Genomic DNA, 72,089 nt, shown 5'->3' with positions numbered 1-72,089 from the left:
AGGCCGCTCCGTGCACCATCACCGGCCTTGAGTTGGGCTGGTCAGATGGAGACGGTCGACCCGCTCTACGACGTGGACCTGGTGGACCCTCTCGTGGATGAGGCCTACGACAGGGCCTCCCTGCCCCCCCGTCCCCATGGAACTGGTATGTCACAACCCCCCCAATCCTCCCCCCTCTTGCGCCCCTGCTGCTACAACACACCATTTGCTCGAATATGGATTTTGTGGCATGAATTGTACTCTTACCGTTGAGCCCTAACTCTTGTGTTAAGCCCTAACCCTAGCGAATAAAAATGTAAATTGATATTTAAATCTAATGAAATCTAGAGATAATATCTGTAACAATATATGTCAATTATAGCGTATATCTATTAAACAAATGAAGCCAACAAGCTGATACTGGTTTAGTCACATTTGTGATCTTTATGAATATTATACTTATTTTTCCAACCAGGAAAGAACAGCGACTCGATAAAACTGAGAATTGTTCTGATCGGGGGAAGAAAAGGAGCACGCTGCAGAAAGAGTTCAGTAGGAAACATCATCCTGGGAAGAGATGTTTTTGACACATACACACAAACAAAAAAGAGTGTCATGAGACAAGCGGTAGTGTCTGGTAGACAGGTCACTGTGGTCAACACTCCAGGATGGAGATTTACATGTCCCCTAGATCTGACCCCAAAACTGACTCAGTTAGAAATCCAACAGAGTTTGAATCTGTGTCCCCATGTCTTTGTCCTAGTGATGAGATTAGACCGCCCCCCATTTGAAGGAACAGGGATGTCAGCAGAGGAGCATTTGAGATGTCTCCTCGGTGATCGAGTGTGGACACACACTATTATGGTGTTCACTGTAACGAATAACAATAAGTCACTTCTGCAGATGGCTGATGTCATTAGATCTGACCATCAATTAAGTTATCTTACCGATAAATGTGAAGGTCGCTTCCATGTTCTTAACATTGCTGACAGAGGAGATAGAAGTCAGGTCACACAGCTGCTAGAGAAGATAGAGCAGATGGTGACTAATAATGGTTGTCACTATGAGACAGAAAAACATGTCTCAGAGGAACTGAAGGAGATGGAGAGAACTATCAGAAGAAGAGCAGAACAAAGGAGGGCAGACGCTCAGAAACAAACAACTGGACGTCCAAAACATATGGGTATGTTTTGTTTTACTTTGTTAAAGTGACTCTTTGCTAATCTATTGCATTGTTCTGATGTGAGGAGATCATATTGGCATATTTTTTTAAATACACCAACGCTGGTGTCCCTAAAAAAAAGAAAAACCTTCCAGAAAATACCGACAATAACTGATTTAAGTGTTGCATGACGACGCGTTGTGAGCTTGTAGATATTTTTGCTATTTGTCATATGATGGAGTATATAGGGCTTAACCACATCCCTATCGTGGGGCAAACATTAGGCATAAATAGCTGATATCTAGTGCCGAGCGAAAAAAGGAGGAGGTCTATAATCCCCTAGGGGACTCCAGTCAACTAAGTATAGGGTTGAAGTGGTTAAGTGCAATATTTAAAACCAAAACTTTATCTTATAACAAACTGTGAAAATAGCAGATCTATAAGCTCACAACGTGTTGCCTGTAGATCGGCTTTTGGGGATTTTTTTTAAGAAACTAAAAATGTGGTTAAACAAAAAGGTGTCAAACTAAAAGTAAACCATTTTTTCCCTGACAGGACTGACTGACCTCAGGATTCTGTTGCTGGGAAGGGAGTGGTCTGGGAAGAGTTCAGCAGGAAACCTCATTCTGGGAGGAAGTGTTTTTAAAGTTAGTCAGGGAGGTCATAGGTCAGTGCAGTGTGAGGTAAGACATCGTGCAGTAGCAGGGAGACATCTGACAGTGGTGGAGTCACCAGGCTGGCTCTACAACAGTCCACTGCAGGACACCTCAGAGATGGACAAACTGGAGATCCAGAACAGTGTGTCACATTGTCTTCCTGGACCACATTCTGTTCTTCTGATGGTTTCTCTTGATAAAGCATTTACCAAAGCACAGAGAGTAGCGGTAGAGGAACACATGGAACTTTTGTCACAGAGCGTGTGGAGTCACACTACAGTACTGTTCACCAAGGGAGACAAACTTGGAGACACAAGCATTGAGCAGCACATTGAGGCCGAAGGGGAAGACCTCCGCTGGCTTGTTGACAAATGTGGGAACAGATATCACGTCTTCAACACTATGAAGAGAGATGACACTCAGGTCACAGAGCTGCTGGAGAAGATAGAGGAGATGGTGGCAGGAAACAGAGGTGGACACTATGAAGTTGATGGAGATCTTTCAGAGAAGGTGTCAGAGAGGAAGAGGATCGTAGAGGAACATGTCCAGACATTCATGACCAGGACCCACATACAAAGAACAGCTCTGAAAGCTCTGTTTGAAGGTAATGTTTATATATAAATCCCCTTATGAAACTGACTGGTAAATTATGAAACAAAAACTTCACGGGCGCTCGGGTGGAGCAGTGACAAAGTAGCTGGCATAATGACTATATTGGGGAGAAAAAGGATAACGTCACCCTTTTTCAACCTATCGTCATTGTTGTGAGAAGTACAGTACAAGCTCACAACACGTCGCTATGTAGTGCCATGTGAACTTGTAGATCAGATTATGTTCTCTATTTTCCTATATATAAGTCTGTCTGTGGTTATATTGAACCAATGAATAATATTACCAAGAGCCTATTACTAAATGATAACTACATTGGAGCCATTGGAACACAGGTTCTTTTTTCCATTTCCTGAAAAGTAACAGTTTTGGATATACAAGGTTTCTACCCGACAGTGACAATATGAAGGCTGCTGTAAAACTCAATCTCTGAATCCAGGTGCTAAATATTTAAATCGTGTTTAACTGAACTAATGTAGAGATTGTGTCTGTCAGGAAAACATCAGAGTCTACCAGATGTGAGGGTGTTGTTGGCTGGTGGAGAGGAGCTTCAGAGGAGCAGAGCTGGAAATTACATACTGCAGAAGACTGTGAAGACTGTGTTTCCCGAAACTCCATTCAAGGTGAGTATGAATGTGATGTTCTAATAAATGGCCTCAACGTAAACCATAAAGATATCAAATAGAAAAAATTCTGATGATAATGTGAAAGTATCTGCTGTCATTAATGTTGTTTTACCACGTTCATTCACCCTGGTGTCACAACATAACCCGTTTTGCAAATACCTGCATCTTTGATATACCCGGGCGCATTGTGAGCATGCGCAAAGCATTCTGGGTTATAAAAGGTCCTCCCCCACGTATACTTGCTTTGAGAGTCTCTGCACTAGTGCAATTCTCCGTGATGTCCAATTTGAAAAATCGTTTTGGATTATATAAGATGGGTGGAACAGATCGATGCGCTGTTTACAAGTGCAACAATGATCGGCGACATCAAGCCAAGTAAGTGTAAATATATATTTCTGTAGAATTCTTGCTATAGATGCTCTTATCTTTAGTTAAGTTTTACTGCCATCACTGCTCACTCTGAGTCTGAATGGATCAATACAGTATGTGTATGTCCCTTACTTTTTATTTTGATTCCGTTTGCATATATTATTGTTTTTATATGTATAAATATCACAGATTGATTATTGGACCAGTAAGGAAGCTTGTTGTGAAAAAAAAAAAGCAGCTGGTCTCCAAGTCTAAATTAACCACTTACTAAACCCTCAGTCAACTGCAGTGGTGTAAAGTAACTAAGTACATTTACTCAAGTATCGTACTTAAGTACAATTTGAGGTATTTTTTTCTTTACTGGAGTATTTCCAAATTTCACTACTTTCTACTCCATTACATGTCAAAGGCAAATATTGTGCTCTTTACTCCACTACAATTATTTGAAAACTTTAGTTACTAGTTACTTTGCAGATATAAATTAACATATTATAAATCAAAGATTAACCACTTTACCATTAACCACCTATTTTATACCTAGGCTATTTGAAAATAGCAGATCTACAAGAGAACATTTTAGTACTTATAACTTAAGTAAAATATCTGAGTACTTCTTCCACCACTGGTCAACTGGACCTGAGTTGTCTTTGCGCTGCTTTTTTCTGACAGTAATAGGCCTATATACTAAATTGAATTGTTTATTTAGAATAAGGCCATTTAAAAAATAATATAACAAATGAAAGCAAATAATTCAGAATAACAGTAAAATAAAATAAAAATGCATATTCAAAAAGGAGTGAGAAGCAGCATAACTTAATTGCTCCCATCCCTTCTCCATGGATAATAAATATCACAACAAGCTTCCTTGCTGGTCCATTTCTACCAATAATAAATACTTATCAATCTGTGATATTTTATTTATACATATAACAACAATAATATATGCAAACGGAATCAAAATAAAAACCCATCCAGACTCAGAGTGAGCAGTGATGGCAGTAAAACTTAACTAAAGATAAGAGCATCTATAGCAAGAATTCTACAGATATATATATATATATATATTTACACTTACTTGGCTTGATGTCGCCGATCATTGTTTCACTTGTAAACAGCGCATCGATCTGTCCTATCCATCTTTATAATCCAAAACGATTTTTCTAATTGGCCATCACGGAGAATTGCACTAGTGCAGAGACTCTCAAAGCAAAGATATGCAGGGGAGGACCTTTCATAAGCCAGAATGCTTTGCGCATACCCACAATGTAGTCGGGTACTTCAGAGATGGTGGTATCTGCGAAACGGGTTATTGTTCACAATTTTTCACAATCCCCCCTTTTTTTCTTGAAATAGCATATCTACAAGGTCACAAACTGTCACATAGTGACGTGTTGTGAGCTTGCCCTTCTATTCTTGAATAGCCAAAGTATTACATACTATATAAGTGTTTAAGAGATCATGTGACCATTTAACTGTCAATGATCAATACACACACAATGTTCCCTCTCAAATTAAAAAAGAGTCATAGAGCACCGAAGTCCTGACGTCACTGCCATTACAGGGCGCTTTCCGCAGGTTCATGGCTTTACTTTTTGTATTGATATCCTCATTGGGGAATCTTAGATCGCTTCATATAAGAACTGTGTTCCAAAAATAAACACACCACCCTGGCGTTTTTACTCATATGGATATGAAGCATCGACTGAAGGTGTAAATGTACACATTTACCCAAAGAGTAACACAATATAAACACTAGAAACGAGTCAAACAACCCAAAGACTACATTTCCCATGAACACGGCTGCTGTGGGGACAGTGATTTCAGACCCGGAAGTAGTAGTTCTTAAGACTTTTAAGGCAGAATTAATTCAATTTGAAAAAGGGTGGCATTTCTTCCTTGGCCTAGTGGGAATGTGTTTGTGAAATTTCACGGAAATCGCAAGCTGCGTTCATGATTTGAGGCATTTTGTTCAAAACGGACCAATCCTGCAAATTTTGGAAGCGAACCTTAGCCAATGAGGATGGAATATGGGAAATCGGACAGATCCGTGTTGATCACATGACTATAGAGATACTGTGTACCGATTTGCATGACGTTTGGATAAAATCTGTAGGAGTAATGTAAAAAAAAAAGTTTTGCACAAATCGGCCTCCAGGTGGCGCTATAACAGGCCCATGTGAAAAGAGGTTCTGAATTGGCATCCAGGGAGTGTGTGTGCACAGTTTCGCAGTGACCGGGCCAACGGTGCCGGAGATTAGCTGCTAACACACAGACAGGACGGACACACACACACACGGACGGACGGAGGGTAAAACATACTCTCTCGCCATGCCTTTCGGCCTGGCGGAGACAATGAATATCATAAACAATGCAGAGCCACCCCCCTGACAAAACGCCAGGGTGGTGTGTTTATGTTTGGAACACAGTTCTTATGACGTGATCTAAGATTCCCAAATGGGGATTTCAACACAAAAAATAAAGCCACGAACCCGTGGAACAGCGCCCTCTAGTGGCAGTGATGTCAGACTTCGGTGCTCTATTACAGTCATTTCAAAAGATAAGAATACTTTATTGTAGCTTCATTACATTTGCATGAAACAAACTTAGATTTGTCTATGCTGGTTGTGATTGTTAACTATCTTCAGATATATTTAGGTTATTCCATAATATTCCATTACTGTTGTATTACTTATTTGTTTATTTATTTATTGTGTAGTGTTCCTGTGACACTGTTAGACAAAGTCAAGGAGATAAAGTCAGTGAGTTAGGGCAGGTACACACTGTAGGACTTTTACAGTGGTCGGGGACGGGGAGTCATCTTAAGCATTTCACACTATGAGTCTCTGTCTTGAAATCGGCTGTCATATATCGTTGTGGTTTTCACACTATACGATTGCCGACAAGGGATCACGCACTGCGTTCACTAGGATGCTATCAAGAGCCGATACATACATTTGTTTTAATTCCATTTCATTTTAACCGACGTCTCACAAAAACGTGCAAGGCTCCCGTGATGTATGCACGAGACCGAGAAAGGACGCTATTGATTGACATTAAATAATTATCTATTTCTCTGTATGTCTCTCTCTCTCTCTCAATTAAAAAAACAAGTCAACCAGCTTAAAAGTGCGCAATGCAACTCAGAAACAGTGTTGCCATGTCCGCTTATTATAGGCGACTTTGAGTTGCTTGTAAAGATTGGTAGTTGCGGATTGTGTTTTTTTGGGGCTTATTTCTAAACTGTAGTTGCTTATTTGGCCTTGTTTCCTAATGTTGTTTAAACCAGTGGTTTAAACAACACATAATATGTATTTGTCCGCAGACCCCCCACCCCCCCTTCTGAAAATGTGTTGTGTGGATTTGTTGCCAAATATGTTGTGTGGATTTGAAAAATATTCCACAATTTCCAAGATTTTTCTTTGAAAATAGCTGCGATGCGTTGTGAGCTTGTAGATTGGCTATCAAATATCCAATGTATTTGTATATAGGTTTAAAGTGCTCATGTGGCATAGTCGCTTTTGTTGGGCTTGTTTTCATAGACCTGGTTGCTTATTTCTCTCACAAAATCTGGCAACACTGTTAAGAGACACACACGCACGTGCACACGCGCACACACTCTCTCTCTCTCTCTCTCTCTCTCTCTCTCTCTCTCTCTCTCTCTCTCTCTCTCTCTCTCTCTCTCTCTCTCTCTCTCACACACAGCCAAATATCAAACCTGCTAGATATCTAGAAACACTCGGGAAGGCATCGCCGAGCGCTATTATCGCGGGCAGATCCTCTCCCAGAGCCTTTCACACACACACAGAACAAAACCTTGGCGATCACAGCCCGATCTGCATCAGATCGGGAGTTTGGTCGGCGAGTGCCAAAAAAGGTCTCTGTCAGCATAATGGGAGCAAATATCCCACAGTGTGTACTAGCCCTTGATTCTGTCAAGGTTCAGAGGGAACTCTTCACAGCATAGAATGAAGGGTTTGATTACTATGACTGACATACAGTATAAACCTCATATTCCAGGAGTTTAAAACACAGACTAAACTGACAGAATGTGTCAGACAACAGAGACGAGTTGCTGAAAGAAATGTGAGTGTGGTGATCTGTCCAGACTGGTCGACTACACCTCCATCACAGAAGATGAAAGACGTCCTTCTACACGGTGTGACTCTGTGTTCTCCTGGACCCCACGCTGTCCTGTTGCCTGTTCCTGTCAGGTCCAGTTTCTCTGAAGATGACAGGAGATCAGTGGAGGAACACATGGAGCTGCTGGGGGACAGAGTCTGGAGACACGCTCTGGTTCTGTTCACATGGGGATACTGGCTGGGAGGGAAACATGTTGAGGAGTACATAGTGTCTGAAGGAGAACCTCTGATGTGGCTCCTGGAGAAATGTGGCTACAGATACCATGTTCTAGACTTCGAGTTGAACATTTCAGAGATAAAAGAGTTGATGGAGAAAATAGAAGACATGGTGACGAGGAACAGAGGACACTATGAACCTTTAGAGATGACACCGTTCAAAAGTCTGAAAGAAAAATTGACAGACGAAGAACGGAACAGCCTGGAAGAAGAAATGAAGCAGAGAGAGGAGGAGCTGATAGACAGGATGTTGAAGTTTGTGGTGAAGGAGCTAGAAGAACCAACCCTGCCAGCTGCCAGGAGGAGAAGGGACAGCCTACTACACCTTCCTCCAAGTAGTGAGTATCTTTATAATTGATCTGCAACAACAGTGGTTTGGAAGTCCCCAGGACTTTTTTTTGTTATCATTTCAGCCCACACAGTGTTTTACTGAGCTGTTTACATTCAACCAACTTGGAAATGTTTTTGGCCACAAACTACCATCTGACAATATTGTGTGCCAGGGACCCCCATATGAAAATATTAGTGTTAAAAATGTTACAATATACAATATTTTAAAACAAAATAGCAGATCTACAAGCTCACAAGCGCCCGTTGTGAGCTTGTAGATCAGCTATTTTGTCTTTTGTTTTGTTCTTTATTTACTCAGGGTAGCTGAGCACAAATGCTCATTTCCATCAACGCCCTGCACATACTGTAGACACACACACATTAAAACCTGGGAGCTGACCAGTAAAACAGTACAACTTATAATGTTGGTCACTGAGCAGCTCCACTGGAGCAGTATGGGGTTCAGTGCCTTGCTCAAGGGCACTTGAGCTAGTGGTGAGTGGTGGCCATTCACTTCCCCACCCAGATTTTTCCTGTCGGTCCGGGGAATCGAACGGGGAACCGAACCGGGAACCTTTCGGCGACAAGTGTGCTCCTCTAACTCTTAGGCCACCGCTGCCCCTAACGTTATTATGAGCATTAGTGAGGACCAATTTCATGAAGATAGGTTGAAAATGGGTGAAGTGGTCCTTTAAGATTCCTCTTTAGGCAATAGAGTATGTGAACTGAGAAAAAAAAAATATATATATAATCAGTTGCAGTTTTTTCTTCTTTCTTCTATTATTATCATTGTAAATGTCTTGTTCTCTGTTGTCTTCTGTTCCAGTGAGTGGTGGAACGCCATCTGAAACAGGAAGCAGTTCATACCACCGTTCACCTGCCAAGGTTTCTGAATGGCTGAAGGAACAGCGTGGATCAATACCGTCCTCTTCGGGATATGACACCATGAGTGAAGCTCCCAGTCTGGCAGGCTCTGATGTGAGAGATGAAGATGTTTCATAGATGAAACTTTAGTTTGACATCAATCGCACACCTTTACATTTTTATTTATTTCATTAAAGCTGTAACCTTTATTTTCTACCGTGGATTTGAACCCGGTTTCCTGTGCAAATGCTGACATTTTTACCATTGAGCTAATAGAGCTTTAATGCTTGCTCAGGGGATCCATTTAATCTTGACCATCAGGTCAAAATTTGTGTCAGATCCTGTGTCTAGGTGAGACATGACCTTTGACACAATCTAAATGTCTAGAATAGAAGAGCAGGGAGACAAAATACAACCCCCCCATTGTGTAAGTTATATTGTATTAACATATTCTACCATACAGATTGGACAAAGTTACATTTTATTCATAAAATAAATAAATTACATGCCACTTTGCCGCTTTAAGGGAAACAGTTGTAGTAATTATTTAAGTAGGTTGGAGCTTGAAATAACTGTCTCTTAGAAGCTGTCCATAGACAAAAGAAGAGAGGAGACACAATTAGAGAAAAATAAAATAAATAGAACATACAGCAAATAACTATCATTGCAACAAAATAATTTACCCAAAACAAAGACTACGAATCATGTCAGACAAATCACATCTGACATATGTCTCATAACATCACATTAACCACCATTGTAAAAACAGTAGGCCTAATATCTGTTCTCTTTTCCAGAAACAAGAGCTACCGATGGGACAGTGGAGGGGACAGCAGACCCGGACGGGCACCTGCTCTCGATGTGGACGACGGGGACATGTTGAACGTAACTGCCGAGCCTCAGTTCCCGCTGTCCCTCAGCACCAGGACAACTGGCGCGAACGTGCACAACCTCGGTTCCCCAATCATTAAACTACGTACAGAGTAGCGACACGGTGAGCCAACTGCCGCCAAGCCTTCCTAACCCTCCCACTGACCACCTACTGAAGTTGAAGAGCTATAGGCTACGTGAACTGTGACCTGAATGGCGTTCGGTGCCAAGCCCTCATTAACCTCATTCCCGGACTTTTCCGTCATATGACAAGGAGTAAAGCCTGGTAAAGAACTTCAGCTGAAATTGCCTATAGGGCGGGACTTCCGTTGTATGTATTCCCCCAGGAAGCTGTCTTTTTCGTCCAATCATGACACAGTGTTCATGCCCATGGAATGTAAACAGATCTGCACAGCCTCAAAGTACGTTTCTTGGACGGTATTTACTGCATTTCTGCTTAGACACTTTGAGTAGTAGTTCTTGTCCAACGTAAGCCCTCATCAACACGGGACACTCTATCACAGTTCCAACCCGGGACCCATGCCCCCAAATCACAAAGGCTTGGATATGTTGATCCACAGATCAAGCCAAGAGATGGCTGCAGCAGGCATGATTGAACCATGGTCATAAGGTAGTCTTCCATTGACTGCAACTCGCCAGCATAGAATAGAACCAGGTAGATGCCGGAGACCTCCGCCCCCCCCCCCTCCCCATCATAATGACCTTCACACTGGGACCCCCAAACCTCCGAGACCACCGGGGCCTCCAGGGCTGGATAAGCGAAGGAGACATGTGCCTCAGCACCTCCAGGACATTTTTAGGTGTGTGGGGTACTGGGGACAGTGAAACCCCTCAGGTGGGGGCCTTGTAGAGTCCCAGGGTGTGCCAATGTGATGAAGACAGACTTCCCAGCATGCTTCAGGGTATACACTACAGTTATTGTCTATTGCAAGACCCCCAGGCCTTTTTGAAGCAAAGATCTCCAGCTTGGGTCCACTACATGAACTAACGAAAAGGGCTCGACCAATGTAGCCTGGCGTAGACAGACTATATCACTGCGTGGATATGAGTCTGGTGCTTCTATGAGGAAGTTTTTTTTCCAAGGGGGCGGGATCAAAACAATGACTCTCAACGCAATTGGTTAGACCTACAAACCAACTACCAATTACAGTCTCCCATATTCGAATACTGGGCCCTGATTGGTTACCCACGTCTTCTGGAGCAGGAAATGGATTCTCTATGGAGCGGTGCCAGACCCAAATCCCAGAGTGCAATTTATTTTTGCACTCGCAGATTCGTCTGGTCCCAGGCTACGACCAATGGGCTCGACTCACGGGCTTGCACATGGAGGTAGTTTTTGACACGGACGCATAAAGCAGTGTTTCTCAACCTTTTCAGGCCGTGACCCCCCAAAATTATCAAATTTGAACTGGGGACCCCCCAACCCTGACAAGCACTTGGAATTGTAAGAGTTGAGGCATTACATTTAGTTTGACTCGGTTCCACAGATAAATATTGTGAAAATAGCCAATCTACAAGCTCTCAACTCGTTCTCAAAAGGCGTTGTGAGCTTGTAGATTGTCTATTTTCAAATTTTTTGCCTCTTTCTTATATTATTTGACAATTTGACCAGTTTTTATAGTGTAGTTTATTGATTACCTTTGATGCAGTATATGTATATAGTATATAGTCTTTTTTTTTTTGTATAGGTATAAAAAAGGTTAAAAGTCCTTAAATTGTCACTTCACTGTCATCTGGGGACCCCCCCAAAAATCGTGTGGGGACCCCCACAGGTTGAGAGCCACTGGCATAAAGCGGAGTTGAGACATTACATTTAGTTTGACTCGGTTCCACAGATAAATAGTGTGAAAATAGACGATCTACAAGCTCACAACGCCTCGCAAAGCGATTTTCAATTTCTTTTTTTGACATATCAACATATCAATGTTCGACCAGTTTTGATAGCGTAGTTTGATGATTAATAGAGGTATTAAAGAACAACTTTGGTTTTTTACAACCACGGTTTATGTTATGTAATTAAAGTACATAAAAGATGAGTGTTGACACTGTTTAAAAAGGTCTTAAAAGGCCTTAAATTGTCATATCACTTTAGAAATGTGAAGATACTTATACTGTATGTTGGTTTGTTTACTGTTGAGTGAGAAAACTATGTTGAACATTAAGCTAATCATCTGGGGACCCCCCAAAATAATTTGGGGACCCCCCTGGGGGTCCTGACACCCAGGTTGAGAACCACTGGCATAAAGGACAATACTGAGCATGCTGTTATGACCTCAGTGACTCAGCGAATACCCGGAAGTAGGGTGTCCCTATAGAGACGTATGCGCTGGGTGAGCAACTTTCATTGAAACGAGTGGGCGGGGATTTTCTGTCCTTTCCTCCAGATATTATATAGCTTTATGGTTTATTGTTGTGTTGTTGCATTGCTATTTGAGTTAGGCAATAATGTATGAGTTTATCGTTGTTTCATGTTCCATTTTGCCATTTATTTTGTACCATTTATGTGTAATATTGGTTACAAACCATGGATGTTAGGGGTGGTGACAGTACTGTAGGTATGCTCAGCCTTTCGGTTGGAAGAGACTCTTTTTGGAACCACTTTCATTTGAAAAGCCAGTCCTGTAATGAAGAGGTGTAGTATAGGACATTGGTTGGCATTAGCTTTTAATTAAGAAATGATATGTGCCGTTATTACAATAAAAACATGTTTTCAAATGAGAGAAGTTGCCAAGCCTTTTCAATGCCAGTCATTACAACATTATATATTAAAAGAGATTGAAAATTCTGGTTCCAGCCTATATGTTAAATGTCTAGTCCACCAGAAATGGTCAGTGAAATGTATTTCCGTGTCCTTCATAGCTACTGAAAACAGTTAATATGTGGTGCAAGGTCCTGTAGTACCTGTAGCTCTATATATTACTTATCACCTCACCTAAATTTGAGACCACTGACACTTTCCTAAACCAGCATGTTTATTCATGGGAACACTCCTAATTACTAAATTAGATATTTGGTTCTTGCTGGCAGTGGTGGAAAGTAACTAAGTACATTTACTTAAGTACAATTTTGAGGTATTTGTACTTTACTTGAGTATTTCCAATCTCCAATACTTTTACTTCTACTCCACTACATCTCAGAGGCAAATATTGTACTTTTACTCCCCAACAATTAATTGAAAACTTTAGTTACTTTTCAGATATAAACTATGATATTATAAAACATACATTAACCACTTTAACCCTATTTTATACCTAGGCTATTTGAACATAGCCGATCTACAAGCTCACAACGCGTCGCATCGCGGCGCGTTGTGAGCTTGTAGATCTGCTATTTTCAAATATTTAGTACTTTTACTTTTGGTACTTTAAGTACATTTTGATGCCAATACTTTTGTACTTTTACTCAAGTAAATTTAGCATTCCGGACTTTTACTTGTAACAGAGTATTTTTATATTGCAGTATTGGTACTTTTACTTAAGTAAAGAATTTGAGTACTTTTTCCACCACCGCATGCTGGTAGCCAAGATGTAAATACTGTATATCAGGGGTCTTCAACGTTTTTGAGGCAAAGAACCCCTAAGCTGAGAGAGAGATGACATACTGTACAACATATTGTATAAAATTGTGTTGCAGATTCAACTTTTGCATGGATTTCATTTCATTACACATAATTATCTTTTCTATTAATATGTTGGAGTTATGTGACATTTAACCACTTAACCGAACTTGTCTCTGTACTTTTCCCCCTCTACACAAAACCTCTTTGCTGAAAATAGCAGATCTACAAGTTTTAGATCTGCTATTTTTGGCAAATGTTCCCCTCAGATTATATATTCTCCGGAAGTGCATTATATGTCTATGAGAACCGGCAACTACTGGCGATAGCTGGGCGAAGAGGGATTTTATTTATCTTTTGGACGATGTCGTCCGAAGATCGTCCGGAGAGTCGCCCGCTGTTAAAACGTACTGTCAAGTGTTCTGCCAGCAACTGTGTGTTGGACATGAATTCATGTGTTCCTTCATGTGGCTAAATGAAGTTAATACTCACATTTACACAAATTTTCATAACACATCATATTTTCAGTCATCTTTCCCCCGTTCAAGATGACTGATACTTTACCTGATAACAGAGGGTTGCTGTGGTCAGTGAAGTCCACCCTGGTAGACCACCCTGATAACAGAGGGTTGCTGTGGTCAGTGAAGTCCACCCTGGTAGACCACCCTGATAACAGAGGGTTACTGTGATCAGTGAAGTCCACCCTGGTAGACCACCCTGATAACAGAGGGTAAAGGTCCTTGCACACTGGTGCGTCTTTTCGTTGCGTTTTTTTTACAACAATGAAAAAAATTGAAAAAACAATGAAAAAAAATAAAACGCAACGAAAAGACGCACCAGTGTGCAAGGACCTTTACTGTACATAGCATAATTGCCTAAGTCATCTTTTGGTTCTGATGACTGATATTGTCCTTTTAATGCGTGATCGGGCCATGTTTTTTCATTACTTTTTTTATACTTTAGCCTATTGGGGAAAATGTTTAATAAATAAATACAGAAAGCAATATTTATTCATCCAAAGACAGGCAGATATGTGTGTCACTCTCAGCTTTGAAAACATAATGTCAAAATGGAATTGAAAGTTAATCTACTTGAGAATCTGTTTGTCCACTATGACCTCTGTCTTTATGAACTATGACCTCTGTCTTTATGAACTATGACCTCTGTCTTTATGAACTGAGTTTATCTGCACTTATTCTTATTCAGCTTTACCTTCATGCCAAACAATGAATATATGTCATGGAATGCTGATTGGCATATTAATGCATTTTTCCTTTCTGTAGAACTAAGCGGATGGATGGATGGATGTTTTAATTACACACAGGCTCACGACATTGCTTTAGTTCCTCATTCGAAAAAAATGCACATTTGGATAAATCTATATCTATAAATCTATCATTATGGCTCTCATATGAAAACAATCAACACTGTAAATGAATTGTACTTCTCATTAGTGGTGATAATTCAAACATCATTGTTCACATTCATAGATTCAGTAACTAGGCAAATACAAAGTATTATAGAGATGATGGTTCTATTCATTTTAAAACTCATTTGGTGTCTCTAGGTTAAAAAAATATAATCAAGTTATACACAAAACCATAAACAAACCCAATACGCCCATATATAGGCAGGACCACGGCCACGTCACTCTGACTCAGACATAAAACCATAAACAAACTAAATACACCCCATATATATAGGCATGTCACTATGTCGCGAAGCGACGCGTTGTGTGTGCACACACACACACACACACACACACACACACACACACACACACACACACACACACACACACACACACACACACACACACACACACACACACACACACACACACACACACACACACACACACACACACACTATCTAGGATCTGTTTAAGGATCTGTTTAAGGAAATAGGTAGCTGATATAATGCACTTTTACCTTAGCGCTAGGTGTACTCTTGGTTGCTTGTTTTTGCAGAAAATGCACTTGACTTCTGGTGATTGACTGCACTTATTGTAAGTCGCTTTGGATAAAAGCGTCTGCTAAATGACTGTAATGAAATGTAATGTAAGGATACAGACCAAGTAGGGCTGTATCCTAGACGTTGCCAGGGGAGAACATGGCAAAAAAGTGAAGTTCCTAGCGAGAATTTCCAACTATATGTGAACAGAACTGCGTTGGAGATACTGTCGGGGGCCCTGGTTCAATGTCCTTTGACTATGCCTGTATGTCTTGGTACATAGGCATAACCAGGTCCCTCAAAAATAGACTCCAAAATAACACTGCACAAAATAAAAAAACCTGGAAAAAAAAACGCGTTCCACCGTTTTAACCCAGCAACAATAACGTAACTAATAATTGGGCCGCGACCCGGAAATGACCGTAATCATTTTTTTTTTTTTTAATTTTTGGGTGGCCCACCGGCCGAGCGGCCCACTGGCCCAGCGGCCCACCGGGCATATGCACGGTATGCCAAATGGCCAGTCCGCCCCTGACGTACCTGCTTACTAAAGTCCATTGGCTCATTATGTCACTTCTAAGTCCTCCTTCCCACTAGAAGCTGCTTCTAAATAGGGAACTAAGTTGTGGTGATGTGATAAAAGGTTTTTCTATACTATAATGTATATATTGTAGATGGTATATTGTGAATATGTGTCTGATGATTGCCCCCCCCCCCCCCAGTAAAAGTATTACTAGACTGTGGTTGTACTGGTCAGTTCCCAGTACAACAGTAGAAGACTGAGGTTGTACTGGTCTCTGTGTGTGCGCAGGGCGTTGCGGACCAGCATACCTACCTTGGGTAAATAAAGGTAAAAAATACTACTACTACTACAGGCACAGGCACACACACACGCGCACGCACGCACGCACGCACACACACACACACACACACACACACACACACACACACACACACACACACACACACACACACACACACACACACACACACACACACACACACACACACACACACACACACACACACACACACACACACACACCACAGATTTGTAGATAGTGATTAACATTAAAAAATCACACCCTGTGTGAAGTGGGCGGTGTCTTGCTAGCTAATCACAATACTGAATGGAGTCGATCAATCATGTACAAAGGATAAATACATTTATTGAAACACTCTTTATGATGGACAAAACCATAACTTGAAAAAAACCAAATCTTGGTTTTTTTCAAGTTATGGTTGCTTATATAGGGCTATGCACATGTGTCATGTGACACTGGCCAATCACAGTCCTGAATAGGCTGTGATTGGCCAATCACAGCGCAGGATAATTCTACTAATTTCCTGGGCCCAGATCACAGCGCAGGAAAATGTACATTTTTCCAAATCTCACTTATAGGGGCGGTTTCACCGCACAAAAATGGTAGGGGAGAAGCAAGTCATTGTAAGAAGGCTTACAATGACTTTCTTGGTGGAGAGGCTTGAGTGACTCTGTGACCCTGAGAGTGATGCTGGTGGAGGGTGTGTTCAACCATATACCAGATTGGTCTTACAGCAGGTGATTAATGATTACAGTTATATCTTCATTTACAGGAATCACTTCTCAGTTCAGTTCATGTTGACACTGGAGGAGCAAGCTGGACTGGCTTCTTCTACCACACACCTTGTAGGCAGGTGATAAGGAAGCACTCTGAATGAGAGAAATGGTATCTCATCTTTTTTGCCAGACCCAAGGGGTCGGCCTACATGAGGCTTTGTCGGTCGGTCGGTCGGTCGGTCGGTCTGTCCCTCTTTTCCTGTCCTGTCCCTCTTTTCCTCTGCACACACGTCATGTGAAGTCCGGCCATTCAGATTTCAACCACTAGGGGTCTGGCATTACCAGGTCTCCTGGTTCCCTTGTTATATCATAATTAGAAACATTTTAACCGGATGGACAGTCAGACAACAATGAAAACATAATGCCTTGACTTTTGATAGGGATAATCTTTTATAACACCAATATGAAATGTGTCTCCACCCACTCTGCTGAATACAGAATAGAACAGTGTAGAGGTGGACCTAGGCAAGGTAAGTGACAGCCTGGGGCCTCAACAGTCAGGGGCTCCATTACAGTTCCCCAAATTATTAGCTAGGGTTAGGGTTAGTATATAAAAAGGTTTCAATCCAATGTAGAGGAGCCTAAACCATTCATAAATCATTCATTTCTGTAATGACTAATCACTTGATTTAAACCCAATTTGGTAAAACACTGGTAGCATATTCACCATTATCTAGTTCAGGGGTCTGGCAACCTTTTTGACATGAAGTGCCATGTTTTAAATTTCTTGATAGTCAGTGTGCCATATTAACATTAATTATCACACCACGTCAAAATTAAATATTTCCAACAACAGTACATACACTGCATTCACATTGTAATGATCATTAGACTCAGTCAGACATCAGTCCAACTTCAGAGTTTGCAGACTGACTCTGCCTTGATCTTTGAAATACAAACAACATTTCGAGAAATAAATATAGGAAATGAAACCAGATTTGTCATTGCTTGAGGGCTGGAATGCCCGAACATCTACTTTTAGCTTACTTTGCATTTGTGCAATTGTTCTCTGAGCCACAACTGCTGCAGCAGTGTGATTGCACAATCATTGTGAGTTGGTGTGTGAGACGTAGGCCAGTGGTTCTCAATCTGTGGGTCAGGACCCCCAGGGGGGTCCCCACATGTTTTGTTTTTTTTTGGGGGGGGGGTCCCAGATGACAGTAAAGTGTCAATTTAAGTTATTTTAAGACCTTTTTAATACAAAAAAAAGAATGAAATGAAAATAGACCATTACATCAAAAGTAATCAACAAACTATTCTATAAAAACTGGTCAAACATTGTCAAATTGTCAAATATAAGAAAGAGGCAAACATTTTGAAAATAGCCAATCTACAAGCTTACAATGCCTCGCATTGTGAGGCGTTGTGAGCTTGTAAATCTGCTATTTTCACAATATTTATCTGTGGAACCGAGTCAAACTAAATGTAATGCCTCAACTCATACAATTCCAAGTGCTTGTCAGGGTGGGGGGTCCCCTGTTCAAATATGATTATTTTGGGGGGTCGCGGCCTGAAAAGGTTGAGAACCACTGCCCGACTGGACATAAAACGACATACGTAGGCTGCATAAAATAGGAGGAAGTATAACGTGAGTGGACTTAAAATGAATTTAACATATTTTTTTAAATAAAAATAAAAAATAAAAACCTGGCTCATCACATTGTGAGCTTGTAGATCTGCTATTTTCAAAGCGGTGATTTTGCTGCTATAGAGCACCGAAGTCCTGACGTCACTCGTTCATCCCCAGGTTTGCGGAAGTAATTTCTCTATGGAGAATAACATTGGGTCATCTTAGAATCGTCTCATATAAGAATTGTGGTCCAAAAATAAACACTGCGTGTCGGCGTTATTGTCAGGGAGGAGGTTCTGTATCGTTTATGATAGTCAGTCACTTATATTTGATACAGTCTGTTTCTGGCGAAAATGTAACTAATTCGGCGGAAGTAACATTAGCGTTTTCTCACCGTCAGTTGATGCTTCATATCCATAAGAGTCAACCCGCCGGGGTCATGTGTTTATTTTTGGAACACAGTTCTTATTTGACGCGATATTCAATACGTCTATGGGATTCAGAACGGGGGTGGAAAACTGCAAACCAGGTAGACAAACAAAGGATGTGTAAATGACGTCAGACTTCGGCGGTCTATATTAACACATTTAGCTGGGGACAGGCACCTGTTAGCCTGGCTCCACCCCCTGAATCCTTTGCTTCGCATTCAGGTCTGGTGACGCTGTCGAAGGCGGGTGTTTCTCGGTTGAAAATCTGTACGACGAATCGGGATCGGGATAATCCAGTATGAACCAATCGCGTTGGTTCCACTTTGGCCACGCCCCCATCTCAGAAATCGGCTGCATTGAGAGGGCTTTCAGACTGAATAATGGAGTGAAACGAAATGAAAATTCAGGCTGAGTGTCAGGCTAGGCACCTGTAGTAGAGAAGAGACAATTATGAGGTCAATTCTGTGGAGCGCTCTCATTTGGCTTGTTTTCATGTTCTCATGTCCTTTCTAATGCTGGTGTATCATGTCTCGACATGATTGGTTGTTCTGAATGTGCGTAGGCTAAGGATTTTGGCAACCTCTCTCTCTGTCTCTGCCCAGCTCAACTTTTTCCAGGAAATAGAAACCATTGTATTAATCAGCCAGGGATACCTTGTATCTGACACTGTGTGATACAGATCAACTACGAAGTCATCAATACATTCAAGGACCTTGGACAGACATCAGGATTAATGACAGGTGAGGAATCAAACACATGTTTGATAGTGTTACATTGTACGACTGTACATAATAACAGTATAAGAGTATGCTGATGAAATATTTTTAAATATCTTCATTAAATACAAATGTTGCTTTAATATTGGAAGCAGTTTGTGAAGACAATTAATATCAGTGTTTGTTTTGGTTCAGAACGGAACATTAGGGGATGCTACACATAGTAAACATGACCCGTAACCACAACAACAAAGATAAACAGTAAAGAACAAACTAGTTAAACAGGAAAAGGATACAAATATTAAACGGAACCAAACTACTAGGGCAGAAGTTGTTGGATTAGAAGGTGCAAACGGAGGAGAATTACAGGGAACAGTATGAGTTCCATGAGGTTAGATATTGTTACCTTATTTTGCTTGTATTTAATAGTCTGTATGCTGGAGGAACTTGAAACCCCAATGAACAAAACGGCTTAAAAATAATTATTACGGCATTGGAAGAGAAGAGGGGGCCCTATGCGTGTGCATTTGTTGTAAATCTTTGGCACAGCTTGGCAACTTTGACTACTGAGCTTGGCAACTTTGCCTACTTGCTTTTGTATTGTGTCGTTGAAACGCATGTTTGTTATGTGGGAGAGAGACAGAGCGAGTGAAGCAGCCATGGGGGTCCCCAAGGGAGGTTTCCTACTCCTATTATTATGGCATTGCAAAGGGGCGTTGCTGTCCTGTCACTGCATGTCTGCGAGTTTACGGAGACACATTGCTGTGTTTTTATGCCACCTTGTGGTTGTTTTGTGTTATTGTATTGAATTCCCTCATTTTTGCAGTGTGATGTGTCAGTCAATTTAGCTGTTTTTGTTACTTTTTAGAAGTGTTTGTTGGTCTACTCTACTCATGTACATGTGCCATGTGTTTGTGTGATTACATTATTGTGTTGTTGGAAATCATATCAATGTGTGCATGTTTTCAGTAGTCTTCAGCAAGAAGATTTCATATGTAGTGTGTGTGTGTGTGTGTGTGTGTGTGTGTGTGTGTGTGTGTGTGTGTGTGTGTGTGTGTGTGTGTGTGTGTGTGTGTGTGTGTGTGTGTGTGTGTGTGTGTGTGTGTGTGTGTGTGTGTGTGTGTGTGCATGCGGGGGTCTCAACTGTGTCATTCTCGCCTGAATAAAGGTTGCCTAACCTTTTATATCACTTTAAAACAGGGCAGATGCACCAACAGTGGAGGATTTGAGAGAGCCATGCAGAGCAACCGAAGGCTTCGCATGCATGCTGTCTGATTAGGTAAGCCCTTTGTAGATGGAATAATAGACCATCACCTGTTTCAATATTGTTCATATTTTTATGTCTGCAGTGTTTAGCAGATAAATGTATTAACACTTAAAGGCCAAATGTAACTTTTTTAAGCCTGTAGGAAATGAACATATAATTGTATTGTTTTGTCAAGTAGATCTGTGTTTTGTTCATGATTAAATGTCATGTGGAATTTTAAGTTTGCAAACTCTACTCTAACATATATACATAATAGCCATCCAGGCCGATCAGGACAGAGCTCGGGGTGGGATGCATTGCAGAGACACTCGGGCAGCAGGGTAGGGAAGACAGGAAGGAAAGTGGCAAGCAAGGGCTCTGGCACGGGTTATCATCAGGTTATGATTGATTGATTGAATACTTTATTAAACCATTAACTTAGACCTGAGGCCGATTCTACAAATGTCTTCTAAATCCTAACAGTTTTCTGAAAAACTTATGTTGGGTATCAGGGGTTCTCAAACTTTTTCATGTCAGGGAAAACCAAAATTATTTGCCCGCCGACCCCCCATCTAAAAATATTTAGTTCCAGGGACCCCCAGAAGCAAAGGTTTGAGTTAAAAATGTTCACTTAAAAGATATATACGTATTCAATTTTTTTCACAGATGCTTTCCCGGTTTTAATGGGTTAACAGTTTGCAAAAAGTACAGATGTACAGTTATGCAATAATGCTAAACGGATAACACAAAAAGGCTTGTTTCCAGTTACAAATGTTTGCTTTAAAAAATATATATATTCAAAGATTTGCACACATTTTCCCGATTTTTCTAAAATAGCAGATCTACAAGCTCATAGCGCGGCACTCGGTGCTGCACTATGAGCTTGTATATCTGCAATTTTTGAATAGCCAAAGAAATCTAAAATATTACACAGATTCTTTCTTGGTCTAAATGGGTTAATGCCATGTTAACTTGGGTTTTTTCCAGTAGGCTACAAAGCATTCCAAATGGAGGAAACGAAAGCAGAGATCGAGCGAGAGCTGATGGAGGCAGCAACGCAGAGCGACACTTTGCAGAGCGGGACTCAGACTACCAGCATGCCAGCAGGTGAAACATTATGATAGAAATATCAAGCACATGATTCATTTAATGTAATATAATATGTGTGTATATATATATATATATATATATATATATATATATATTTTTTTTTACTTTTTTTTAATCCAAATTTCATGCAAGTCAGTACACTGATTGACATCTAAAGTTTGCAGGAGTGGCCTGCTTTGAACAAAATGCCTCAAATCGTTTGTGGTGAAACTTAGCACGCGCATTCGCACTACATTGAGGAATACATTTCAAAACTTTTGATATTGCCCTATTATAGGGCAATATCAGGAGGCCGACTTTTGCAAAGAAATAATATATCACTCCTACAGATTTTGTCCAAACATCAGGCAAATCGGTACACACTGGCCCTCATTTATCAACGCGGTGCAGCCCAAATAATGGGCGTACGGCGAGATCACCGCACCTTTCGGCATTTATCAATATATCCTGACGTGGGCTTCATCCTACCGTAGGCTGAGATCTCACGTCTGGTCGAGACCAGTTGTTGACGTTGGCTGCACCCGTTTATTCCATTCTAGACCTGCGGAGCAGAATTGTCTGACTGTCTGACAGGCATCTGGACACATAATCCACTCCTAAATGTATATCTACACTAATAAATAATCCCTGTGAAAATATCACATTTTATAAACTAATTTAAACAAACTGCTTTAACAGTCATTCAGTTGCATTGGCTATTTTAAAATTGCAAGCTCAAAAACGGGTCGCATCGCAACGCGTTGTGAGCTTGTAGATCTGCTATTTTCAAAATATACAGCGCTTCTGCGAGCGCATTTTCGGGACTCCCGACGATCTTTTCATGGACAGTGAGGTGTACAAACTTACAGTAGCTTGTCCTATGTTATGGAGTTATGTCATAGAGAGTTTTGAAGACTACAACCTGGCTGGGTTAAGGATATAAACCCGACGCTCCAATCTCTTATTAACGTGGCGGGACAGAACACTGCCGCCCGTCCGAGTCTCACGGGGAATATCCTACATGACTGCTTGTGCACTGCTCGGTATGGGTTAAATAAATTAATATACAAACGTATTCCATTCATGGCTATGTGATTGGTATCATAATATGTCATTCATTTAGGCTACAAGCCTACGTGACAAAGATTGTACCGCTACGGATTACATGAAAGACACAGTTGGGCGTGTGTGTGTGTGTGTGTGTGAGTGAGAGAGAGAGAGAGATGCGTGTGCGTGCGTGTGTGTGTGTGTGTGTGTGACTTGACAGGCAGCGAGGCGAGGCGAGCCAGCCAAACTCTTTCTTTTCGGTTCTTCATGTCGTAAAATCGGGGTGTTTCCAGAATATTTAAGGGCGTGTTATTTAAATGACGCTCGTTTTCAGACGTGAGATTTATCAAAGCTCCGACCTGATGTACGCCAGGATTGGCTGTGTAGGATTCGTTGATAAATGTGACTTCGACGTTGGTGTACGGCCGAATATATGGAAAAATATAAGCCGGTTTATACGCTCCGTGATAAATGAGGGCCATTATCTCTATAGTCATGTGATCAAGATGGACCTGTCCGATTCTTCCTACATGAATATTGTTCACCAGGTTCTATGTTCTATGACGAATAGCAGATCTGCAAGCCCCACAGCGCATAACAGTGCAAAGCGATGTGAGTTTGTAGATTAGTTATTTTTGGTCCACATCACCGATGCGGAAGTAACAGGAGTGTTGCTACCTAAGGCTGCTGCGCAAAAGACTGATCTGTGATTCTGCTCATCATTGAGCCCCTGCTGCTTCTACAGATACAACACACCATTTGCTCGAGTGCAGATTGTTGGCATGAATTCTACTCTTTCCGTTAAGCCTGTGTTAAGCCCTAACCCTAACGTATACAAATATTGAATTATATTTTAATCTATAGAAATTTAACTGAGATAATGTGAACCTGTAACAATATGTCCAATATAGCAGTGCACATAAATTGTTTGAGCATAATAATAATAATAATAGTATATTAATAATAGATTATTGTGACTTATTTGACTGTTACACAGTTCAAACAACAGCTGTAGACAGGATGTCCAGTGGAACCTCAGCTTCTATCAGAGGTGAGTTCTATTAAAACACATGAAACCAACAAACTGATACTGGTTTAGTCACATCTGTGATCTTTATGAATATTATATTTTTCCAACCAGGGAAGAACAGCGACCCGACAGAACTGAGAATTGTTCTGATCGAGGGAAGAAGAGGTGCAAATGCACGCAGTGGAAAGAGTGCAGTAGGAAACATCATCCTGGGAAGAGATGTTTTTGAGAAATACACAAAAACATCTAGGAGTGTCATGAGACAAGAGGAAGTGTCAGGGAGACAGGTCACTGTGGTAGACACCCCAGGATGGATATGTCATTTTCCCCTAGATCTGACCCCAAAACTGACTCAGTTAGAAATCCAACAGAGTGTGAATCTGTGTCCGCCAGGACCCCATGTCTTTGTCTTAGTGATGAGATTGGACGTCACCCCATATGAAGGAACAGGGATGTCAGCAGAGGAGCATGTGAGATTTCTCTTAGGTGATCGAGTGTGGACACACACTATTGTGGTCTTCACTGTAACTAATAACCATTCACATCTGCAACAAATGGCACCTGATCTCATTAGATCTGACTATCAATTAAGATATCTGATTGAGAAATGTGAAGGGCGCTTCCATGTTCTTAACATTACTGACAGAGGAGATAGAAGTCAGGTCACAGAGTTGCTGGAGATGATAGAGCAGATGGTGACTAGTAATGGTTGTCACTATGAGACAGAAAAACACGTCTCAGAGGAACTGAAGGAGATGGAGAGAACTATCAGCAGAAGAGCAGAACAAAGGAGGGCAGACGCTCAGAAACAAACAACTGGACTTCCAAAACATATGGGTATGTTTTGTTTTACTTTGTTAAAGTGACTCTTTGTTAATCTATATTGCATTGTTCTGATGTGAGGAGATCATACTGGCAAAAAAAACAAAAAACACCAACGCTGGTTCCTCTGAAAAAAAAACCCTTCCTGAAAATAGTGACAATAACTGATGTATGTGTCACATGACTTGTAGACTGGCTATTTTTGCTATTTGTCATATGGAGTATATAGGGCTTAACCACATGAAGCCTAGCATCCCTATCGTGGGGCAAACATTAAGCAAAAATAGCTGATCTGCAAGCTCACAACGTGCCGTGTTGCTTTGTGTTGTGAGTTTGTAGATCGGCTATTTGGGGCAAAGAAGAGGGAAAACAGGAGGAGGTCTAGTATAATGCAGTAGGGGACTCCAGTCAACTAATTATAGGGTTGAAGTGATTAAGTGGTTAAGGAACAAAGCTACAATATTTTAAACCCATTACTTTGTCTTATGACAAACTGTGAATATAGCAGATCCATAAGTTCACAACGTGTTCATTTTATTTTCATTTTTTTGAAGAAAATGAAAATATGGTTAAACAAAAAGGTGTCAAACTAAAAGTAAACAATCTTTTCTTTGACAGGACTGACTGACCTCAGGATTCTGTTGCTGGGAAGGGAGTGGTCTGGGAAGAGTTCAGCAGGAAACCTCATTCTGGGAGACAGTCTTTTTAAAGTTAGTCAGGGAGGTCATAGGTCAGTGCAGTGTGAGGTAAGGCATCGTTCAGTAGCAGGGAGACACGTGACAGTGGTGGAGTCACCAGGCTGGCTCTACAACAGTCCACTACAGGACACCTCAGAAATGGACAAACTGGAGATCCAGTACAGTGTGTCACTCTGTCCTCCTGGACCACATGCTGTTCTTCTGTTGGTTCCTCTTAATAGAGCATTCACCAAAGCACAGAGAGTAGCAATAGTGGAACACATGGAACTTTTGTCACAGAGAGTGTGGAGTCTCACCATAGTACTGTTCACCAAGGGAGACTATCTAGGAGGCACAAGCATTGAGCAGCACATTGAGGCCGAAGGGGAAGACCTCCGTTGGCTTGTTGACAAATGTGGGAACAGGTCAGTGGTGTAAAGTACATTTACTCAACTACTGTACTTAAGTACAATTGTAAAGTATTTTTACTTTACTAGAGTATTTCCAATTTACAGTACTTTTACTTCTACTCCACTACATCTCAGAGGCAAATATTGTACTTTTACTCCTGTACAATTATTTGAAAACTTTACTAAACTTTACTAGTTACTTTGTAGATTTCGATTATTATTGCAAAAGCACTACTGCCCTATATTTCGGCCATTTGAAAATAGCCGATCTACAAGCTGCGACGCATTGTGAGCTTGTAGATCTGCTATTTTCAAAAGATTAGTCTACCTTTATACATTTGAAAACTTGTGAAATGGGACATTCTGCATAATGAGTACTACTTTTGGTACTTTAAGTACATTTTGAAACCAATACCATGTAGATTTTGAATTCTGGACTTTTACTTGTAACAGAGTATTTCTACATTGCAGTATTGATACTTTTACTTAAGTAACAAATGTGAGTACCTTCTCCACCACTGGAACAGGTATCATGTCTTCAACACTACGAAGAGAGATGGCGCTCAGGTGACAGAGCTGCTGGAGAAGATAGAGGAGATGGTGGCAGGAAACAGAGGTGGACACTATGAAGTTGATGGAGATGTTTCAGAGAAGGTGTCAGAGAGGAAGAGGAACGTAGAGGAACGTGTCCAGACATCCATGACCAGGACCCACAGACAAAGAACAGCTCTGAAAGCTCTGTTTGAAGGTAACGTTTATATAAATCCTGTCTGTTACGAAACTGTCTGGTAAATTATTAAAGGAAAACTTCACATTGGTAAAGTATCTGGCTAACTAAATTGGGGAGAAAAATACAACTTCACCCATTTTCAACCTATCTTCATGTAATTGTTGTGAGAAGTACAGGCTCACAACATGTTGCTATGTTATGCGTAGTCAGCTTGCAAAACAGCTATTTTCTCTATTTGCCTATAGATAAGTCTGTCTGTGGTTATGTTGAACCAATGAATAGTTTTACCAAGAGCTTGTTACTAAATGATAACTACAATCCGACAGCAACAATATGAAGGCTGCTTGTAACGGAGGTACTGTTACGTCTTCGATATGTATTAAGGACTGTATTCTTATAGGCGCTATGGGCTCTTATTATGACTGTCGCAGTATGGGCTGGGGCTGAGGCTCAAAGCGGCTCAGCGGACTGTGGGATACTAGGTATGGTCTTATCTTATCTTATCCCAAGTCTCCAGATACTCTTCAGTTCTTACTCAACAGCTGGTCTGGCGCCCGCTCGCGCCTCCCGCTGTGCTTAATAGGTGGGACGTGGTGTCGTATGATCTTAGGGTGATGTCATACTGACGCTACGTCCTTAATCGGGACGATTGTCCCGTCGTCATCGTCGTCTTGGCAACACTCCCCCGGTGGCAGGATACTGTCACCATTCGCCGGGCGACGATGTTCATTATTATTTCCTTAGCCTTAATTTTGATTTCCTCTTGATGGTGGAGGGTAGAAGACTTGTGCGTGTGCTCTCTGCCCGGTTTGGAGTGTCAGAGATACCGCAAGGCGTTCACTGCACACCATACCCGTTCTAGCGTCCATTTCCATCGCACTGTGGCATAGGACCACCTGGTTGAGTCCGTCGACCAGATGGTTGTTGAGTAGAGTAAGTCGGGCTGACAGGATTCTGTGAGCCCCTCTTCGAGCCGTCGTGTCGGTGCGCTAGGCCTTCATCTCCCTTCGGGCTGGGGGCTCTGACGTACCGGATCAGCAAGAGAGCCGGTTTGGTCTGTCGTGGGTGAACTGCGTTGTTGTGCTGTTGTGCCACGATTGATTGCACTCTACGAGGTGTAGGCTGACGGACGTCGGGCAAGGTGGGTGCGCTCTCCTCTTCATTCCAGTACTTGGTCGGGAGAGGGGATTCGTAGAACATCGTCTGGTTCTACATCTCCGTCGGGTCCGAGCGATGTGGGTGGATGTGCTACGCAGCTGGTGCAACGGTGTAGCTATGGGGGGAGCTTAGGAGGAGCCTGTGACTGTAATGTGCAGTCACGGTGGCATAGAACGCCGTGGTAACAAAGCCGAGGGTGCCTCGGTCGGACCGGAGCTCGTGGGGCTTCCACCTGCGAGCTATGAATCGACGGAGTGACGTGAGGAAAGGGTCTGCACTCATACTTGTGAGGAATTCAATGTGGATTGCACGAGTGGTGAGACATTTGAATATAATCCCCCATCTTTTCTCTGTCCTCCTACCGATTTTCACAGTCATTGGTCCGAAACAATCCGTTCCGGTGGGGTAGAACGTCGGGTCCATCGATCTCAGGCTGGAGTTTGGGAGGTCGGCCATTTGGGGAATCTCGGCCTCTCCCTTCCATCTCCGACATTGGAAACAGTTGGTTTGGTATTTCTTGGCGGCTTCCCTCCCCTTTAGTATCCAGTACTTCCTTCGTAAATCAGCGAAGACCCGTTCTGTTCCTGGGTGATTTAACCTCTCGTCGTACTCTTGGATGATGAGCTTGGTGTACGGGTGAGAGTGGGGTAGTAGGATTGAGTGCATTGCTCCGTAGTACAGGTCATGATATCGACGGAGTCTGCCTCCTACTCTGAGTAGACCTGCGTGATACTCTGGCGCTAGGTTGCGTATCTTGCTTGTATTTTGGTAACTTAACCAGGATGTGTTTAACTCCTTTGGGGAGCTTTCCTCCTGGATGACTGCTTCTGCTCTGCGGTAGTCCTCCGATTTTAAGGAGGGAGGGTCTGTCCCCCCCTGCATCTCTGTTAAGGATGATGCAGTAGTTCTGAGGAGTTCTTGGTATGCCTTGAACTCTGTTGGCGGGGCAGGCTCGGGTTTACAGACTGTTAAGCCACAGAATGGCGATGTCTTCAGCTCTTGGGTCTCCACTGGTGGGCCTTCTCCCCCCTGGACCGTCTGTGTAGCAGATGGTGCAGTAACTGTAGGGGGTTCGTTAGTAAGGTTCCCGGCATCGTCTGGGAGTGGAGGACCGTTGTCGTCCTCTCGTGTGCTCCCCCATGGAGGGGGAGGCATCTCCGGCACTTTGATGCTAGAGTGGGGGGGGACGTCTCCTAGGTTATGTGGCATGGGCATGACTGCGGGCTCAGCTATAGGCTGCTGCTGTTCCGTCTCTTGTGAGCGGAGCGCAAGCTGCAGCGGCTCTGCGGTAAGGGTGGGGTCCAGGCTCGGCTCTGCGCTAGCTGGTATAGTTGTGCGTAGAGCAAGTACGGTACACTCCTCGGTATGATCCTGCAGAGGCTCCGTGGGCTCATCGGCCGGGCAGTTGCTCTGGACTGATGGCTGCCGACTGCTTGTAAGTAGTCGATGAGTGCGTGCGTCGGCGGCGGGGCCTTGATCGAGCTTGGTCGTCCCGGCGTCTACAGAGGTGGAATCATGGGTCCAAGGGGTGATCGCCTTCGTCTCACCCTCGGCTGCAAGTCCAATGGGTTCGCTCACGGGCCCCGCAGCTTGATGGCTGGTGGGGGCGGCGCTTGGGAAACACGATCCGAGAGGGGCATCGCCTTTCTGGGTGTTGTCTTCAACCTTGGTAGGTCCCGTCATGGCGGTGAACTGGGTCATCGTGGCGGTCAGCCGTGCGACTTGCTGAGCCTGCCGGGCCACCTGCTCGGACATGGCATCGTTGCCCGTATCAGGCCTGAGAAGTCTCCGTCCCACATCGGTGGGGTCGGTGGGACGTTGCTGAAGGGGCTCACGGAAGGTGGTGGACACCTTGGGTTGTCGAGGTGCTGTGACGCCACCGGTGGCTACGTAGTCGGACACTGTGGATCCGGGTGGTTGTGCTCCACGTCTGTCCGTGGTGGAGCGCCAGTTGCCCTGGGAGCGCCAGTTGGAGCGCCAGTTGCCATGGGAGGATCTCCCACGGTCGCGGGGACTATCATAGGAACTGTAACACCCTCTGTTGATCCTAGGGGCGTCCGGGTGTCGGGTGTCCCTCTGGAGGCTGGGGGAGTCACGGTGTGGTGCCCGGGGTTCGGCCACTGGTGGACTTCCGTAGGTGGACACGAGCGCCAGCCGTATGGCGTATTTCGACATGAAGCTGGCCAGGTCATTGAAGGTGACCCTCGCGTCCTCATACTCTGCCTCCGCCTCGAGCTCGAACCATTCCCTTTGTGCCTCGTAGGGTAACTTCCTGACGATGCCCTGCAGGCTGGAGGGGCCAGGTCTAAGGTTGCCGCACGTGCCGGCCTTCATCTTCTTATTGACGTTCCGCAGGAACCTGGCGAAGCGCTCGTAGTCTCCGTCCGTCCTCAACTCGGGCCAGTTGAGGGCCTTCATGTGAAGGGCCTCGAGGACGTTATCGTGGTCCGCGTAGGCGTCGTCGAGCTTGATCATGGCGGCTCGCAGCGCCCTTCCTGGGCTGAAGTCGTCCTCAACTCGGCAGGCTTCGACTAGCTGGTGGGGTTCACCCTTCGTGAGGGAAGACAAGAGGTCGAATTTCCCGCTGTCGTTCATGTGTTCGGAGCAGGCCTCTATGTTGGATAAGAAATGGAGATAGGCGAGATGGTCGCCGTCGAAGAGTGGAATGGTGGAGGGTGGGAGGCGCCTATTAATCCGTTCCGCCTTCGCTGAAAGTTCTATGACGTCCAGGAGCTCCCGGCGAGTCAGGCCCTGTTGTGGACGATCACTTTGTTGATCCTGGGGCGGCTGACGTTGGGAAAGGGTGGAGCCCGCGGTGGACGGCTCCGGGTCCAGGTCGTGGGTGACCGTGGTGGGCGGCGTGTGTGTGCGTGCGTGCGTGCACGCCATGCGAAGCATGGCGTCAGCGGCCTTGAAGTGGGTGTGGCCTCGGAGGTCATAGATGTCAGACTCGTAGTACGTCCGCCGTCTGGCGTACTCTGACACGAAGTCCGCCAGGTTGGCGAAGGCTATGACGTGCCCCCTGTCTTCGATGTCGTTCTTATAACGGCGCCAGTCAATCGTGGCTACGACGAAGGGGAGCTTCATAACAATTCCCCGCATGAGGTTGTCGCGGGCGGCACTGTCGTACCTGCCGGCGTCCATCTCCCTGCTGGCGCTCTGGAGAAACCTCGCAAAGTCGTCATATTCTGTGGCTGGGGTGTTGGGGATGGTGAGGGGCTTCCAGCCAAGGGCCTGTCTGAAAGGCTCCCGGCCCTTGGCTACAGAAAGGCTTGTCCAAGGGACCGTGTAGGTCTGCTCGAGGTGTCCCCCAGCGAGTCGCATATGGTGCATCGTCGTGGAGGTCGTAGTGAGCTGTACGGTAGGTGCCGTGGGCACCGCGACCGCTCCTTGTGCGGCGGGTGGTGGAGTCCGTTGTGCAAGGACCTGCACTTGTCTGCTCAGTGCGGGCAACTGCTTGGACACGGCAGTGATCTGCTCGGACACGGCAGTGATCTGTGCCCAGAAAATCTTGTCAGACTTTGAGTCAGGACCGCAGGCGAGGGCTCTCGCCCGGTGTATCACCGTGTTCATCTAGTCTATAATGGTCGGTATACGAATCTCGGTAAGCGCTACTGGTACCGCTTGCAATCAGTCGAGGTGGCAAGGCTCTAAGGGTCGAGGACCAAATGTAACGGAGGTACTGTTACGTCTTCGATATGTATTAAGGACTGTATTCTTATAGGCGCTATGGGCTCTTATTATGACTGTCGCAGTATGGGCTGGGGCTGAGGCTCAAAGCGGCTCAGCGGACTGTGGGATACTAGGTATGGTCTTATCTTATCCCAAGTCTCCAGATACTCTTCAGTTCTTACTCAACAGCTGGTCTGGCGCTCGCTCGCGCCTCCCGCTGTGCTTAATAGGTGGGACATGGTGTCGTATGATCTTAGGGTGATGTCATACTGACGCTACGTCCTTAATCGGGACGATTGTCCCGTCGTCATCGTCGTCTTGGCAACACTGCTGTATAACTCAATCTCTGAATCCAGGTCGTAATTATTTAAATCATTAAGTTAACTAATGTAGAGTTTGTGTCTGTCAGGAGAACATCAGAGTCTACCAGATGTGAGGGTGATGTTGGCTGGTGGAGAGGAGCTTCAGAGGAGCAGAGCTGGAAATTACATACTGCAGGAGACTGTGTTTACAGAAACTCCATTCAAGGTGATTAATATATGAATGTAATGTTATAATGAATGACCTCAACGTAAACCATAAAGATATCAAATAGAAATATTTCTGATGATGATGTGAAAGTATCTGCTGTCATTAATGTTTTACCACTTTCATTCACCCATGGTGTCACAAAATTGTTCACAATTTTTCACAACTCTCCCCCCCCCCTTCTTTTTTCCTTGTTCTAAAATAGCAGATTTACAAGGTCACAACCTGTCACATAGCGATGTGTTGTGAGCTTGTCCTTCTATTTTTTAAGTAGCCAAAGTATAAAATACCACTTTATTTAGGTTGTTCACAACTTTTTTTATTGTTATGATTGTTTTTTTTAAGTGTTCCTGTGACACTGTTAGACGAAGTCAAGGAGAATAGTCAAGGTTGAGAGGGAACTCTTCACTGAGGATAGAATAGAATGAAGGTGTTGATTATTATGACTAACATTTAGTAAACCTCATATTCCAGGAGTTTAAAACACAGACTAAACTGACAGAATGTGTCAGACAACAGAGACCAGTTGCTGAAAGAAATGTGAGTGTGGTGATTTGTCCAGACTGGTCAACTACACCTCCATCACAGAAGATCAAAGACGTCCTTCTACACAGTGTGTCTCTCTGTTCTCCTGGACCCCACGCTGTCCTGTTGCCTGTTTCTGTCCAGTCCAGTTTCTCTGAAGCTGACAGGAGATCAGTGGAGGAACACATGGAGCTGCTGGGGGACAGAGTCTGGAGACACGCTCTGGTTCTGTTCACATGGGGATACTGGCTGGGAGAGAGATGTGTTGAGGAGTACATAGAGTCTGAAGGAGAACCTCTGAGGTGGCTCCTGGAGAAATGTGGCTACAGATACCATGTTCTAGACTTCTCCAAGTTGAACATTCCAGAGATAAAAGAGTTGATGGAGAAAATAGAAGACATGGTGACGAGGAACAGAGGACACTATGGACCTTTAGATATGACACCGTTCAAAAGTCTGAAAGAAAAATTGACAGACGAAGAACGGAACTGCCTGGAAGAAGAATGGAAGAAGAGAGAGGAGGAGATGATAGAGAGGATGTTGAAGTTTGTGGTGAAGGAGCCAGAAGAACCAGCTGCCAGGAGGAGTAGGGGTAGCCTGCTGCACCTTCCTCCAAGTAGTGAGTATCAGTGGTGGAAAAAGTACTTAAATTCTTTACTTAAGTAAAAGTACGAATACTGCAATATAAAAATACAAGTAAAAGTCCAAAATTCTAAATTTACTTGAGTAAAAGTACAAAAGTATTGGCATCAAAATATACTTAAAGTACCAAAAGTAAAAGTACTAAATATTTGAAAATAGCAGATCTACAAGCTCACAACGCGTCGCATCAAGCTTGTAGATCGGCTATTTTCAAATAGCCTAGGTATAAAATAGGGCTAAAGTGGTTAATGTCTGTTTCATTATATTATAATTTATATCTGAAAAGTAACTAAAGTTTTCAAATAATTGTAGTGGAGTAAAAGTAAAAAAATTGCCTCTGAGATGTAGTGGAGTAGAAGTAAAAGTATAGACAATTGAAAATACTCCAGTAAAGTAAAAGTACCTCAAAATTGTACTTAAGTACAGTACTTGAGTAAATATACTTAGTTACTTTACACCACTGGTGAGTATCGATATAATTGATCTGCAACAACAGTGGAAACAAGTCCCCATTACATTTTTGACTAATAAAGTATTCAATCAATCAATCAATCAATCAATCAATCAACCAACTTGGAAATGTATTCGGCCACAAACTGCCATCTGACAATGTTTTGTGCCAGGGACCCCCTAAAAATATCAGTGTTAAGAATGTTCTAAATTATAACTAAATAAATACTAATTTACAATATTTCTCTACATGTTTTAAAAGTAGCAGATCTACAAGCTCACAACTGGTCGCATCATGACCTTCAAAGATCGGCTCAAAAAGGGTGCCATTTTATAATGAGCATTAGTGAGGACCAATTTCATGAAGATAGGTTGACAATGGGTGAAGTGGTCCTTTAAGATTCCTCTGTCAGTAATAGAGCATGTGAACTGAAAAAAAAAGAAGATATTTAGGATAATCAGTTTTTTTCTTCTTATATATTTTCCATTATTATCATTGTAAATGTCTTGTTGTCTGTTGTCTTCTGTTCCAGTGAGTGGTGGAACGCCGTCTGAAACAGGAAGCAGTTCATACCACCTTTCACCTGGCAAGGTTTCTGATTGGCTGGAGAAGAGACATCGTCGACCAATACCGTCCTCTTCGGGAGTTGAAACCATGAGTGAAGCTCCCAGCCTGGCAGACTCTGATGTGAGAGATGAAGATGTTTCATAGATTAAACTTCAATTTGACATCAATCACACACCTTTCTATTTGTGTTTCTTTCATTATGGGTAGCAGGTGTAGCAATTATTTAAGTAGGTTGGAGCTTGAAAGAACTGTCTCCTAGAAGCTGTCCATAGACAAAAGAAGAGAGGAGACACAATTAGAGGAAAATAAGAAATAGAACTTACAGCCAATAACTATTATAACAAAATAGTTTCCCCAAAACAAAGACTACGAATCATGTCAGACAAATCACATCCGACGTACGTCTCATAACATCACATTAACATCATCGTCATTGTAACAACACTGATTTATTTTATATCTTTATTCTTTTTATTCATTTATCATTCATGATCATCACCATTGTGAAAACAGTGGGCCTAATATTTGTTCCTTTTCCAGACACAAGAGCAACCGATGAGACAGTGGAGGGGACCGCGGACCCGGACGGGCACCTGCTATCGATGTGGACAACAGGGACATATTGCACGGAACTGCCGAGCCCCAGCTGTCCCTCAGCACCAGGACATGTGGCATGGACCTGCCCAGCCTCAGTTCCCCTCATCCTTCTACCCGTACCCCTATTAAACTACGTACAGAGTAGCGTCACGGTGAGCCAACTGCCGCCAAGCCCTCCTAACCCTCCCACTGACCACCTACTTAAGCTGAAGGGCTATACTTGAACTGTGACCTGAATGGCGTTCGGTGCCAAGCCCTCATTAACCTTGTTCCCAGACGTTTCCCTCATATGACAAGGAGTAAAGCCTGGGAAAGAACTACAGCTGAAATAGCTGTCTTTTTTGTCCAATCATGACACGGTGTTCATGCCCATGGAATGTAAACCGATCTGCACAGCCTCAAAGTACGTTTCTTGGACCGTATTTACTGTGTTTCTGCTTAGACACTTTGAGTAGTAGTTCTTGTCCAACGTAAGCCCCCATCAAGTAACACGGGAGGTTCTCTCGCTGTTCCAACCTTGGACCCATGCCCCAAAATCACAAAGGCTTGGATGTGTTGATCCACAGAGAGATGGCTGCAGCAGGCATGATTGAACCATGGCCATAAGGTAGTCCTCCATTGGGATAGAGTGGCAACTCGCCAGCATAGAATAGAACCAGGTAGATGCTGGAGACCAGCTTGGGTCCAATACATGAACGAGCGAAAAGGGCTCGACCAATGGGCTCGACTCACAGCCTTGCGCATGGAGGTGGACATGGACGCATAAAGGACACTACTGAGCATGCTGTTATGACCTCAGTGACTCAACAAATACCCGGAAGTAGGGGTGTCCCTATATTTGCGCTGGGTGAACAACTTTCATTGAAACGAGTGAGCTGGGATTTACTGTCCTTCCTCCAGATATTATATAGCTTTGTGGTTTATTGTTGTGTTGTTGCATTGCTATTTGAGTTAGGCAATGATGTATGAGTTTATCGTTGTTTCATGTCCCATTTAGCCATTTATGTTGTACCATTTATGTGTAATATTGGTTAGAAACCCTGGGTGTTAGGGGTGGTGACAGTAGGTACCCTCAGCCTTTTCTGTCGGTTGGAAGAGCCTCTTCTTGGAACCACTTTCAATTCAAAAGCCAGTCCTGTAATGAAGAGGTGTATGAGCTTTTAATCGAGAAATGATGTGTGCCGTTACTACAATAAAAACAGTGTTTTCAAATTAGAGAAGTTTCCAACCCTTTTCAATGCCCACCAGTCATTACAATATACAATATCATATATTATAAGTGATTATAGCAAAAATTCGGGCTCCAGCCTACATGTTAAATGTCTAGTCACACCAAAAATTATCAGTGAAATTAATTTCCATGTCCTTATACAGTAGATACTAAGAAACAGTTCATGTGTGGTGCAAGGTGCAGTAGTATTCTTGTTACAGAACATAGTTAACACAATTAACTTATTACACCGGAGCTCTATCTTACTTACCACCTCATCTAATGGAGCAGTCCACTGTTTACTACAAATACATCACTTTGGTCAACAGAATGCGTTTACAAGCAGTTTTGACTGTTCGTTTATGTAACTTAGACAATGAATCAGAGGTTGAAAATCATCAAATCTGCTACGTACTGTATACGACAAGACTCCATTCAAATGCAGTGAAGTTGGAGCAAAGTATTGCTGTAATACATGCTGGAGTGGCCTGGCCTTGAAGATGATAGCATGCAGACATCCCACCAATGGTGGAAAGTAACTAAGTAGATGTACTCAAGTACGCATTGTGAGCTTGTAGATCTGCTATTTTCAAAAGACGTTTATACATTTGAAAACTTGAAATGGGACATTCTGCATAATGCGTACTTTCTACTTTTGGTACTTCAAGTACATTTTGATGCCAATACTTTTGTACTTTTACTTAAGTACATTTTGAATCCAGACTTCTACTTGTAGCGGAGTATTTCTATATTGCAGTATTGATACTTTTACTTACGTAAAGAAATGTGAGTACTTTTTCCACCACTGCATCCCACCTATTAGTGTCAGCTCCCACAAATGTCTACCATATGGTGGTTTGCGGGAGAAGGGTTTCTATTTACTGCTCAGATCCGGTCTAGAGCCCACGGCCGCCTTCTGGCTCTTTAAAGGAGAAATCCGGTCATTTTAAGTGTTATCTTTGATATGTCGTTACTCACCTACCGACGTAAACAGTGGCATTGTTTATTTCCAGAGATTCCCCTGTCGTCATATTTTCAACCCCCTCCGTTGTCATAATGGGAGCGCGTGTCATAGGGAAATTCGTCTATTATAACCGATGCAAAGTTATTTTTTTCTCTACTACTACTCATTGTGGTCTCATGATAGCTCATGATAGTTCTCTCCCAGAACCTGGCAACTTGGTGTTGCCATGTTGAGAAACAAGCAACTAGCGTTAGCTCGTTAGCTCGTTCGTCATTAGCGGTAGCCTCTCAGGAACTTTCACTGCATGTTTGACTATCATGACACTCCACAATGAGTAGTAGTAGAGAAAAAAATAACTTTGCATCGGTTATAATAGACGAATTTCCCTATGACACGCGCTCCCATTATGACAACGGAGGGGGTTGAAAATATGACGACAGGGGAATCTCTGGAAATAAACAATGCCACTGTTTAAGTCGGTAGGTGAGTAACGACACATCAAAGATAACACTTAAAATGACCGGATTTCTCCTTTAAGTTGCACACATTAATCACTTTCAGGCATACACACCGTTTCCGTATCTGCTTTTAGGCCTATTTGTGTCTTGTCTACAGAGAGCAGTGTGTTAAAAGAAGGAACTAAAATAGGTCATTACAATAATAGAATGTACCGTAAAATTGAACAGTTAATAAAATGTAGAGTATCGTCATATATTACAGATACTTGTACACTATAGTCATGTTTATGAACACATTATGCACTTCATGAGTACCTGATCAAGTACTGTATGTTGTCACAACTCAGTGATTAACTGGACAAATAACAGCATAACTGCAATTCCATTATAAGCCACAAGGTGGCGACTATAGACCACTCTATTACAGTAACAGATTGAAGTGTGTTGAAGGGAGCAGCAACTTGACACATAACAGTGTGTCATCATGACAGCTCATGTTTGTTGCTTGAGGTTTGACTTTACTGTTGAAATTCAAATTAGTGTGAATGTTAATGTGTGCTTTTCTCTTTTTCTCACATTGTGTCATGCAGTGGTGGACAGTAACAATGTACATTGACTTGAGCAGTAAGAGTATATACTTTACTTAGGCATTTGTATTTGTTGGCCCTTTCACTCCACTACATTTCTAGGAAGGGAAAGTGGCTACATCAACCACTTAAGCCATATTTCAAATGTAGTGAAAATAGAAGATCTATAAGCTCACATTGCAACATGTTGTGAGCTTGTACATCTGCTATTTTCACTATTAGTGATATACTTTTTTAAATTCAGGGAAATTATCATTTTTAATACAGCATTGCATTGATATTAAAATAAAATGTGTATGCTGGGGTTATAAATGTAAGTACAAATCATCTTCAGAAGAGCCTCCTCCGTTATTGTGTGTATGTCCCATATTTAACATTCTACATAAATTACATTAAGTATCAGTGTATTATGGGTTTGATTTATTAACTTATGTGCCTATTATGTAAATACATTAAATTAATTCACATAGTTTTAGAAGCACGTAATCTAGAAATAAATGTAGCCTACAGTATTCACTGATGATGAGTATGTGATGACTTCAACTAAATCCTTTGTTCAGTTTCTTCACACACAAATCATGAAAGAAGAGAATGAGACTCTTATTATTATGTTCATCCAACATCCAGGAATCAACCATGAATATTTAACCATTTATTTGTCTTCTGTTTTTGATCCGGTAGATTATTCTCAAACCTTTTCATGTCAAGGACCCCCAAATTAATATGCATTTGGCCATGGATCCCATCCGAAAACATTTTGTGCCAGGAACCCCCATAAAAGATTTGTGTTGTCAAAATGTTTCCCAAGATAAAAAAAAATAGCCTAGTTCAAAGCTCACACATTGTGAGCTTAGATTAGCTTTTTTCAAATAGCTGATGTTTAGGTTAATAAAGTGCTTAAACTGATTTTGATGCTATTAACTTGCTTGGGACCCCCTGAAGGACCCCTGGGGGTCCCTGGACCCCTAATTGAGAAAAAGATCTAACTGATCTTGATCACATGACTTCAGAGATAATGTCCACTGATTTGTGTGAAACCAGGGGTAGAGTGGCTGCGAAGTTCCCAGTTCGATTCCGGGCTCCCCTAGAGTTAGTGTCGAAGTGTCCTTGAGCAAGACGCTCAAGACAGCTTGCTCCCGATGTGCAGCAGCAGGTTGGTGCCTTGCATGATTTTCTCCGCCGTGTGAATGGACAAATGTAATGCACAATCTATGTAAAGTGCTTTGGTTCAATACATAAACTACTGTATATAAATGTACCACTTGTAGTGTGTTTTGAAGAAAACGCAAAATGGTGGGAAATCTAGCTGGCACGGTCAGGGACTAAATGGGGAGTTGCATCATGAGCTAAGGAATCCAGGGGGGGAAATATTTTGACTGTGTGACCTTTGGTTCAACAGTTATAGGGCAAAATGTGACTGTTATAGGTTGATTTGAAAACTTTGGGGTGGAGGTTCCTCCCTGGTATATTGTGAATACGCATGCAAAATGTCATGGCAATCGAATGCTGCAATCATCAATTGTATTGTGTGCAAAACAGGCCCCTCCCAAAAACTTTGCAAGCCAATCATAGTCAATCTGAATGGATTCTTAAAAATCTGACAGTACATCTTGATCACGTGTCCACAGACATAATGTGTACCGATGTTGTGAGTTTTGGACAAAATACAAGTAGCATCAAAGTGCGTTTTGAAGAAAACGCTAAATGGCGAGAAATTAGTCAGGTAGAAATGGGCGTGGTCTATATGGGGAGTTGCGTTATCATCCAAGGAATCCTGGGGGTCATCTGGATCATCTGTAACATGCTGAAGAACGAAATAGAGCCATAGAATAGAATATAAGAAATCTCATATTGACATATGTAGCCCCTAGAGGGAGGCAGAGGAAGTGATGTCATGTCTACATATAGGCATTTAAATGGAAGAAATATACAGGTGGAGACGGGGCCTGTTCTGTGGTGTGTGTATAACCTGTTGAGAGGGAGGTTTTGCCTGTGTGACACCATTGAGAGGTATAAACTTAAGAGCTATATGGTAAGGTATTCCTTTAATTGGTTTGCCTATTGTAATGTACCTGTGACATTTTGTAGATGGCATTAGTGCATGTTATTATATTGTGTTGATGTGATAGATCATGCCATGTGCATATTATAAACTGACCAATGTGCTTTTGTCATTGATTGTAGATCCACCTTATGAACAAGCGGCACTTGTTGGACCGCTGTTCCTTTTCCCTTTGATTTATGTTTGATTTACTTTACTTTTTGTACCAGTCTTCCCTTTATATTTGCTCAAACACTTTTAACCCTTTAACACTTTTAAAAAAGAAACAAGCTAAGAAACAAGGTTAATGGCATGCTCCTATTAGCAGAAAAAAGCTTCCTCGATGACAAAATTGAGGAAAATAAAAGCAAACCACGAGAGCTTTGGAAGCTATTCAACAACCTACTAGGCTGCAGCAAGAAATTGAAAACCAGGTTTACAAACATAAGCCTCAAGGTGAATGACACTCTCTTCACATCCAAACATGAAGTGAGTAAAATCCTCAACATATTCTTCACGACCATAACCTCAGATTTGGTTGAAAAACTACCCCCTCACTCTGGGTGCTATGATGAGGAGTATGTTGACTCATTTTACGAAAAACAGGGTGTACGCAAAGATGATTTTAAACTCTCCCCTGTGAATACAGAAGAGGTGTTTAAAAAATTGAATGCTCTTCATCAACACAAAGCCACAGGCCTCGACAATATCCCCGCCAAATTTCTAAAAGACTCCATTGCTCCAATCATTACCCACATAATAAACCTCTCCATCATACAGGGACGGGTCCCCAACGATTTCAAAAAAGCAAGGGTGACCCCTCTGTACAAAAAAGGAAACAAATTAGACCCTGGCAACTACCGCCCTATTTCTATTCTTAGCTCCATCTCGAAAGTCATGGAAAAAATAGTCTATGAACAGGTCGATAAGTATCTTGCGGAAAAAAATCTAATCTACAAATTCCAATCTGGTTTCAGAACAAACCACTCCACTGACACATGCCTTCTCTATTTGAACGACTCTATCAAACAAGATGTCGACAAGGGCAAATATTGCGGCATGGTCATGCTGGACCTCCAGAAGGCCTTTGACACCGTTAATCACCCAATTATGATCAATAAGCTCAAAGCAATAGGTTTTGATGATACGTCAGTGAACTGGATGAGATCCTACCTGGAAGGGAGGGAATCCATCCTCTTTGGGTCCAGTCCTAACCTTAGCAAGGCAGAGAGTTTCACGATCAAAGTGGGTGATGATGTCATCAAAAGAAAGGATGAAATTACCTACCTGGGCTCCATCTTGGAGGCAAACCTCTCTGGTAACAAAAACGCCGAAAAAGTGATCAAAAATGTCAACCAAACAACACGCTATTTGTGGAGGATTGATCGTCTAGTCAGTAAGAATACTCTGAAAATTCTTGCAGGGGCCCTCATTCAAGGTCATTATGATTATGCATGCACTTCATGGTATCACAACACCTCCAAGGCCTTAAAAACAAGTCTCCAAACATCCCAAAACAAACTTGTAAGGCTACTTCTTGGCCTCAATCACAAAACCCATCTAACCCCTGCTCATTTTGCTAGGATTGGATGGCTTAGGGTTGAGGACAGAGTACAGCAACTTGCTATGGGCCTGGTCTTCAAGATACACCACAACATTGGGATCCCCCTGTATTTGTGAAAATACTTCCAAAATGTTAATGCAGTCCATGATCATAACACCAGAGGCAGCTCCACAAATCATGTTCAACCCAGATTTGGCTCAACTAAGGGAATGAACTCGTTCTCATGCTATTCATCAAAAATGTGGAATGCCCTACCAAAAGGAGTAAAGGAGTGTAAAACCCTACTCACTTTCAAAACTGCCCTAAAGATACACCTTCAGGAGGCTGCAATTCGAAAATGGCCCCTGTCTAAGTCTTAACCTACCCCCCCTACCCCCCCCTCCTTCATTTTCCTCTTTTGTATATATATATATATATATATATTTTTTTTCTCTCTCTTCATACCAGTAACCTGAAAGCTGATTGTATGACATTCTGTATAGTAGTGTGTATATCTATCTGCCTCTTATATTTCATCATGATTTGTGTGCATGGGGGTCTCATCTTAAACAAGCTTAGTGCTTAATGAGAGTTCCAGTTTAGTAGACCTTGTATTGTGAATTTGTACTTCCATGTACTGTTATGTACTGTCATGTACTATTCTCATGTCTTACTAAATAAACTACATCAATCAATCAATCAACCATTTCTATAGATGCACATAAATGAAAGTACCATTTTGTAAGCTTTTCTTTAATAAAATAATTGCTATTTTTATACCCTGCACTTTGGTCTGCCTTACATTTATGTAGCGGGGTAAGACATACAACTACAACGTTCACTTGAAGTCTAAATGATAGATTAATAAAACACCTTAAACCACCAACAGATCACATTGGAACATTTATGTATGATTGTGATTGGAATGGGATACCATACCGGTATTTAAGACCCTTAAAGACACGGCTTTTCTCTACTTTCAGAATTTATTTACGTTTCACTACATTTCCCAGAATGCAGAGAAATCAGCCATCCAATCATGTAGCTACATCCGTTTCACAACATCCAGTCAGTTTCTTCCTGTCAGTTCCGCGCCAAGAGAGAAGAGGAAACGGTATGCTGCTCAACTCTGACAGGAAACTGAAGAAAGTCTATAATTGAACACTTTTCCATCGAGGAAAACTCAATCCGAGGTAAGATAAGAGTAATATAAAACTAAATACAAGCTAAACTGAGTAATATAAAACTCAATCCGAGGTTAGCTAAGAGTTAGCCCTGAAACATGACTGTCATGGAACCACTTGTTCCTGGTTTGCGATTTTTTTACGATTGCGATTTACAACTGCCACATCTACATAAACGTTCAGATTTCAAATATAAAGTGCTGACCCTCAAGCCACAAATGTAACAAGTTGAGGCGCACTGGTCTAAGTACCCGTATCTTCCGTATTGTTCAATAAAAAGCATTTCAATCTGATCGACGGCCATTTATTTTGTATTCTTTGTAATGTATCAGTGTGCAATACACCTCCCAACCGATAGGATCGCTTTGTTGAAAGCATTGGAGAAAATGGCCGGCGATCGGATTAAAAAGCTTTTTATTGAACAATACGGAAGATACGGGTACTTAGACCGGTGCACTTTAACTGGTTACATCCGTGGCTTGAGGGTCAGCACTTTATATTTGAAATCTGAACGTTTATGTAGATGTAGCAGTTGTAAATGTAAAACATTCGCAAACCAGGAACAAGTGGTTCCATGACGCTTGTGACAGACGAGCGTCATGTGAACCGGCTAGCTAAGAGTAGCTAAGAGTAATCTAAAACTCAATCCGAGGTAAGCCAAGAGTAATATTTAATCATTTAAACGTGCATATTTGTTGTCTAGTGGAAAAGAACGTTTCTGGAAATTAAAACTTGTGGGGGTTTTTGTGTGTTTTTTTTATTATTATTTTTTACTGTATATTGTGGTCAGATACTTGCATAGGCAGTGGTGTAAAGTAACTAAGTACATTTACTCAAGTACAATGTTGAGGTATTTTTACTTTACTGGGGTATTTTCAATTTGACTTCTACTCCACTACATCTCAGAGGAACATATTATACTCTTACTCCACTATTATTATGAACACTTAAGTTACTAGTTACTTTGTAGATTTTGATTATTATTACAAAACATACATTAACCACTTCAACCCTATTTTGGCCATTTGAAAATAGCAGATCTACAAGCTCACGATGCATTGCGATGCATTGTGAGCTTGTAGATCTGCTATTTTCAAAAGATTTGTATACATTTGAAAATGGGACATTCTACATAATGAGTACTTTTACTTTTGGTACTTAAGTACATTTTGATGCCAATACTTTTGTATTTTTACTCGAGTACATTTTTAATTCCGGACTTTTACTTTGTAACAGAGTATTTCTACATTGCAGTATTGATACTTTTACTTAAGTAAGAAATGTGAGTACTTTTTCCACCACTGTGCATGTGTCATAACATTTAACCAAGCTCAAGTTGAGTTACAAAGTTTTTGTCCAGCAAATGTTGATAGAGATAAATGTATTTACTCTGGGATAATCTACACTGTAAAATAAATACAATCTTCAATGTTCATTTAACTCTGAGATTGTAGTGTACAAATGGAATGACAGAGCCATAAGCGTCCATTTCAGGGGTCATCATCACCATGCCAGTTTGTGATGGGCATTTCCATCAATATTTTATATTGCCACAGACATGCAAAACAGGTGATCAATAATATTACCAGAAACACATAGTCCTAGCCCTAAATGTATACAGCACTAATGCACTCCTGATGTGTCATAGTGTCTACTCTATTCCACTGCACTACACATTTTAAAACAAGCCACGAGCCAAAATATGATTTCAAAGAAAATCTAAATTATTTTGGGGGGAAAGCCCTGAAATTTCAGGCTTGTTGTGAGCTTGTAGATCAGCTATTTATTACTATTATCTACTATTATTTTATTTTTAGCCTATAATGGCTAAAATGGCAGGGTTAAAGTGGTTAGCTAATACAGTAATACTTTAGAAAACCTGGAGACTGTGAAGTCGTCCTCTATATACTGGCAGCTATAGGGCAAGAATAGCTTGCCCTATATGCCAAGAATGGAAAAGAATACTTGAGTGTCAAAACAGATAATTATGTACATGATGAGTGATTAATGAAGGGCATGACAGGATTGAAAGGAATGCAGTGTCACAATAGTTTGATGCAAAGGTGCCTAATTCTGATCAGAGGTGAGGAGGAGGTCTGATGGTGAGGCTGTGGATCCATGGATTATGATTGTGGAGTGTTATTGTAGTTATTGTTATTATTGAATTTAAACTATTTTTCTTAATTGACGAAAATCAGCTTTACTTGTCCAGTTCTGCCCTCCTTTGCCTCAGTGCTCCTTCTCAACAGATGACATGCCATCTTGTTTTGCTCTTTTTCTGAACCATTTTCCACTGTGGTCACTCACATACCGTTGACTTTAATTGTTTCATTTTCTGACACACCTCATACAATCATTAATCCATAATCCGGGGGTCCGGGGGTACACGGGGAGCTGGGGGTCAACGGGGGTTCGGGGGTACACGGGGTCCATGGGGGTCTGGGGGTACACGGCGGGCCGGGGGTCCACAGGGGGTCCCCCGGCCGACTCCCGGTAGCCCCCGTGAACCCCCGGCCACCATAAGACAATTTATTTTCGGGCTTGTAGATCTTCGATTTTCGCATAAGAATTGAATAATTGTGGAAAAACTCATTGGTTTGTGATCAGATTGACTGCTTAATGAACAGTAAAGGCAATAGGATTAGTTAAACCCGGCAGTTAGCCTGGTCCGGACCAGGCTAACTTCACAGCTAAATTGCCATGGTAACTAAGGTAGGATTGCTTCAATTTTCTATCGTGAAACCGAGTCATGGATAAACATATGCAGGTTTACTGGCTAAGTTAATCTGCCGAGATAACTCAGCTTTTGTGAAACCGATTCATGGCTGATCCTGGATAATTTAAACCAGGATATCTGATTAAACCCGATTTATCCCTAATCCAGGTTTCGTGAAATACACGAATATATTGTACTTTTCACTCCACTATTGCATTGTTAGCTTGTAGATTTTTTTATACATTTGAAAACTGGGACATTCTACATATGTACATAATGAGTACTTTCTACTTTGGTACCTTAAGTAGCCTACATTAACATTTTGATACCAATACCTTTTACTCAAGTAATTTCTGACTTTCACTTGTTGCATATATATATATATATTAGAGATGCACCGACTAATCGGTCGCCGATTAAAAAAGCCGGTTTTAGGTCAAACCGGCTGGATCGGTGCTCGGCCGGTCACTGTCATAAATTCCGATTTTATGCCGGTCAAATTGAAACTGCGTTGGCAGTTGGCACTGCGCAGCAACAGCATGATGCCTCTTATTCCAAATAAATTATTAGGCCCCATCTGAAAAGTCCTTAATGCTGTAAACAGCTTCCAACAACAACTCTAAAAGACGTTGTGATCATGATATCAGCCATCCACACCGCCGAATAAGTGTGGAAAATCTCTCTCTCTCTCTCTCTCTCTCTCTCTCTCTCTCTCTCTCTCTCTCTCTCTCTCTCTCTCTCTCTCTCTCTCTCTCTCTCTCTCTCTCTCTCTCTCTCACTCTCTCTCTCTCTCTCTCTCTCTCTCTCTCTCTCTCTCTCTATATATATATATATATATATATATATATATATATATATATATATATATATATATATATATATATATATATATATATGCTACAAGTGAAAGTCAGAAATTCAGAATTTACTAAAAGGTATTGGTATCAAAATGTTAATGTAGGCTACTTAAGGTACCAAAGTAGAAAGTACTCATTATGTACATATGTAGAATGTCCCAGTTTTCAAATGTATAAAAAATCTTATGAAAATAGCAGATCTACAAGCTCACAATGCAATAGTGGAGTGAAAAGTACAATATTTGCCTCTGAGATGCAGTGGAGTAGAAGTAAAAGTACTGGAAATTGTAAATACTCCAGTAAAGTAAAAATACCTAAAAATCGTACATAAGTACAGTACTTGAGTAAATGTACTTGGTTACTTTACACCACTGTATGGTGAGTATATATATTGGTATAAAAAGGAAATGCTAAAATAAGCCTATGTGTTCTACACAGGCAGGTAACATTGCTAGCATTCTCAATCTATCTATTGAAGTCAATTTCCAAATGGTAAGATGTAAAAGAACAATAACATCATCAAGAAAACAAGATAATAATACAGCACACGGTATTAGAATAACTTTACCTTTCGAAATAAGACGTTAGTTGGCTTGTGTCTGATGAGCAGAATGCATGTAAGTCAATGGAGAAAATAGACTGATCCCCTCCTAATGGAAACCAGGAAGTAAACAGACGTCATGTGACCCGATGTGAATAATTATAAACACTTCGAATAATTTTCTAATTTCTAATTTCTAAAATCAAAGATCTACAAGTGAGATGTAGATCAGAGATAAGTCAGCTCTCGTGAAACCGATCCTGGATAATTTAAGCCAGGATAAACCCGGTTTATCCCTAATACAGGTTTCGTGAAACAGGCCCGTGGGGACTTATATTTCTTCCTAATGCGTGAGGGGGCCGTGTTTTTCATTTCTTTTTTTTATAATTTTTAGAGAAAATGAAAGAATTGCCACTGTTTGAACTACAATTATTTGAAAACTAAAGTTACTACTTTGTAGATTTTGATTATTATTACAAAACATACATTAACATCTTCAGCCCCATTTGAACTTTGGCTATTTGAAAATAGCAGATCTACAAGCTCACAACGCGTCGCGATCCGACACGTGAGCTTGTAGATCTTCTATTTTCACAAGATTGTTATACATTTTAGATATATGATAACTTCTAGATATATGATATATTAACTATTTTAAGTACATTTTGATGCCAATACCTTTACTCAAGTACATTTTTATTACAAGACTTATATATTTAGTATTCCTCTATTGTAGTATTGATATTTGTAGTATTGATATTTTTACTTAAGTGAAAAAATGTAGTACTTTTTCCACCACTGGGAGACTTCAGGATACAGATTGATGTTGCAGTGATGCTAAAGCCATGCAACTCAGTGATTAGCTGGACACACATAATGTAACAGCATAAATGCAATTGCATATTAAAGCCACAAGGTGGCGACCAAAGACCACTCTATTACTGTAACACATTGAAGTGTTGAAGGGAGCAGCAACTTAAACTTTACACTTAACAGTTTGTCATCATGACATACAGCTCATGTTTGTTGTTTGTAGATGACTTAACTGTTGAAATTTAAATGAGTGTGAACGTTAATGTGTGCTTTTCTCTTTTTTCTCACATGGTGTCATACAGTAGTGGACAGTTAACAATTTAGCATCAAGGGCTGTCACGATTATGACATTTTATGTGACGATTAATTGTATTTTTGTCGTTGAACACTGGAAAATATGAAAAGAGAAAAAAAAATCTGTTTGGCTTCCAGGCTTTGAAGTTGCACAGGGCAGATATGACAAATAACCTAAATATACATGGAAATTACATATTTAAAAAACTCTATACTTTCCAAAAAACATTAATAGTGGAAATAGCAGTTGCAGCTGATGCACTCACCTTATTTTTTTTATTATTATGAGATAACTTGACCAATTGATCAAAATGTAATGCATGTGGGTTTCCAGCATGGCAAGGCAATTTTCTTTGTAAAAGCACATGTCAACAACAAGGCAATTCAATGTGCTTTACACAAAACATCAAGCAAAGGAAACGCAATAATACAATTATAAAATGACATTAGGATGCATACAACAAAATAATAGATAGTTACAGTGCAGAGGAGAAAAGAAAATAGAACATAAGAAAATAACTCAATCAAAGGCGGCAGCGAACAGAAAGGTCTTTAATTTGTTTTAAAAGAAATAAAAGTGGCAGCAGACCTGAAGTTTTCTGGGAGTTTGTTCCAGATATGTTGTGCATACAAACTAAATGCTGCTTCCCCATGTTTATTTGTGGAACAGAAATGCAGTTTGATTCCAGCAGAAAGAGACCACGGCCGGGAGAAGGAGGGCTGAAAGGTAATTCAATTCAATGCAATCTTTATTTCAGACCCAAGGGCGATCCATATCACAAATAAAAACACCATACAAAATATAACAATAATAGAAAAAGAAATACAATAAAAAGAATTCCACCATGTTCAGTTTCGAACATACAGACAAGTGCGCCAATGGTTCCACAGTCTAGAGGAGAACCTCACAGAACTACGTAACGGGTTACTTATGACAGAAATGATGACATTTACTGACTCAGATGCCATACACAAAAATCTATACATAAGATTGCGTAGCACAGCAGAGCAGGTGGGTACCCCAACACTAACAAACATCTGGCTTGCACTGGAGCTTCTTGGAGCTCTCAGCAGCAGCCGCATACAGTCATTATAAGCCACTGTGAGTCGTCTGATGCTGCCTTGCTTGTAGCGACACCACAGGTGGGCAGTATACAGAGGTGTACAAAAAGATTTAAAGAGTGAAATCTTCACCGGTACTGAGCACATGCTAAATTTGCGACACAGCATGTTCCCTTGAGCATACAGCTTCCGACGCTTTCTATATATGTCCTTGTCATCAGAGAGGTCATTTGATATTATATGGCCCAAATATTTAATCTCACAGCAGACACTAAGGGCAGTGCCTGAGAGATAGAAGTCAGGAAAAGCTGACTGTCTGTCTTCTCTGCTTCGGACAAACATCATCTTACTCTTTTTAGCATTGTACTTTATGTCAAAATCAACACCATACTGTGAGCATGTACTAACACATTATGAAGGGCTAGAAATGTCAATGAACCATTTCCTTCATAATTATTTTAATGCAAAGCAGGCTTATTTTCTCATAAGCATTCCTAGAGGTATGAGTACTACAGTTCATAGGCTGTAAAAAAAAATGTATATATTTTGGAGTCTGTATATGTTTCGGAGCCACTATTTCAGCTAGTTTAAATCCACCAACTTGAAATTTCCGGTCGCAAAAAGTAACCGGAAACAAATGCTATTGGCTGGAAGGGCAGCGAGGGCGGGCTTCACTCAGTAGAACCAGAAGCCTTAGAAGTATAGACCCCTTAACAGACGACGTCACACTGATAAGAACCAGTATGCGTGCAACCAGTATGCGCGCAATGAAACCCATTCTGTCAGGTCTCGCTAGGACGCGCCTCACTAGCCAACACACAAGAGGGGGTTGGGGTGTGCTGAAACCAGCGCACCCCAAAACAACAGGTTGAGAATTGATTGCATGAAACAATCACCTGTGCATCCAGTCTCAATGTTGGTAAACAAATAATTGGTCTATACCCTACCCTACTACTACCTAGCCTCGTTCCCAGCCTCACTCATCTGCGAAGAGAAGAGCCTGGTCACGACCTAAAGCAGAAAGTGTATATAGGGCAGGACTTCCGTCGTACGTGTTTCCCCTGGAAACTATATTTTTCGACCAATCACAACACTTTCATTCACAGACAGTGTAAACAGATTTGTAAAGCATCAACGTCATTTCTTTGGGCGGTACTTCCGCCAAATTCAGCCACTTCCGGTTGTCGCTTCCTAGACAACCAACAGCCCAGGTCTTGCCCAGCGTGACTACTAGGCCTACCATAGACATATAGCCTCCTCTGACTCTGGGGCGTCTGTATCGCGGCCGCCATAGTAGAGGGGGTACGCTTCCTGACTACTGGCCAATCACAGTGTGTCTTTTACGAGACTTGGCAGAATCTAGTTGTATAAAATTTCAACAGGATATTTTTATACAACTTGATTCTGACAAGAATCAAGTTGTATAATAAATAAAGTGGCCTCATACATAATGATAAGGGCTGTAGTGCACTTCTAAAAATAGGATTTGGGCTTTGGTCAATCAATTGATTTACTTTGTTTTCATATTACATTGACACGACGCTGTCACCGCATCCTGCAACAGACGAGGCCAGGCAGAGCCCCGTCCATCGATTGGTTGTGAAATCGCCCTGGCAACCAACAACAACCAATAAAACCCACAGCTGTCCCTTCGGACAATGGGATCTATTCTAAACTACGGGCTCCAGGAGATGAGGTCCTAAAACTTGAGTGTCGAGTAACTCAGGCTTTGAGCACAACAAAACTGTGTCCTTGTATTTTAGTTATGAAAAAAGTCTCGCTGAGAGCTTAATGAACGGCCCAAGGTAAGCGTAATGCTTTACAAAGTTGTAAGAGGAATCCCTTCATGATCTGACTGCCCATCTTGTCCGCGTCTGATAGCCTAGTGAAACTAAATGAAACTCGCCCCAAAACACGCTCACCCCCATTCTTTTTGACGGACCAACGGTTCTTGTATTTGTTTGATGATAAGGTTAGAACTAAGTTTAGGGTTAGGCAGTTTTACTGAGGTTACGTTTAGAAATAAGGTTAGGTAGGTTTAGGCATAGTTTACTGAGGTTACGTTTAGGAATACCAGTCAGGTGAATACCGCCGGATTTGCCCCGGGGCGACTGTTTTGGGGCGAGCGTTTTGGTATTCACCGTGGGACTGCGTAGCAGCACCTCCTCCGCTCAGAAACGCCATTGGGATGTTAATTTAACGTCTCTGACAGATGTATATATATATTTCTTTGGCGATATACAAGTAGCTTAGAAAATTGTAGTATGCCCATAAAAATCTGCTATATAATTTATATACCTAACCATTGCATGATCCATAAATTAACGAGCCTCGCGTCGAGTCATTCATATCATTTATTAATTAATTGAGCTCATAGGTCTCTCTGGAAGGCATTGTAGTGGTAGTCTCACCCAGGTAGTCTCACCCAGTATTATTGAGAGATTGTTGAGAAAAACTAGCAATCTTTGTGGATTTCACGTAAACAAATATAAACACTTTTTACCGCAGCAATTGCACAATCAGTGAAAATATTAATGTCAAAAACATCGGAACATCGGGGGAAATAATGACCGATGTCCGATATTGACATCAGGGTCCAAAATGACCGATACATCGGGCTCACCGATGTATCGGTCGGGCTCTACTTCATATCCAGTGGAGTTTCCTTGCCGCCTGGTACAGTTAAATACTTAATGATTTTGGATGATACCGTGAAGTATATTACATTTCCAGTGAGTGACTCAAATGAACAAAATCTACTTTTTCATGGGGCATAAAATCCTATGTTTTGCTTGAATTCTTTGATTTAAAATAATAGCCCTGTTTGCCTGCACTATATGTCATTACAGGAACATTCTGTTGAAGGTTTAGGTTTATCTTCTTTTAATGTTCCTGCTCTTTACCTGTTAGACATGATGATCTGACCTGATTTGAAACTTATTTGTCCTATAACTCTTGAACCGTAGGTCATATAATTTTTTTCCCCCCCCAAATATCACAACACATGGCACAAATAATCTCTGGACCCACGTGATAAAAACACATGATACAGATTTTTGATAGTCCACTGTTCGCAACAGTGATAGTCCAACGCGTCGCGCTGCGACAACACTTTCTCACAGATAGGCGTCAGTTATTACCGCTCTGTCATTTTCACTCCTTAATGCGCCAATAGGACTACACAAAAATATAAGGAACGCATTGGGGCTTCAAATACTACTGATAATAATAATAATACTATGCCCGCGTCTTACATTTTTATTGAAGACACGGGCATACTGATGATGACATCAGGGATCTCCTCTTTATATATGGGCATAAAAGGGACATGGACAGACCGATACAGAGATCTCCATATGGGTATAAAAGGAACACCGAAAGACATATGGGAAAATAGCTGATCTACAAGCTCACAACATGTTACTTCATGAGGTGTTGTGCGCTTAGATTGGCTATTTTAAATTTTGAAAAGTTTTTGGAACATTTTGAAAAAATCTTTTCAAAATGACATAGGGACATCATGGTTAATGTGGTTAAACTAAAAGGTGTTGAATTGAAAGTAAACAATGCTTTTATCTGACAGGACTGCCTGACCTCAGGATTCTGCTGTTGGGAAGGAGTCTGTCTGGGAAGAGTTCAGCAGGAAACACCATTCTGGGAGGACGTGTTGTATCTGCGAAGAGTACAGTAGAAAACATCCTTCTGGGAGATGCTTCATATATTTTTTGCTCAGGTACTAGTGTAAATATGTAGATAACTTGTTTGGCTTTTTTTTGTTCTTTTTTGATCTCCCTTCCCACTTACCCCCCCCCCCCCTCCTCCTCTGCTTCCTCCCCCCTCTTCTTTCTATGGAAATAACGTTGCGATGGGAATGATGTACGAAAGCGAATTTCATTTTATCTTGTAAACCTGTGATATGACCAGTGTTGGGCAGTAACGAATTAAAAATAATATATTACTGTAATATTATAACTTTTCCCAGTAACGAGTAAAGTAAGGTATTATTCTGCCAAAACAGTAATATAATACCATATTACTCGGTCAAAAAAGGCCTCGTTACTCGTTACTGATGACGAGCGTCATTTTCTTTTTTGCTCATTCATTGATTTTTTATTTAATTTTTTTATAATTTTTATCCCACGATTTTGTAACCCATATTTTTTTCACCCAGTGCCAATTGCCTATGTAATCCTGGGCGCTACTCTCCCTCTGCCAGCCCAGGGAGAGCCCAAGCTGAAGCTCATGCCTCCTTCAATGCATGAGGAGCAAGCAGGCCGCTTCTTATCACCCGACAGGGGGGAGGTTCCCTGGTTAGACGTAGCGCGTGGAAGGAACACGTTATTCCAACGTGACAATATGTTGACAGCAATGCTTTTGATTGGCTAGAGGGACGCATGATGAAATAAAATCCTATAAATAGGTGTGTCACTTCAAAAAGCCAAAAGAGGTAAGACAGGATCAATCAGTCTTGATTGGAACAGTACCTTCCAGTACAAATCACCCATCCGTGCGTGTGTGTGTCCCTCTGAGAACACCTAACATTGGTCAGTTTCACGTGACATCACAATATGTAATATAAATATATAAATAGCTTAGACAGGAGAGGCTGAGATCACACATTCACCTTTTAACAAATAACTTTTTTTGTTTAACTAAAAGATATATCTTTTACCCTACTGTATCTCATTAGATACAGTAGATGCATGTTCTATTTTAAGTAAGAATTAGAACATTCCTAGAGAACTATGGTTAAAGATAGGGTAAGTGATTTCATTTGATTAAAATAGCACGGGTCTGCTGGCGGAGACTTGTGCTCCGAGGAGCACATTTTCTAGTTTAATATGTACTCTCTCTCCGTCTCTCCTAGAGGCAAGTTGTCACATCGTGCAGAAATAGAGCAGATCTACAAGCTATCAACCTACGTCAACAGAGATGCTTTTTAGCTTGCAGATCAGTTCTTTTTAGCACGCAGCCTGCGCACAGTTATGACGTAGTGCATGACCCGTATGTGACTGCTGTGTCGTGTATTTCTCCGTTGTTTTTAACTTCAAAAAGCTCTCAAACTTCTATTTTGAGGCACGGAATTTACTTAAAAGATATCGTTCGGATAGAAATTAGTTGTTTAACTTCATATATGTGGTCAATTAATCATGACAGAGCCCATTTAAAAATAAAAATTCAGAAAACCGGCAGGGGCAGGCAGTGACACGCATTGTATCCGAATAAAGCAACCTGTTTTCGGCATGGCCCTTTCAGAAGTCCCCCTGCGTCACTTGTCTGGTGGTCGGGGAAACGAACTGCTGATGAGGAGAGGAAACAGTGTTCCTCTCCTCTCCTCTCCTCTTCTCTCCTCTATATCATTGGTTCTCAAAGTGGGGTCTGGGGACCTCCAGGGGTCCTTGAGGGAGTTCCAGGGGGTCCCCAGCTAAACGATAGATTAGGCACCAAATGGACCCTTATGGGTCTCTAACTCTGAGAGTGTACAAATGGAACCAAATGGACCCATTTGTACACTCTCAGAGTTAAATTGACATAGATTTTACAATATAAATTGCGGTCCAAGTGATAGAAATGCCATTAAATGGGGGTCTGTAGCCCTAATGCATGTCAAACTGGGGGTCCTTGAAATTAAAATGGTTGAGAATCACTGCTAGAGCCGTAACAAATCTTCTCTTATGGGGGTCCCTGGCATATCTTTTGAAATGGGGGTCCGGGGGCTAATAAGTGTCAATTTGGGGGTCCTTGACATGAAAAAGTTTGAGAACCACTGCTCTATATCTCCTCTCCTCTCTCCTCCCCCCTTGCACTTTGGCTAATTAATATTGACTGGTGTAAGATATGTTGAAAAGGTTAACACATTTTCAAAAAGTTTACTTTATTGTTTCAGTTTTTGAGAGGCTGCAGCCAGTGTGTGCAGTTCAGATTGATGTTGTTCCTGTAAGGATAATTATTGTTCCAATTCCAAATATGGAATTTGCAGCAGCAAAATACTTAAAAGGATAAAGACTGTTGACTGTTTTCTATTGTTCCATTAAATTGGATTCAGTTCTAAAAGGCAAAAAACTGTACACGTCTTTTCTTTTGTGGGGGGGCGCGGGAAAGTAATATAAAGTAATATGTACTATATTACTCTTGATTCCAAGTAATAAGTAATATAATATTATTACTTTTCAAAGGAGTAATAAGCAATAAGTAACAAATTACTCTCCTAAGTAATATTGCCCAACACTGGATATGACAATAAAACTGATTCTGATTCTTATGCAGCTGGACTTCAGAGGTCAGCGCAGTGTGAGGTAAAACATGGAAACGGTCCAGGGAGACGTCTAACCGTGGTGGACTCACCAGGCTGGTACTACAACAGTCCACTGCAGGACACATCAGAGATGGACAAACTTGAGATCCAGAACAGTGTGTCACTCTGTAATCCACATGCTGTCCTTCTGGTGGTTCCGATTCATGAAGCATTCACCAAAGCACAGAGAGTAGCTGTTGAGGAACACATGACTCTTCTGTCAGACACAGTCTGGAGTCACACCATAGTACTGTTCACCTATGGAGATGGTCTGGGAGAAACGAGCATTGAGCAGCACATTGAGGCTCAAGGGGCAGACCTCCGCTGGATTCTTGACAAATGTGGGAGCCGATATCATGTCTTCAACTCTAAGAAGAGTCATTCCCTGATTTCCCTCCTCTCAAGAGATGACGCTCGTCAGGTGACAGAGCTGCTGGAGAAGATAGATGAGATGGTGGCAGGAAACGGAGGTGGACACTATAAATATGATGGAGAGGTTTCAAAGAAGGTGTCAGAGAGGAAGAGTAACATAGTGAAGCATGCCCAGGCATTAATGACCAAGACACAGAGACGAAGAACTGCTCTGAAAACTCTGTTTGAAGGTGATGATTATAAAATCTGTCTGTTTGTCTGTCATGTGTTTGTCTGTCTGTCTGCTGTCTGTCTGTCTGTTATCAATCTTGGTAAATTATTATTAAAGACCCCATGACACGCTAGAAATCATGATATTTGCTCTACCATGACATACCGTATTTCTGGTCAAAACAGCTTGTTAGGGGGGCTCTGGACAGGACATGTCACAGACCAGCCTGATCGCCAGAGAATTAGTATACATTGCACGGATCCAGTGCATGTCATTCCGTGCATAGTCGCCTAGAAACCCCGAAATTCTCAAGGGAATTGTCGCAACGTTCGTGACGGCAACTCGCTCGCTTTAGCTCGCTCGGTGGCCCCTTACGTGGCGACAATTCCCTTGAGACTGCGCGCCTCCGAAATGGTTTAGTCACAATGGGGGAGATGCGAGGCGGCTATGCACGGAATTTCGGGTTTTCCAGTTGTCTATTCACGGAATTTCAAAAACGTTCAAAGAGAACGTTTCCTCTGGCGATCGGGTTGCACAGACATTGAGTAGCGTTTACAGTAGCCAATGGGAAGAGGTTATCAGGTGTCAGTGCCTGACAGACTCAAGTTGAAGAAACAAAAAGGACTCTGTATTAATCAATGTTGAACAACTACGTGACCTATTTATCAGCTAAAATGTATAGGTTGTTTAGTAAACAAGCTGCGACAGTTTCGCAATGCGTTTTTCTCCCAATTTCTCCCCCGCGCCTTCCGCCTGTCTGTATCCAGCCAGCACACACTGGCCAGTGATAGCCAGCTGTGTCTGCTCTGCTGAGGTCCCTGCCTGGGCTGCGATTTCAGCCAATCGCAAACAGGCAGGGCGGGCTTGGCAGAATCCAGTTGCCTTTAATTTATACGCTGATAGCAGAGCTATAATATGGTGCTGGAGTTGATACAGTATAAATGGGCGTGGGCCATAAATATTAAATAAAAGTTTCAAAAATATATATTAAAAAAAATGCACCAGGCCCGGCGTGACATAAAAATATTTCAACTCTGACCAGCTCTTTTTATTTTTATTTGTTTTTGGAAAACGTGAATTTCAATGCTAAATAATCATTTTGGGGGCAGGTATTGCATATAATTGTGTACAGTGAAGCTCAAGAAATAAGGGATAAAAGAAAACGTGTTTTTTATGTCATAACACAGGGGTTCCACCCCTGGACACACCACTGGTTTAAGTTAATGTAGAGTTTGTGTTTTTCAGGAGAACATCGGAGCGTACCAGATGTGAGGATGATGGTGGTAGGTGGAGAGAAGAATCAGAGGAGCAGCGCTGGAGATGTCACACTGCAGAAGAACGTGTTTGGACAAACTCCATTACAGGTGATTAATATTAATGAATGCATTTATATAGTGCCTTTATCCAAAGTGCTTTACAATGTGCATTTCATTCACCCATTCACACACACGTTCACACTCTGATGGCAGAGAGAGGAAACCATGCAAGGCACCAACCTGCTCATTGGGAGCAGTTGGGCTTGGGGGTGTCTTGCTCAAGGACACTTTGACACTAACTCGACCGGGATCGAACTGCATGGGTACCTTCCAGATCCGCTATACAAATAGCCAAAGTATAAACGGAGCTTAAGTGGTTAAGACATCATCATGTAATCAATCAACTGTCAGTGATCATCACACACCTATTTTTTACTTTGTTATACGATATAGGCCAAGTACAAGCTCACAATCAGTGGTGTAAAGTAACTAAGTACATTTACTCAAGTACTGTACTTAAGGTACTTTTAAGGTCTTTTTACTTTACTGGAGTATGTCCAATTTTCAGTACTTTTGCTTCTACTCCACTACATCTCAGAGGCAAATATTATACTTTTACTCCACTGCAATTATTAAAAAACTTAAGTTACTAGTTACTTTGTAAATTTTGATTATTATTACAAAACATACATTAACTACTTCAGCCCTATATACATTTCGGCCATTTGAAAATAGCTGATCTGCAAGCTCACAATGCGACGCATTGTGAGCTTTTGTGATCTGCTATTTTCAAAAGATTCTTATACATTTAAAAAATGGGACATTCTGCATAATACTTTTGGTACTTAAAGTACATTTTGATACCAATACTTTTGTACTTTTAAATTTTTTGACTTTCTGACTTATACAATAAAAAAAATTGGCAAAACTGTTTTGCCAATTTGGGGGCCCACTTGCAATATCCTCACGGCCCATCAGTGGGCCACGGCCCACAGGTTGAGAGTCCCTGACTTGTTTTATTTACATTTTTGTAGTGTTCCTGTGCAATGTTAGACAATGTGATGGAGAATAATAAAGTCAGTGAGTTAATATGTCAAGGTTGAGAGGAAACTCTTCACTGATGACATAATAGAATGAATGTTTTGATTATTATGACTAAAACACTGTAAACCTCATATTCCAGGAGTTTGAAGCCCAGACTAAACTGACAGAATGTGTCAGACAACAGAGACGAGATGGTGAAAGAAATGTGAGTGTGGTGATCTGTCCAGACTGGTCGACTACACCTCCATCACAGAAGATCAAAGAAGTCCTTCAACGCGGTGTGACTCTGTGTTCTCCTGGACCCCACGCTGTCCTGTTGAATGTTCCTGTCAATTCCAGTTTCTCTGAAGCTGACAGGAGATCAGTGGAGGAACACATGGAGCTGCTGGGGGACAGAGTCTGGAGGCACGCTCTGGTTCTGTTCACATGGGGATACTGGCTGGGAGGGAGATGTGTTGAGGAGTACATCGAGTCTGAAGGAGAACCTCTGAAGTGGCTCCTGGAGAAATGTCGCTGCAGGTATGTTCTCCATCCCAGCCAGTTCGAAGACAGAGATGAGCTGATGGAGAAAATAGAAGACATGGTGATGTGGAACGGAGGACACTTTGGATCTTCAGACTTGAAGGTGAGACATTCATTAATTCATTCTTATTGTTTCCACTCATGGTTGTACACAACAATTCTTGAGTTCTTTAATTATTGACCTCTTTTTATACATTCCATGAATGAAAAGGAGCGGGAATAAGAAAGAAATACATTTGTAGAATCGACCTCAGGTCTTAATGGGTTAAATAATCGTGATCTCTGACATCTTTCTTTAAAATGTCATAATTTGTCATTTTTCTTTAAAAACAAAAACATATATGTAGGTATGACATACAGCTTCCTTTTTAGTTATTCATTGTGACATATTCATAATATTACATTTTTCTGTGTGTGTGTGTGTGTGCCCTGCAGACAGAATGCTACACACTGTCTTGTAACCCACGTGGGAGATGTTTGATCATTAACAACGAGAGATTCACTGCGAAATGGCTACAAACCCGAGACGGAACTCAGGAAGATCAGGGTATGTATCCCTGCTTTGGTGATCTGATCTTATTTGTGTTACATTCAAAGTCAACACATGATGGTAGTCTGTCTGTCTGTCTGTCTGTGTGTCTCTCTGCTTCTCTATCTCTGTCTCTCTCTGCTTCTCTCTCTCTTTCCTTATTGTGTCACACAGAGGCTCTAGACAGGGTGTTCTCCAGGCTGGGCTTTAAGGTGGAGGTACACCACAACAAGACAGCATGTGAAATACGTTGTGTGCTGGGAGACCTGGGAAAACAAGATTTCACAGAGGCAGATGCTTTGGTACGTGGTGTTCAACATCTCCAAAGAGTTTTTTTTATTTGTATTGATTGAATACTTTATTAGACAGAAATGTAAACAGTACAAGGTACAGTCAGACATTTGGGCTAAAAGGATAACACAAAAAAAGTCATGGGGACTTGTATTCAATTAATCAACATGGCATAAAAATAACACAATAATACATATCATCAACCGATACAAAACTATTATGTAAAAAGAAAATGTCGGCAGAGAATGACGTCACCTTTCTATGGGAAAATTGCGTTTACCTCCCCTTGATCTCCTTGACCCGCGATCTCCTTATAATGTAGATGTTTTTGTTAAGGCCTGTTTTGAAAGAAGCAGTAGTAGAACGAGAATTGTTTGTTCTATAAGTGGGTGGAACCAGATCGTTGTCGCTCCCTCTAGTATTGTGGCTGATCTGGGAGTCACTCAGTGTCAGTCAGTCTTTCACTGTGCATTCCTGTCTTCACACAGTAATGAATAGGGGTGTGCCGATATATCGTCCCGCGATATATCGCGATACGTTTTCTCGACGATATGTATAATTTTGCCGTTTTTGAAAAACGTAAAAAAAAAACTTTTTGTAATTTTGTTTTTGCAATAATAATAATGCAAAAAAAGAAGTATTTGTTTGCATTTGCTTTCCCCCCCCCCATATATTTTCATGAGATTTTTTGCCCCCATATATTGTAATAATAAAAAAGTGCCATATATCATATCGTATCGATATCGTGAGCCCAATATCGTGTATCGTATCGTGAAATTACACCCCTTAATGAACCATTCTGCCCCTGACATTAGGTGGTGTGCGTGCTGACTCATGGGGCGAAGGGATGCGTGTTGGGTACAGACGGTGGGCAGGTGTTTCTCCGTGAATTGAAGCAGCCCTTCATAAGTGAGAGTGCTCCCACCTTGGCAGGGAAGCCCAAGCTGTTCTTCATCCAGGCGTGCCAGGGGGACTACGTCCAGCACGTTCATTCCCGGAGTAGGATACAGGCAGATAGTGTGTCCTTGGGCCAGTCAGTTTCGTCGTACGCAGACTTCCTGATAGGCATGGCGGCCGTAGAGGAATTCGGAACATTACGGGATGTGGACACAGGTTCATTCTACACCCAGGAGCTGTGCAGACAGCTTGAAGCAGCAGCAGTCAGGTGAGAGGGAGGTTTCAACAACTGTCACCACTGACACATGGCTATACTTCAGAAGCCTTTATGTCACTAGAAATAATGAATGCCTATCTATTCTTGTAGAACGCTTACTTCACCGATACCTATTGATATACATGGCACAAATGGGTAGCCATCTTAGGAGGGTAAGGGTTCAGATGGAGTTGGCCTACATTTAAATACATCCTACATGAACTGGAGACAATTTTGATTATAATAAATATGTTTCCAAGTGTATGGTGTAGATAATGTGTTTTATATTTATTGTCCCGCTCAAATAGTTTCCCTGAAATGCAGAGTTGACAGAAAGAAGCAGTCACATTTCAGTCACATCGTAGTCATTTCACCAGCGCTAAATTCAAAGTGGGGTATCGCTACTGCTGATCGACTGTTAAGTATTACAAGCACAAAACAAAATTGTCTTGAAGGGGAACTTTGATATTTAACGTAAATCCTATGGTTCTGCGGTGAGGAGGACATGAAAATCAGACATGACACTTCCCAGTGTGTTATGTATATCAAGAGTTTGCGCTGGAGGAGATTTTTTACGTAGGCTGGAGATTATTTATCCAGCGTTGAGAGCTAGTTCTCACACAATAGGCACTGAGAAGTGATAGATTATATTGTACAACCTGGAATTCAGTAGTAATTTCCGAATGTGATGTTCTACTCTACTGTTTTCCTGACAGTGGAGAAGACATCCATAGCGTCCTGACAGCAGTAAACCGGGAGGTCGGCAAAGGAGAGTATCCCTTCAAAGACAGCTACTGCAAACTAATGCCAGAATGCCGGCACACCCTCACCAAGAAACTCGTCCTCAACTTCATCTAAGATGTGGTGGGGGGTTCTCAGCAGAGATCACCTAGATAGATCATGGAGGAGGGATAGACAGGATGATGTTAAAGATGAACAAACTGAATCACAAAAGAGAGTTGTGTGAGAGAAAATGTTCGTGTAGCAGGGGCTGGAATATATCACACACTTTGAAAAAGTAGCTGAGGGAGAGATAAATAGAGAGAGAATAGAGAAATTAAGTAATGATGGGAAATATTAATAATTGTAATATATTTTATACTTAACTTTTTAGAATAACTTCCGGGTCATGGTCGATGCTGCACTGATAAAATGTACTCTTTAAGAAATGTAAACTGTATGATTGTATTGGTGGAATTAGACTATGATATTATGGAAATGTAATCTGTAAGGTTGTATTGGTGGAGCCAGTGCTTGTAAATCAACGGGCCAGTCTAGACATTTAGGGTGGATACATGCAGATACTATAAAAACTGAGAAAAAAGAAAACTGAGAAGTATGTGGATTCCTTGTCGGGATGCAATAAGCCCAACATCCCTCCAAGATGTTGGCTTTGATCCCCACAGCTCTGTTTAACTGCTTTGTACTTTTTACTTTTGTTATTTTTTTATTCTCGAAATCGCTATTGTGTTTCTAGGGTCAGCTGGGTCAGCTGATAGGGAGTCATGGTAAGAATGGCTGACTGGTTCTCAACAAAATGTCTTTATATATCATTACATTTCATTCATTTGTTTTATTTCGTAAATCATTTTGATTGATTCTTACTGTATGCAGTGGATAATCACCTGTTACCCTACATTGGCTGAAATAAAAGCATATCTAAAATTCAAGTTATTGACTTGGTAATTATTCTGCACATCAAACTCGTTTATGGGTCATTCCACATTTTGGTGGCAGCAGTAGAATGTATTTGTACCCATTTTGGAGCCAAATCTGGGGGGAATTAGGTCAGTTGAGCTCCTTTTGGTGTTATGCCCATGTTGGTCACTCACCCTAGAGCAGTGGTTCACAGTGGTGTGTTCTAGGTTTTTTCAGAGGGTATAGGATAATTATTCCCTGCACGACATGTGCGTGGTCGTGGGTATACGATGGCGTGTTTTCAATGGATGAAATGGTTAGTAGACTGTATATGCTTTTTTCCAAAACAATCTGCACCTTATACAGCATAGCCTCGATCTCCAGGCTTTTATTGTTTAGTTTTGCTAAAAAATAAAAGCCTGGCCCAGCGAGTCGGTGGACTCGGTATGAGGAAGTGTTTCATTTCCCAACCAACCAGAGTGCAGTGGGCGTCGCTCGTAATGTTGTGTTAACGGGGCGGGGGTTGACGGACAGATCGGTGAACCAATTAGGATCAGGCGCAATCTCTCGCCGGCTCTATACACCCGCCCCTCTATACACGAAATCAGGAGGGTTGGGGCAGTCTATATACAGCATAACACAGTAGAACACACCACTGGTGGTTCCCAAACTGGGGGTCGGGACCCGTCCCCAAATTATTTTGAGGGGTCCCAAGATGATTGGCTTAATGTGCAACATTGTTTTCTCACTCAACAGTAAACAAACCAACATACAGTTGCTGTCCGGCAGGAACCAGTTAACTCAATTTTTCCGCTTTTGCATTTTTTTCCATAAATCAGGGCCATTGAACACCCTTTACGTCTGTGTGTTGATTAAAAAAATATTGAACCAATTAAAAGTATTAAAAAGCGCTTCTGACAAAACCAGCTAACTCCATTGGGTCATCAAACTTTCTGCTAAACCAGCTAAGTTCACCAAAGGGGGGTGGAGTTAGCTGGTTTAGCAGACTCAAGGCTCCACCCCCTTTTGACCTCAAACTTCATTGTGAGCTTGGAGGTCCATTCAGCTGTACTTATCAATGATGAACAAAACCTCCTAAATCCACTTTTTTTTTGTTTTTGTCATTTCCTGAAAAATGAACAGTTTGGAGTTAGCTGGTTGCTGCCAGACAGCAGAGATATACAGGTTATCATCACATTAATAAAGTAAAAATGTAATCACTTTTAAGACCTTTTTAATACCAAATTGTCAATTATTACATAAGAAAGAGGCAAACATTGTGAAAATAGCCGATCTACAATGAGGTTGTACTCCGGCTATTTTCACAATATATATCTGTGTAACCGAGTCAAACCAAATATAATGCCTACAAATCCATGTGCTTGTCAGGGTGGGGGGTCCCCAGTTCAAATGTGATTATTTTGGGTCCGTCGAGGCCTGAACAGTTTGGGAACCCTTGCTCTAGAGAAGTAGTTTGACAGGTATCTGGGCACTGAACCTCTTGAGTATTGTAGAGACAAAGCCCATTGAGAGATGTTGCACTCTAACTTGAGCCAGCCAAGACTTAAAGGGATAGTTCAACCAAAAAATGTCACCCCATGAAGACCTGAATATTTTTTTGTTTTTGTCACATTCCTAAGTCAATAATTTGATGACCAGGGGACCGGTAGGAGATACAAAGGAGACTCTTTGTGTCTCTTACCGGAACCACTGCCGGTCATCAAATGATTAGCTTAGGAATGTGACAAAAACAAAAAAGATATCCATGAATTCAAGTCTCTGTGGGGTGACTAATCGATAGAAAAAGTCATTTTGGGGTGAACTATCCCTTTAAGTGAGCTGGGAGAGGCCTATAATAATAATGATAGCTTTGTTGTTTTTTTCTTTTTACATTTTACAATTAATAATATAACATACATCATACTTTCAGTCATCTGCCCCCAGCTGAAGATGATTGATACCTGGGTGGTCACTTATTTCTGTGTCTTTTAATAAATGTTACCTTACTGTTTTTATTGTGAGAATAAATAAAACATAAAACAAAGGGTGGTCAGTGAAGACCACCCTGATAACAGGGTTGGTGTGGTCAGTGAAGACCACCCTGGTCTGTGAGGTTAAGATCAGGACTGGACAGTTGGACAGATCAATGTCAAACATGTGTTTACTGCACGAAGCTGCATAGGGTTCAGATGGAGCCTCAATCTGCTTCACAATCACAAAGGAAATAAACACTAAACAAATCACTTAAATGTTCACTCTTTAGAAATGTTAGTATGGGTGTTTTTTGGTTTGGTATTTTTTCAAACGTTGCTTTCTGGGTATTAGTATGCCACGCCACAAGGGGGCGTGATGGGTCACATTTTATAATCCAGTAAGACATACACAGGTGTGTAGCCTCAGTGATTTGGACCAAAGGAGATGTTTTTTAACATAACATAGTATAATATAGACTAACAAGTCACACAAAACAAAAGGTTAAATTCTAAATATAATACAAGTACCAACACTGATAAGAAACTACATTCTGCAAACAACTGCAACAAGCAGCTGCCAGCTGGTTAATCAAAGGTATGCACAACAATGTCTTCTATTCACCATCATGGATATCAACATTAGTAGTATTGTAGTTCACATCATGATGGTGTGTTTGTCATTAAAAGCTTGATAGAGATGAGATGAAGTAGACCTACTCTTTTTATTAAAGGGATATTTCACTTTCAAACATGTCAAACATTTTGATGCATGAGCGGGCCGTGTTTTTTCAATTATTTTTTTCATACATTTTTGTATACTTTTTGGGGGGAAATGAAAAAATGAAATACAGAAACATATATATAAAAACATCACGTGTATGCACCTGGGACGTATCAGTGTTGTAGCCTGGGGTCATCGGGCCTTTCGGGTGTCGCAACATACACCCTCGCCCAGGTGACCCAGCCGGGGTTGATCAAGCCCCGACTTATTTCCCAGTAGCTACCCATGGTCAGGGCCGCAGGAAGGGTAGTGCGAACGGTGCGGTCGCACAGGGCCCCGCGCTTGGGGGAGCCCCGCAAAAAAACGAAAAAAATAAAATAATAATAACCGCAAATAACCACCAAAAACTCGGAAATATCCGCCCAAACCCGCCAAAAAATCGCGCGCGGGGATGGGGGCGCGCACACGCGCTGCGTGCGCGACTTCGCACAGGGCCCCGCATTTCTCCCAGACGGCTCTGCCCATGGTCAGTCCTATTAGGGCAAGACAGGGCCCCTCAGTCCGCTTCTCCGGAACTACGGACAGGGGGAGGCTCTGGCACGTGGAGGGACCAGGCTCTGTCGATGGCCTCCTGTCTGGGCCCCTCCTTCGTCTCACCAGGTCCAGGACCTGAGCGTTGCACCAGACTCCCCCGCTTCAAACGTTTCACTCTGGCGTGATGGTGTCTTGGGCCGTGCCCGTGGTGGTACTACAGGCTCCACTTGCAGCTTGCCTGAAAGGCCCTCCTTAAAGGCCTCACACCAACATTCCAAGAAAGCAGGGTCGAGGAGAGCTTTTTTATGAATAAATACAAATAAATAAATTCTGAACCCTCCTCATTGCGAACGCGGAAGGAGGCGCACCGCCTCCGCCCAAGCGGAGCTTACTATGAAACCGTGCTCGGCTTGTGTCTCTGTGTGTGGCTCTGGGTGCACTGCCTGTGTGCAGCCGCGCCCCCATGTGACTCACACTCTCATTGGCAGCTGACAGATCTCAGAGTGGAGCTTACTATGAAACCAACCCGATCGCCCCCCAAACACGGTGAAATAGCACAGATTGACAAACGGCAATTCCGTGCATAGATGACTAGGAACTCCGAAACTCCGTGCATAGGAGAACCATATCCCCCCCATTAACTTCAATACAAGGCGGAGGCAGTCACGTGACTTTCTCTCTACGCTCTCCCCATCACGGTGAAATAACACGGATTACAAGTCCGTAAATACACAACATAACAATTTTAAAAAGACAAAAAAAAAAATAGGTCTGCGTTCGCTTCCCACGTTCGCGCGTCTAACTTGTTGATAAAGCAGAAGCTGCAGGACAGTTGTAAGCAATGACCTGTCCCATAACTATCTCCAGTGGTGAATGATTTATAGCATTGAAGTGGAAATATGCAAACATTCGGCGGAAATAGCAGATCTACAAGCTCTTGTGAAGTATATCATTTCACGATCTGTGACATGCTCTGTCTCCCTGTTGTGTTTTCACATAATTGTTGTTTCACAGTTATAGTTAGTGTTTGACTTTTCAGTTTCAGTGTCCCTGTTATTCTGAAGTAATGTTGCAGTCCTTGTTTCCGTGTTAGGTGTCGCTTTACACTCCTGTACCTTATTTAGTAGTATTGTTCCATTGTTTGGTTCATTGTAGCTGTCTCACCTACCCTTTGATTAGTCATGTTCTCCTCCTGTGTCCTCTTAGTCCCCCAGCCTATCCCAGTGTTGATTGTCTGTTGAGTTCACCTGTGCCCTGTTATTTCCCTGTCTATTTAAGCCCTGTGTTTGCGTTGAAACATAACCAGTTCATTGTCTTATGTTGTGTGGAGTATATTATGTCTTGGTTTCAGTTCCTAGTAGTCTGTATTCCCACCTTGAGTTAATAAACACTTTGAACAGACCTGTTCAGCCTCTGCCTCATCCTCCACTTGGGTCCTACATTCAGCCCTGACTCAAACCGAGACAAAACCATGAAGCCTAAATATATCTCTGTATTACAATACATTCACAGACTGATTCAACTATTTTCTTGTTAAAAAACTAAAAACTAGATGGTGAATGGGGTTTATGAATGCTGTCTTTTATGCAGGAGAGAGTGGGGGTTTAAAGTATTGTATATCTGCTTGTAAAGTGCATTTTCGTTCAAATGCATTTTCTTAAATGGGACTACTGTATATTCATTGTCGTGAAGTTGAATTTTGAAAGTCATATGCATGTGAAGGCCCAACCGACGTGTGTGTGTGTGTGTGTGAGAGAGAGAGAGAGACATGTGAGAGACATTATGGCTTCCATGAAATGAAAGCCATAACACACACACACACACACGCACACACGCACACACACAATAACAGGAAGTGGCTTTAGTGTATACTGTTGGTCCTTATATATCAGTCAGGAAGTCGCAAAGTAAACACTACGCCTACGCCACAACCACCATGGTTGTGGCGTAGGCGCAGTGCTTACTTTGCGTCTTGTTTGTTGCATCAACCTGCAGCTCTTCAGCAGAACTGACACTTTATGAAGCATCATGACACATTTTTGACAAGTCACCAAAACAATGTCATTCTCATTCCTTCAACACATATCCATTTTAATTTGATACTCCCCTAACTTCTCATCAACATTACTATACCTGTTTTTAATATTTACATCTGAAAATTACATTTTCACTGAATAAGGACTCAGATATATCATATTTCATATCATATTTACATAAAATCTAAACTTTATTTTTAAAGCACATTTAAAACAAACAAAGCCGACCAAAGTGATGTACAATATAAAAAATCGGCGCACAAACAAATGTATGTATGTATGTTCACATGGAATTGAAAGCCAAGGAGAATAGGTGGGTTTTAAGTAGAGATTTGAGAACCTCAATGGACTGGGCAAATTGGATACGGAGGGCCAGGTTGTTCCAGAGCTTGGGGCCTGCAGCCGCAAAGGGGCGGCCACCCCTGCTCTTTTTGCTAGTCTTCGGAAGGACCAGCATCAACTTATCTGCAGACCTCAGCAGCCAATCATGTAGATTCTCACGGTCACATAAACTTCTTTTATTGTCAGTTTGTTATTTTCCATGCACACGAGAGGAAGTAGCCACAAAGTGCATCTCTAATTCTATATATGAAAGTATGAATCAACATTTTCCCATCATCAAGATTTATTTTTAACTCAATCTGAGGTAAGTAAATAAAAAATATTTTAATTAAATTAATTATGTAATTTTATATACTGTATATATATATAAAATCTAAAAATGTTGATTTAAAAGCACACCATTTTTTGTGAGGTGTAGCGAGTTGTAGATTTTGAGCTCTTTTTGCTGTTTGTCATACAACAAAGTATATAGGGCTTAAGTGGTTAAATGTGTATCTGATGTCAGGTAGAAAGCTGTATGTCCAAACTCTACTTATCAGGAAACTATTATTATTATTATTATTATTATTATTATTATTATTATTATTATTATTATTATTATTTTAAGTCGTAGAGCACTGTGCAGCGTCATCACCGCCAGGCCAAAAACACATACAAGTGTTTGTGTCATATTATTAACAGTTTACCAAACTTAAGCTCAAGTGGAGGTACAAGGTTTTTGACCAGAGAATGTCAGTAGGCCTATACCAAATGTATTCTATGGAAAGTGTTGATTCTTCCAGTGAGTATGAGTTTGTGTTCAGTGAGGTGGTCGTCATTGCCAGTCAGCCAGCTGCCAGCATAAAAGCCTGCTCCACTTCAGGCCTTTTTGCCATTCTCACCATAGTGCTATGGGCCATATTTTTATGCTTTGTGCTTAAAATATCTTATAATGTGTGCTAAGCGGGTATTTCACTTTAAAGTACTTCTGAGGTAATTACTCAAGATATTAGATATTCATTTTTATCAGACATGCCCCCATCCTATACAAACCCATTGTAACTTCAAACTCCATTTTTAACCATGTTAGATTCACTGAAAACACACGTCCCTGGTTTTGGTGACTGCATTGTCCTTCTACTTCTACTAGGGTTGTTCCGATACCGATACCAGTATCGGTACCAGTATCGGTACTCGGGCCCGACACGCTACTTGTGTACTCGAATCGGTACTCGGTAAAGCTCCCGATACTTTTACCCGATACCAAAACAATGACGGCCGCTGGTATTAACATCGCATTGTTAACAGCTGTGCCTCAAAGTTATAACCACTTTGAGTTTCTAACTTGTGGTCATAGTCGCGATACTTTTCAGTTGTGTGGTGGTACTTTTAGATGGATTTTACTGTAACAGAAAGTTCTGTCCACCGTCAGAGAGCATGGTTCACACTCACAGACCGGAGCAGGCTCTGTTATTTACAGACGGAGCTAGCGTTGTTATTAGCCGTAGCCAGTGTTGCCAGATTCTGCTGGAGAGAAACAAGCAGCCAGGTCTATAAAAATAAGGCCAAAATAAGCAACTATAGGGCTAACCTCGCGGCTCGCGTCACCAGTCTTTCCACCTCGGAGGAAAAAAACTAGGGCAGGTCAGTCAAACTGTCTAATATTAAATACTGTCTAAAATTGTTTTATGTTTTCCTAAACATTTTCCCCTCAATATGTACAATCTACTTTACAGAAAAACAATACCAAAGTCGCTTATAATAAACGGATTTGGCAACACTGGTCAATGCCTCATTTATGCTCCTTATGCACGACGGTGTCGCGCGCTGAAAACAGCAGATCTACAAGCTCACAACGCGTCCAGACGCGACCCGTTGTGAGCTTGTAGATCTGCTGTTTTTCGGAGTATGGGTCGGCGCTAATACAGGGAAAGAGGACAGGAGAGCTGATTAGCGTTAGAAGGAGCTCTCCTTAACGTTATGGTACTGTCGTTCCTTTCTCCTCACACCCGCGGTAGCGCAGGCTGCTCGTCTTTAGTAAAACAAAATAATAATAATACACTTTCGCTACTGACCAAAACAAAGATGGTTTTGTGGAGTTGAAAGCCTTCTTTCCTTAGTGGGAACACTCTGAGCCCCCCACCTCACGTCTAAAATACACTTTTTGTCCAGAAAATAAAATATTTCACCAGAAGGAAAAAAAATATTTGGTGCCCTGTACACAGCATTGGTCCTCAAAGTGGTGTCCGGGGACCCCCAGGGGTGCTTGAGAGAGTACCAGGGGGTCCCCAGCTTAATGATGGATAGTTATGATTATGAACCAAATGGACCCTTATGGGTCTGTAACTCTGAGAGTGTAAAATGGAACCAAATGGACCCGTTGTACACTCTCAGAGTTAAATTAGCATGGATTGTACAATATAAATTGGGGTCCCATGAGATAAAAATGCCATTAAATGGGGGTCCGTAGCCCTAATGCATGTCAAACTGGGGGTCCTTGAAATTAAAATGGTTGGGAATTGACTGCTAGAGCCGTAATATTCTTCTCTTATGGGGTCCCTGGCATATGTTTTCAAATGGGGGTCCGCGAGCTAATAAGTGTCAATTTGGGGGTCCTGACATGTAACAGTTTGAGAACCACTGCTCTACAGATCTGGTATTTTAATTGTTCTATTGACCAGATTTTTCCTTCCGCTGAAATATTTTCTTTTCTGGCCTAAAAGTGTATTTTAGACGTGCGGTGGACCAGAGCTACTATTAACCAAGTAAACAAAGTCATTAACGTAATTTTAACAATAATTATTATTAAAATAACAAGTACAATAATTATTATTAAAATAACAAGTACAAGTACAAGGCATAACAATGAAATGAAATTGGAGAAAAAAGGGGTAAAATAAGTGGTTACTCAAAAAAAACAAAGTACTCGTATCGGTACTCGGTATCGGCGAGTACTGAAAATTGAGTACTTGTACTCGTACTCGGTCTGAAAAAAATGGTATCGGAGCATCCCTAACTTCTACTGCATGAGGGCAGATGCGGTCTTGCTTTAGGCAAGGTTAGGCGACTGCCTGGGGCCACAACAGTCAGGGGGCCTCATGAGATTTACCCAAAGTATTATTTTTTCAATATAAATAAATTGCTTTTCATTCCATTTGAGGCGCTTCTAAAAAACCCGCGTGAAAATGCCATAACAAGACCTCTTATTTTATAGGCTTCACTTCATTTCACTCTGAGCCCCCCCCCCCCACCCCTTTAGTTCAGAATGCAATGGTCTATTCTATAGGCCGCCGCCCACCGGCCAATTGCAAGCTGAGCTGCCCAGAAAGTCACGTCACATTCTACGAAATAAGCTCACTCACTGACTGCTGGGTGTGTTAGTTGGAGAGTGGAGACAAGACAGGAAGTCACAGAGAGAGAGACACACAGAAAGTGAGAGATAGAGAGATTTGACAGAGGTGCACAAAAACAGAGGAAAATAAGAAGTTGATAAATAAACTCCCAAAATTAACTTCATTTTTCACCTCCCCCGCTGCACCTGCACCTCCTGGTGATACTGTTGTTACAGCAGCAACAACAACCAGCGTTAGCGCTGCTAACAAGCAAGACCTCAGAAAGGAGTGCACTTTTGTGGGGCACACTTTGCTCAGCAAAAGGCACAGCAAGGACCCCCAAATGTATGTATTTAGCCGTGGACCCCCTTCTCAAAATATTTTGTGCCAGGGACCATTCGAGATTATTCCATTTCAAAATCTTAATAAAATACAAGCTATGAGCTTGTAGATCGGCTATTTTTGAATAAAGTGTCAAATAGGTTTACATTTTGATGCTCTATTAACTCATTTAGCTGGGGACCCCCTTTATTTAGGGCATGGGTTCCCAAAATAATGCGTCCATTGACTCACGACCCCACCTAACCCTGGAAGTAATTTATGCACATAAACTTGCACGGTGCGCATTTGTAATGTATTAAGCCTAGGACTTTTGACTGTAGGCTTACTACTTGTACTGTTAATAATCTTGTTAATATAGAATTCAATCAATCACATTTACAGACAGTACCTAATG

The 72,089-nt window shown here is 41.7% G+C and overlaps 3 protein-coding genes across 6 annotated transcripts in view; all 3 read left to right on the top strand.

Moving 5' to 3' along the window:
• The window catches only part of LOC308105286 (GTPase IMAP family member 8-like), a 26,533-nt gene extending 14,010 nt beyond the window's left edge, over nucleotides 1–12,523 (top strand). The window contains exons 6-12 of the mRNA XM_080455934.1: nucleotides 1–145; nucleotides 455–1,162; nucleotides 1,697–2,401; nucleotides 2,902–3,029; nucleotides 7,419–8,094; nucleotides 8,913–9,064; nucleotides 9,748–12,523. The exon at nucleotides 1–145 is cut by the window's left edge and continues 41 nt beyond it. Coding sequence (XP_080312060.1) covers nucleotides 1–145; nucleotides 455–1,162; nucleotides 1,697–2,401; nucleotides 2,902–3,029; nucleotides 7,419–8,094; nucleotides 8,913–9,064; nucleotides 9,748–9,921 — 2,688 coding nt within the window. The 3' untranslated portion in view covers nucleotides 9,922–12,523. The remainder of the gene's footprint in view (nucleotides 146–454; nucleotides 1,163–1,696; nucleotides 2,402–2,901; nucleotides 3,030–7,418; nucleotides 8,095–8,912; nucleotides 9,065–9,747) is intronic.
• A 6,905-nt stretch (nucleotides 12,524–19,428) lies between these two features.
• On the top strand, nucleotides 19,429–36,084 carry LOC308105287 (GTPase IMAP family member 8-like). Of its 3 annotated transcripts, none has more exons than XM_080455936.1 (11): nucleotides 19,429–19,688; nucleotides 20,870–20,943; nucleotides 21,898–22,017; nucleotides 24,044–24,097; nucleotides 24,188–24,913; nucleotides 25,517–26,000; nucleotides 26,513–26,733; nucleotides 31,955–32,073; nucleotides 32,548–33,217; nucleotides 34,224–34,378; nucleotides 34,799–36,084. In XM_080455936.1, exons 3-11 carry the CDS (start codon nucleotides 21,918–21,920, stop codon nucleotides 34,982–34,984), a joined length of 2,715 nt encoding a protein of 904 aa, XP_080312062.1. In that variant the 5' UTR covers nucleotides 19,429–19,688; nucleotides 20,870–20,943; nucleotides 21,898–21,917; the 3' UTR covers nucleotides 34,985–36,084. The 3 variants fall into 3 exon arrangements, with proteins under 3 accessions (XP_080312062.1, XP_080312063.1, XP_080312061.1); XM_080455937.1 differs by having other exon boundaries at nucleotides 20,865–20,943; nucleotides 21,901–22,017; XM_080455935.1 differs by having other exon boundaries at nucleotides 20,865–20,943.
• Nucleotides 36,085–42,752: 6,668 nt separating this feature from the next.
• LOC308105288 (GTPase IMAP family member 8-like) lies at nucleotides 42,753–62,468 on the top strand. 2 transcript variants are annotated; one of them, XM_080455939.1, is made up of 10 exons: nucleotides 42,753–42,851; nucleotides 48,734–48,790; nucleotides 52,709–52,858; nucleotides 55,393–56,022; nucleotides 57,249–57,367; nucleotides 58,443–58,928; nucleotides 59,261–59,372; nucleotides 59,529–59,656; nucleotides 60,461–60,810; nucleotides 61,515–62,468. In XM_080455939.1, the coding sequence occupies exons 2-10, from the start codon at nucleotides 48,736–48,738 to the stop codon at nucleotides 61,654–61,656; spliced, it is 2,172 nt and encodes a 723-aa protein (XP_080312065.1). In that variant the 5' UTR covers nucleotides 42,753–42,851; nucleotides 48,734–48,735; the 3' UTR covers nucleotides 61,657–62,468. The 2 variants fall into 2 exon arrangements, with proteins under 2 accessions (XP_080312065.1, XP_080312064.1); XM_080455938.1 differs by having other exon boundaries at nucleotides 59,261–59,656.
• The last annotated feature ends 9,621 nt before the right edge of the window (nucleotides 62,469–72,089 follow it).

The sequence above is a fragment of the Gymnoscopelus braueri genome (genome assembly GCF_963280865.1).
Source record: "Gymnoscopelus braueri genome assembly, chromosome: 17".
Lineage (NCBI taxonomy): Eukaryota > Metazoa > Chordata > Actinopteri > Myctophiformes > Myctophidae > Gymnoscopelus > Gymnoscopelus braueri.
This window is presented reverse-complemented; position numbering and strand designations above follow the sequence as displayed.

Bases quoted from the DNA above. Each gene is read 5' to 3' on its own strand.
- LOC308105288 (XM_080455938.1), top strand. From the start codon at position 48,736: ATGCAGTTTGATTCCAGCAGAAAGAGACCACGGCCGGGAGAAGGAGGG. The intron at 52,859-55,392 runs GTACTAGTGTAA...ATTCTTATGCAG, and splicing joins TTCATATATTTTTTGCTCAG to CTGGACTTCAGAGGTCAGCG. The intron at 59,657-60,460 runs GTACGTGGTGTT...CCCTGACATTAG, and splicing joins TCACAGAGGCAGATGCTTTG to GTGGTGTGCGTGCTGACTCA.
- LOC308105287 (XM_080455936.1), top strand. From the start codon at position 21,918: ATGGAGGAAACGAAAGCAGAGATCGAGCGAGAGCTGATGGAGGCAGCA. The intron at 26,734-31,954 runs GTAACGTTTATA...TGTGTCTGTCAG, and splicing joins TCTGAAAGCTCTGTTTGAAG to GAGAACATCAGAGTCTACCA. The intron at 32,074-32,547 runs GTGATTAATATA...CTCATATTCCAG, and splicing joins TTACAGAAACTCCATTCAAG to GAGTTTAAAACACAGACTAA.